Genomic DNA, 72,089 nt, shown 5'->3' on the forward strand with positions numbered 1-72,089 from the left:
ATATTTTAACAAAAAAAGCGGTAGGAAAATGTTATTCTGATCCCTTATCGTTCGTGGAAAAATGTTGCATCATAAATGACACCTGGTATTTTGTGGAAGAGCCACACTCAAGGGGACAAAGAGCCACACGCAGCTCGCGAGCTGCGATTCGCTGACCGAGTTGGAATGTGTGGCAGGGGATTGATTATTACACATCAGGCTACTTTTGGCACAAAATACTTTCCGTCGGACGTTTATTCACTATCGTTCGTGGGAAAAATTGCATCTTAAATTTATCTGTTCTACACTTAATCTCTTTAATGTCATTGAAATGATCTCTCCTACCGTAGTACGATGGGGGTAATAATACTTTTTCAACATTACTGCTAAAGAGATGTCCTTCCAATTCATGCAAGAGATTTAATCAGTAATTCCTTGGCTCCGTGACTGATTCCCAGCCTAACTCCTCTAATATTTTGGATACGCTACTAAGTTTATCATAAAAACGATTTAAAAATCTAGCTCCGCTGCACTGCACGCAATTCAATTCGGCAATCAATCCAACTGCGTGAGGATCCCATATACTGGAAGCATATACTAAATGAGACCTAACCAGCGAAATATAACATTTCTCTTTGACCTTTGCATCACAGATACCAAGTATTCTTCTAATAAATCCTAATTTTTAGTCAGCTTGTCCTCGTTAGATTTTCCCCTTATCTGTTTTACCCAGGAGAGATTGTGGGTGAGGGTAACGCCCAAGTATTTAATCGAGTCTATACATTCCATTTCGGTATTCCCGATGCAGTAGGCGTTCGGGAGGGAATCGCTCTTTTTCCAAATTCCAAGATCATCCATTGTTCTTAATTTCTGTGAATTTCTCCCAAAAACCTTTCTCTCTTTTCCATTTTTCCTCAGAACCTTTTTTGTTTTCTTTCTGTCCACTTCACATTAGCCATTTTTCTCCACCCATACGCACACTCAAAAGAAACTTGCCTCAAGTTTCTGAGTCATTCAAAATTACGTTCCATTTGAAAGTCTCCACTAGTCTTCATTGACGCCAAAATTCACGGCACTTCACGAACGGTTTAATATGTAGTCGCAAACCTACCTTTCGAACAGCAACGGTTGCCATACAAATTAGGCTGTCCAGTGATCACATTATTAGTGCGACTATTTTAAGCGATTTATTTACTCCCCTTTTGCATTGTGCCACACACTACCGCGAATTTCATCTCCCACCCTGTATTAAATAAATTGTGCCACAATTTTTCATGTACTCCCCTTTACAGCTGTTCAAATTTGAATACTCACTGTACCGAACAGTACTCACAATGAAGCCTTCATTGTGACCTTGACATTGAATGGCCACCGACTGTTTCATTGAAAAACTACCGATAGGGACCGACCCTGAATTGTGTGATACAATTTTCGGATTTTTACGTCCTCCCGTCCCCTGGCCCTATAAGGATCCGTGAGATATGGGCATCCCTCCCTACTGTCTTTTATAATAATCGGCGTCATCATTTATACGGCGCATTAAACAGATGCCTTTTTCCAAACAACAAAAAAGTGTAATTAGGTTGTAAGAAAGTGCTTTTCACTAAGATAGTGCATTGATCGCTCCAATTACTCATTTGTCCGGCAAAAATGTTCCCTGCCAATGAAAAACAACTCGTTTTTTTATTTTAGTGGAATGAACATCGGATACATACGAACGGTGAAATGAAACAAAAATTGCGAAAATATTTTAAATCATTGAAACATGCTTATTTAATTCCAAAGTTTAATCAGTGAGCATTCGGAAAATGTTCTCTTTGGCGATCAAGAATTATCAAAATTCTGACAAAAAACATTAGGGCTTAAATAATGATAGAATAAATCCAAAGCAATATTCCTCCTGAACCCTCTCGCCTCATTAGGAAACGCAGTGAAATGGCATTCTCATACTCTACCCCAAGAGCTTTGCGCAATTGTGCAACTCATTGAAGGGGGCTGTAGACGCGACCAATGGTCACAACTGGCTATCGAAAAACAGGAAGACTACCGCACCATGGCTTGACTAAAACTTCATAAATTGTTACTGTTTCGTCATTTAAAAAATTAATTACGGGAAATCATTTATCCAGAGAAATTCCATGCGACATTTAACAAGTGGTTTCTTATTTTTTTAGTATTTGTGAGGAAGTTTAAAACACGAAGAAATCACCCTTGGTTATACGACGCTAAAGGACTAACTCCTTAAGTGTTTAAGGAAATAATAACCGACAAGAAATATTACTCGAGAGGAGGCATGACAATCTTGGACACTTGGTGCGAAGAGACTCTTGTAAAAGAGGGGGATATGGTCTTTTCTTTATTTCCGAAAGCCTGTGGAGCCGATTTCTGTGTGTGTATCTGCAGTTATAAATACTCAGAATTTGTTGGGTGTGTCCCTTGCGATAACGGCCGATTCACAGAAAGTGGGAAAGTCATGTTTAGACCGTTGTCTGTCGCTGAATGAAGGAAAATTCAGTTGCAGTGAGCATCGACTGGGGTAATCTTTGAACAGAGGTATCAGATACATAGGGCATGCAATCGAAATCGCAGATGAGTAGGAAATACCCCTATCTATATTCCGATTATTTTAATAACATTTTCCGGTTTCCGGAAACTCCACCTGTCTCATCCAACCGTCCAACTAGTAACGTGGCCTGCGTGGAGTTAAGACCAGTACCAATTGTTTATATATTTCTAAAGTACGATATCAGATAAACTGCTAATACAACTGCCAGTACAAAGAATTTTAATTTGGGCTTTTTCCGTGGAAGCAGACTATCAACCTACCTCCCAAGCTCCTCAATCATTATCTCACCACCATGACTCCCCCGATTTTCGCCTCAGTTCCTTATGGTGGGTACTTACGTGATAAACGAACGATAACGTTGGCCGAAAAAAATCGTAATTCGACAAAATCGGCTCAGCGTTTGCGCAAATACTACTCAGTAATGGCTGTTCTATTGATGCAATTTATTTTCTAAAGCGGATAATACTTAACTATACACTTGAGTTCTGAATTTAGGAGGGTAAGGAATTTTCAGACTGAAATGAGGAAGAAATTCCTGAGAAGATCTAGATATTTCGATCTTAGAAGTGTTTAGGGGAATATTAACCGACACGAAATATTACTTAAAAAGTAGAGAATGAAGCCCTCGAGCACTTGGTGGGAAGAGTATTTGTGAGCGAGTTAAGAACGCGAAGAAATCGCACTTCACTATATTCGACTATTGGTCTCACTTCTTAATAGTATTTTTGAGAATATTAACTCTTAACCAAGACAAATGCCAGTATATCTAAAATATAATTATCTCGATACTTACCTCATCGGTTGACGTGCAAACTGTTATGCGTTAGGTATTCCAAATCAATGTGGGTAAATAATATATTTTACAAGTAAATTAACCATATCTGGGAAATGATCTATTTCTGTGAGAAATGGTTCGCAACCTAAGAACCCTACGAAATTAGCCAGTCAAACTGCGACATAGTATGTACAATCTTTGGGTTAACTGGAAAGTTTATTTTTCTCTTCCAGGCTGCATTCATATGCAGCTGAGTCCCATTGATTTCATCCTTTAGTTTCCTCTCATACACCGACGCGGTATTTATTATCATGGCAAATGTTGTTGGAGAAACTATTATTTTTTACACCACGGACTGACTCATTGCGGATTTCGTGAAGCTTCGTGTTTGGTGAAACATCACTATTTTAAATACAACGGTAGATATTTGTCTGTAGTTTTATTGATCCTCTTATATGCGATGCTTTCTACATGGTATAACCATACAAATTGGTGTATTACCATAGTTTGTACACATTAACTATCGTATTTCGTTATTACGCAATCCCTCATCACACTGAGCTGATAGAAAAATATCATTCAAATGATCTAATCTTTTGAGACGACTTCATCCCAGTGAATCGAATCACTTAAACTGAATCTTCCAGATGTGGACCCTGGCCCATTTATTTAAGGGTATAATGGCAACACTATAAGTAATAAAAAATAGTTTATATTGAAAATGCGTTTGATATACCTCTTTAAATGATATGATTGTATTTTAATATATGATAATAGTAATGGTAGTGATCGTCATTTCTTTGAAGAGACGACTCTTTTGATCCAATCGTTTGTAACTGAATTTAGTGACCATCAAACCGTACAGTAAATTTTAGCGTGTGTGTTGTATCATGCGTCTGGAATTAGAAAATGCAATACTTTTGTTAATTTGGTGTAGTTATAACATTGGATTGTTTTAATTTAGAGTGTACAACGTTTTAATTAACAGTGAAAATGTTTTGTTGGGTGTTATAACATTTTTCTAAAGCTAGTTGTGCTTTAATTAGTAGAATGTATCTTCGTAGAGTAATTTCTTATGTGTCTCCTATATTTCGAGTAGGAGTTGCTAGGATGTTTCTCATGACGAATCTAATAACGCCACAATCTCGCCATTATATATGTATTCCGCCGAAAGTTTCTTTGAGAAAAAGGAAACCTTTTAGTTTTGGAAGTAGTAAATATAAGTATTATTCTGATCAGAGTAAATCGTGTTGGAAGTGCGACAGTTCTGTTGAGCTACACGAATTATTTTGTAGAGGTTGTAATTCTATTCAAAAGTTAGATCCCAATCGTAATTATTTCGATTTATTTGGCGTGGGGCAAACGTATAATGTTGACCTAAAAGTCCTACACAATTCATTTCGTAATCTACAACGATTACTTCACCCTGATTTGTTCAGTAACAAGGATGAGGTGAGCCTCTTAAGCTCAATGACAATACATTTTGTATTTTAAAGTAAGTAATGTTGTTATCCCAAAATATTCAGGAGGAAAAGAAACTGTCAGAAGAGCATTCTTCTCTCGTAAATAAGGCCTACTCGACCTTGACCCATCCCGTACGTCGTGGGCTCTACATGCTACGGCTGAAAGGAATTGACATAGAGGAGGCTCCTATAAATATGAGTCAAGATTTTTTAGTGGACATAATGGAGAGAAATGAAGAAGTAAATGATTTGAAAGACGTGCAAAAAATCCGACAACTAAGCCACGTATATAAAAACATTATGCTAGAACTGATGGAGTAAGTTATCACATTAAACATGATATGCCTTACCATCCTTACCCCTTTTCCTAAAATAGCACTGGCGATGTAGTAACTATACATTGGATCGGAATTTTTGTGTTAGAAATGGGTGAATGTAATATTCATTCAAAATACACCATTGCAATTAGAACCTGTCAGCCTGTGGACACGTATTTCGGAATCATTTGTGCATCTATTTCAAAATTCTTGAAGGGCTTCTTTTTAATATGTTATCATACATGAATTTTTGTGATGTTAAGGGTCATAGAAGATCTTGAATGTACCGGCATTAACTTTTGTTTATTTTTGCTAAATCTTGTAGGATTCATGTTGGCCAGTGAGGATTTGGAATAACTGGACAGGTGTGAAGGGGACAAGTATATTTCAATACTATCATTGTATATATCTCGAGTACTATTATATCCGATAGTGCTCTCGGGTCAAACCACTTACAATGCTATTTTACACTTTACTATACACAATTGTGAATGCCTTCATTCAATTTGCTCTATGTTATTTACAACCTTGATATTTAAACCTTCCCTCTCTTAGCTTCACCCCAATTTCCAGTGACCACTATTCCCTGGGGCCATCTTTCATGCCATGCTCAAAGTACAAATTGCCGTTTGCAAACCATTGCACTCTCTAATCATTTGTCAGCTTAACTTCATTCGGTTGTGATTTCACCATATCTTTTCTTTGGCTCCATTTCCTCTAAATTATTTTTATCCCCTTTGAATGTTCAATACACCAAATTTTGAAGCCAAATAGTACAGGTGTCTTTCCTCCAGATCCACCTTCCCATGATCACATATAAGGCTGTTCATATGTATTGGTTTGAGAACTCATTCAGTTGTTCTGCATGTACGGCTTAGTTATGAAAACTTCACTCTTTATCAAGGGTATTTGATTCTCACTTGATAAATCAAACCAGTGACTGGTGCATGACAATGGCATTTATTATTGCTTTTGCAATGACATGATTTTTTATTTAAACAATTTTTGACATATTCCAAATTGTTAATTCCATCTTATTCACTGCCAAATTGGGAAACCACTGCCATTATTAATGGTTATACACCGAAAGTGTGCTTGTCTCATTCTTGAAAATATACTTATTGCAATATAGATAGATCAAAACAGACAAGCAGCAATCTATACTTCATTTTGTGCATCATTTGCTATTGCAGCTAAGATAATTGGGATGGGTATATGATGTTGAAGCATCCTTTGGCAGGAACTAATTGAAACCATATCTGTGTATGTGTATTAAAAGGCTTTATATCCTCAAAACATATCATCAGGGGTTGGGGGATCAGTAAAAAAATGACATAATTAGAAACTAGAGATATATATTATGAAAAAATTGAGAGAAAGGAGGGACATAGCTGAAGAATTTTCAGAAAAAAACATAATGCATAGTGAGTGAGCTAGGAAAAAAGGGGGAGGGTACTAGGTGTGACTCTGCAGGGTGGGAAGAGAGTTTTCAATTCACTATTCTGTTCTAATCGTCATTGGTAGTCAATTGAATGGGGACTAATTTTGGATGGTACCTGACAAAGTTGCACATCTTCATGGACTTCTGAGCTCTTCCAACTTTGTAGATTACACTATTTAATTCTTCACTTCTTAGTACTTTCTACCAGCTTCCATGCCAATAAAACAACCCATTCTTTCCCTTCATCTTCTCAACTGCTTAGCATTTTCCCTTGAATTATGTCCTTGAGCATTCCACTACCTTATGTTATCTCCTCTATCTTCTCTTATTTTATTCATGTTGTCAAAAAATTGAGGTCGTTTCCTGTTACCTTCATCAAAAGTATTTTTACAAAGGTTTCCAAATCCATTGGGGGTGCTCCATGCTACACACAAATTATTTTGCATCAAATCTACTTTGCTGACTGCCTCACTGGCATCAAATACCTTCACATCTCTCCTACCAAGTTAATAGTTGCATGGAATACCTTCATTCGTACTCCTAGACTGAGATCTACTTTGTGACCCTACCAGGGCACTTACCATTGCTCTAGTGGGCAATGGAACACTCAAGGCTATCATGGACACAACATTTGGATTGCAAGTCATGACTGAAGAATAGATAAATGTTGATAGTGAATTTTACCTAATATTTTAAGTCACATCTTACAACTTAAATCATTTTGAATTTGGTATTCATATTTCAATTTTGCATCAAATTAAAACTGCCAAGGAAACTCAATAATGCAATTATCACTGATCGAAAAACTTTTCAATTAGATAAATATCTGTAAGATGGAAGGGGAATATAAACTCTGTGGAAACCACATTGGAAAGGAATGAAGTGCTGCAGTTGGATAATCTTTGGATTGAAAAACTGATTCACTTTTCAAACTCTGTCCTCAATCCCAACACTGTTCTCCCTGTTCCACCCTCTACCTCCTTGCTCTTGTGTCTATTTGAAATAAAATGTTTTTTATATGTAAATTTAAATACCATATATTGATGGTGTGCTTCAAGTGTCATAAAGAGGTCTTGTTAATGCAAAACTGGTCCCATCAATGAAATAATGCAAAGGATTCCTCTTTCATGAGAGTATCCATCAATTTAAAGTCGTGGTGGGAATCATTAATTGGTTCATTTCAGTGCATTTGGGCTTTTTTGTATGTGGTGCTGCTAAGCCAGACTACAGCAAATTATTACTGCTGCAGCTATAAATTTACTTCTTTAAAGGATTCAGTTCCATATTCTCTAGCTGAGGGAATAGAAAGTTGTATTTGAAAATTACTTCAATGAAAACCTGAGGGACTTGTGCCATTTTTACCCTGTGATCATCATTATGTACATTATTTTGTTGAATTTTGATCTTTAATGATTATTTACTGTGACTTTCATTTTTGTTAGGGAGGTCAAGAGGGCATTCAATGAAGAGGACTTGGAGAAAGTCAAAGAGACTGTGGCCAAAATGAAATATTTTTCCAATTTAGAGATGAAGCTTAAGGACCTAAAGCAGGAATTAGCCATTGTGGATTAATATTAACATGAAGGGTTATGTGGATCCTAGTCCTAGACAATACGTTAACTTTCATTTTTATACTTCAAATTTTATTTTCTTCCAATAAATTTTATATTTAAACAACTTTTTTGCATTATATTCATATTTTCTGACATCCCTTGGTGAAAACATTGCATGACACAAGTAAATGAAATGACATTGTTAGTACTATCAACCTGATAAATCCCCCTATTGCCTAATATTCGATGGACCAAGGATGTAAGGAATTTCTGCACTACTCTACTCTCATTATAATGAGTTCAATCTTACCAACAGACAAACACTGCTCATCCTCCTCTACCAACTCAGACACCACTGACTTGTGTCCTCCCACCCACTAAAATATTCACCAGTTGCCCCCTTCCAAACACCTAGTACATATGTTTATAATATATACATACCTACTCTACCTTGAAGTTTTCCTTTGAAATCGAAAGTACATGCATGACATTGCTCTAACAGCTGAAGCCTTTGCCACAAAAATAATAAATAATCTTGACTTTAACACAAAAATTAAAACAAGAATTTAAAATTCAAGTTCCTATCTTGGTTATTTTTCAGTAATAATTAAAACAGATTTATTCGTCATAAAACAGTACATAATTGTATGGGCTTTGTTAAGATTCAATTATATTTATAGGTGCATTAACATACATACAAATTCATAGGAATAATAATTTACATGAAGTATATGAGTATTAAAGATTTAAAAACAGAATTCCCTACATTTGCTCTTTCTATGTACTCTTGGACGCTATAAAAAACATTATTTAAAAAGAAATTTTTCAACTTTTTTCGAATTTATTTTCTTGATGGAGTATTTGTTTAAACTCTTCAGGAAGTCGATTAAACAGTAGTCTTCCTAAAATTTCTGGAGTTTTTTGTAGTGCTTCTACTCTGCAATGGCCATTATGAAAATTATCCTTACCCCTGGTGTCGTACTTGTGAACATCCCTATTTCTGACCAGTGAAGGGGCTTTGGTGCAGGCATACAAAATCACATTAAACATATAGATACAGGGAATGGTCATGATTTTGTGACATTTGAAATACTCCCTGCAGGATTTTCTTGCATTTAGTTTAAATATGACCCTTAATGCCCGTTTTTGAAGGGTGAGTATTCTATTGATGTTTCCATGTGCTGAGCTCCCCCAGCAGACGATGCCATATTGAGCTATGGACTCAAATATACCGTGGTATACTGGGATTAATATTTCTGTGTTAAAATAGTTGGCAAAATATTTTAGAAGGAATAGGGCGGAACATAAGTTTTTACTACATTTTTCCATTTGAAACCTCCAGCTTAACTTGTTGTCTATTTCTAAACCCAATAAGGTGGTATGCCCTAACTCGGATATCCATTGGTTTCCTATTTCTACAGAAATATTTGACTGAAGGTCTCTATTACTAAATACCAAATAAACTGTTTTTCTTGCATTTAGTTGTAAATTATTTACATTCAGCCATTGAGCGACTGAATTCACCATAGCATACATATCTATTTCTAATTGAGATGGTTTCGTATGACCTGCTATTAGACTTATATCTGCATAGAGCACCATGTTATTATTATCTGGAGAAATTATGGCTTTTTCAATGTCATTCATATACACCAGGAAAAGTAAAGGACCTAATATGGAATGGAATATGGTGTTATATTTAATAGTTTTCATTGATTTGTAGGTAGCACCATTTTATCCGACAATTTCTACATACTGTTTCCTATTTTCCAAAAAAGATGTAAGCTAGAGATGAGCTACTCCCCTGATACCATGTCCTAGTTTAGTTAAAAGAATGCTAGATTTTACAGACTCAAAGGCTTTTGATAGATCCATATTTACCCCTATAACATGCTTTTTATCACTTAAAGCTTGGGCAATTTTTGTTACATAATCACTGCATGCAGTTTCTACACTTGAATTTTTTGTGAAACCATGCTGTGACTGAGAGAAAACTTTATTTTTTGTGAGGAATTTGAATAGTCTTTCTTCCATCAATTTTTCAAGTATTTTTGAAATACATGAAATTAGTGAGATTGGCCAGTAATTATTCAGTTGGTCTTTGGCTCCCTTTTTATGTTGTGGAATAACTTTGGTTATTTTTAATTCTTAAGGAAATTTTCCAATTAGAAACAATTCATTGGCTATATTGGTAAAAGATAAAGTGAAGGATTCTTGACAAAGTTTTATGCAAATTTCTAGGTATTTCTCTATGTGCAAATATTTCTTGGGATACTCATGTAAAAGCCCTTCAACACAAGCTCAGTTCAACTTGCTACTTATTAAGACACCTGTATGAAACTACAAGTAAAACTGTACTACTCAATTTGTACTATGGGGAAATGTATTCAAATATAACCTACAGTATAATATTATGGAGATCAGCTGCTATTTCTCAAACCATCTTTAAAATGCAAAAGAAAGCTATTAGAATCATCACCAGGAAACCTCACAATGCTCCATCAAGGCCTATTTTCTGTGAATTAAATTTGCTACCACTCCCATGCATCTACATTATGTTTTTAATTCTATATATAAAAAATAACATCGGCAACTATTCTCTTAACTCTGCCTATCATCATCATTACACCAGAGGCAGGAATGACTTCCATTATGGGAATATAAGAACTAAAGCATTGAAATTAGGACCCAATGAAATGGGCATCAGATTATATAAGAAACTACCCAAAAGTATCAAGGATACAAAGGGAACTGCTGCATTCAGGCATAAATTAAAAAGATATCTACAGCGCAATATGTTTTACTCGGTTGATGAATATCTCAACAATATTCCCAACCAGTAAGTTCATACTTTTAGTTTCTAGCAATGGTCATGGTCTGATTCATGTTAATGATCAATGATTTTTCTGAATTTGATATTGCATGTTACAGCCAATGTTCATGGGTTTGTACCAAACATTTATGTAACTATGAGCAAAATTTCTTTTATGCATCTTAACTGAGCCTGTGTCTTTGCTCCTCATTGACGTGCCTTATATCATGTACATACACCACCCACCTGGTATTTTTTTATTGTGATCTCTGGTTAAATAAAAATTAATAATAATAATAATTAGATAATTTGATATGCCATCATGCCCACTGGATTTTTTGTTTTTTAGTTCCTTGATCATATTTCTGACTTCATTTTCTGTGGTGGGATTTAAGTAAATTGATTCACTAATGTGCATTACTTTTTCTATGCTATCATTTAGAAAGTTTTTCTGTGCTATTGTTTCGCCAATGATATCTATGAAGAAATTATTGAATTTGTTTGCCATATTGCCACTTAAGTTTACCTTGCCCCCTCGTATTCTATTTTGCCCTCATATTTCACCTTTCAGTGAATGCCATTCATCAAACAATTCATTCATAACACTAACTGCAACTTCAATGGTAAAAAACTGTAGGAAGTTACATTTTATCGCTGGGATTTAAAAATAAGTAAACTTTGGTAAAGGCTTATTAGGCCACCACATTTCAAAAATAGATTGAATCACAGGATTTAAATGGTATGTATTTTACATTATGCGAAGTTATTCTCTAAAACATTTGAGACTATCTGGTATTAATTTTCTTGAAAAATTTAATACATAGTTATGCCAAGGGGAGAGGTGATGATTTTGCATGCAAAAAATGAAGATTAAGCAGGAATATAATTGACAGACAAAATATATATATTACATGTAAAAGTGCAGATACATTTTCCTTTACAGAAAACCTGACTTTACCATCACTTCTGGCACAATAGATGTTTAATGAGAATATTATTAAGAGACTGTAAAGTACATCTCCCACCAAACTGAATTGCAGCATTTCCCCTTTCCTGCACCTATCTCCTCCTACGGCTTTTTCTGGTCCTGGAATGAAACAGAAGACAAGATTTAGGGAAGGAAATGCTAATTGAGAGTTAGTAGCACAGTGTTATATTAAGTAGGAAATTAGATACACAATAATATTACTGCGTTAAATAAAAAACAAACTATTACAAAACAATGACATAGGATTCTTAAATATACGTGAAAGACAAAATTAGATTAAAGTCATTCATTATTTTGCTAACCAAAAAGAAAAAAACCAGCTACTAATATTTTTCATGATTTTCTATGGGCTTTCACACAGCAACAAACACAATTTTCAACCTGGGTAAACTTCAACAGTCTCCATAATAATTCTCTTTACAAGGGAGAGGTATAATTAAAAATCTGGGATATCTTGAAGACTGCTAAATCTTGTAATTATAGTATTTGAATGAAGTGTGTACTACATAAAAGAAATAAATTGAGGGCCAATTTTGGTCTGGATAATAACAACATAAATTACAACCTCACATTTGAGCAGTGTGTTAAATCTAATAATTTGGAGCATATCTTAAGACTTAAACGATTAGTGTCTGCAGCCAGCCCAAATGTGTGAATGAATACACTGTACACCTAAAAGATGTAAATGAGGTGGTGGAATGTCATTACTCACTTTTTTGGTCCCTTGACAAAGCACCAATCAACAGATATTGGTTGTCCTAAAATACTTGTGCCATTTAGGGAATCCCGCGCGGCCTGTGCCTCCTTAAAGGTTTCGTACTCAATAAGAGCATAGCCCTGCAAAAAGAGCAGGTAATAAGTAAGGTAAGGTGACCATTTCTTAACACCACTATGCCCACAAAGTAATTTCAAAGGTGGAAATCGAGAGAGCCTATGTAAATCAGGAGAAGATTCATAATCACTTCCCGTTTTCAAGTGCTCTTTTCTCGATCCAACAAAATGTACCTTCAAAAATCCAGTACGGCGATCCAGGTTGAGATGTATATTTTTAATTTCTCCAAATTCGGAAAATTTTTCATGAATATCATCTTCTTGCGCTTCTTCATGCACTGATGTCACACACAAGATCCACCCTTCAACAGCTAAAATGAAAAATGGATACTTATATAACGTTGTATTAATTGTGAAAACAAGTAGGAAATGGCAGATATAGCTGCTAATTAAAGTTTTTTCACCGATTGCAGTTAAAGGCACCATGCGCATTATCAGCTTAAGTTTTTCCATAAATGGAAAATTGAATTGCATTCAAATTGACTAACTTGACACGAGCATACCTGCTCTTATAAGCGCGCCATACCCAAAAATTAAAGCTCGATTTTAATATACAATAGAACAGTTAGCAGTATTGTTTAGACTTACATCTTTGTGGGCCTGGCTCTTCATCACCATCAACCTCCATAGACTCATAGTCACGGATTTCCTCTCTTGCTGAATTATCCGCACCGAAACCTCTCCCCTTTCGTTTTCTGGCCTTCTCCTTTAGCCTTGCGATTCCTTCTACATAAATTATTTTCGGCTTTTGTTACACATAACACACTTGATGCATGATGGTATGAACAAACTAGGAACGGAAAAACATTCCTCATAAAACCCAAGTAACAAAATCTTCCCAATACTTACGATCACCTTCATCGTCTACTTCAAACTCCTCCGCGTTATCTATATCCAGTACATCAGCCATTTTTGTCAAAATTTGCCAATTCCAACACTTTCCACTCCGTATAACAACTTTTCACAACAAGCTTGGGCACTCGGACAAGTAAGCTTTCCGTTTCTTTCCACGCTTTTTCATTAAGTTCTGTAATATTCCGCTTCATTTTGATGGCGTGTGGGCCACATTTCACACAATCACTTGCGAGATAATACTACACATGGTGCAGCAACAATATAAGAGCAACAATCTCTGAATGAAATCGGATCAAAAGGGCGAAATATACCCGAAATCGCCAAATGTTCCTCAATAGAAATAATTTTCACTGATGGTCATTGATTATTCACGTATCTGTTACCGGTTTTCTTTGTGAAACGTCACGGCTTCTTGTATTCTTTTCTATACTTTCCATGCACCAGAGAAAAATATGATAATCAGCATGCGCCAACTGCCTTACCTGGGTAGTCACCAAACACTTGATAGGAGCTGTAATATTTTGGCATCGCCCGAATCCAACCAGAAACTGTAAATTGATGCAAAAGCCTTGTATTCTTAGATATTATAAAACAAATGGTGAGCATTATGCATTATTAGGACTGACAATGTGCTGCTTAGTATTACTGCAGTTTTCTGTATTTCTAGTTTCAAAAAGTGTATCAAGCCTCTATAAATTAAGTCATTAACTGAGGCAGTTAATTATAAGATTTATGCTTCATTTTCGGTGTACATAACTAACGGTCATAATTTTACCGTAGGCCTCGATACAGAATGACGTTACCATTAAAGACAGCGCACCTAAATCTCTGTTGCTAGAAAAACATGCTGATTTTATAGAATCATATGGCTCCAACAAAGATAACTATGTAAGTAGTTCTCTCCTGTCGTGTAATTATCATTCTACTGATACTTATTCATAACTGTCTCCCCATTTTTAGGAATACTGTATGACAGAATATCTAAGAATGTCGGGAATATACTGGGGACTTACTGCGATGGAGTTAATGGGACAACTCAAAAGAATGAATAAAGACGATGTGCTGGATTTTATCAAGACGTGTCAGGATGATTCCGGTGGTTTGAGCGCAAGCGTTGGACATGACCCTCATTTGTTGTATACTCTAAGTGCTGTTCAGGTGAGGAATGCATTCTCAAATTTATTTATTCGGCTAGTGATATTAGGTGGGTTGCATGTAATATACTGCTAAAGCTAAGGATAAAATGAAGTTGGTAATTGGTAAATTCTCATTGTTCAAATTTGAATGACCGTCTCTTTGAGGAGATACCTGGACAAATTTACTTTGAAATTGAAATACCTGAAACTCAACATCATTCCCAGAAATTTAAGTGAGAACAATATAAACTACATCCGCATATTGTGCAACAAAATATTATCGAGAGATCACCTGCGTTATTTTAAAGAACAACTCTACATGAGTTCATTAAAAGTTAATAACAATGTACTCTCTCATGGAAATGGAATAATGTCTCCTTTGGTAACTGTAAGTGCCGTGGGTGGCCCTGGGCATGCATAGTTACTGAAGCACAATTATAACGCACATTTTTCTGTAACTCTTCTGATTATAGTGACCCTACTCTTCAAAATTCACCTATTTGTGGTGATCACGTCTGATCGAAGATATGTATCATATAGGTACCTGCAAGTTAACTGCCTCTGAAAACCTGTTTCAGTGAGGTATTAATGATGTGAAATCCTTCCTCAAATTTCTGAAATAATTCCTTTCCAACTCGTTCTTACTCCCATTTCCCAGGATCTCATTGGCTTAAGTTAACATCGGTTTCCTTAATATTTCAGCCAGAACCTGAAGCATGTAGGTGGCTTTTTCAGGAATCTATTACCTGTGTATACTAACTGGATTGGAAGCAAAACTCATGTCATATCAAACTGGTGAATATTATAAGAACATGAAAAATGAAGAGATCAACAGATAGGTCCGTGCGGGGAAAACAAAAAAATATTTACTATCCTTACTTGAATTATTAATAAATTGAACAAAAGTTGAAGGAACTCCAAGTTTTTTCATTCATATTGTCATTTTAAGTAGGGATTATTATTGTTATAGACTTTTCAATAATGTTTGCTGTACAAAAGTGTGTTACATGTTATAACTTTTAGAATTAGAGTCTTACCTACGTGTGGTGATGAGGTTGGAAAAAGAAAAGAGGGTTCATTATTATTGGGAAAATGCACATATGTTGCCACAAATGTCTCTGTCAGAAAAGTAGAGATGGCTGTCATGTTGGTATACAGCATTGTAGCTAAGGAAGCAATTTGAGTTTACTCTTAAAGATGGAAGTATACAAATTTCCAATTCCTTCTTTACGTTTAATCAGGTACAATATTTTTACAATGACCTTACAAACTTAAGTAATACATGACTTTCTTATGTTTTCACAGATATTGAGCATGTATGATGCAACTCATGTCATTGATGTGGACAAAGTGGTGAGTTATGTGAAGAGCCTTCAAAAGGAGGATGGAAGCTTTACAGGGGACAAATGGGGTGAAGTGGACACCCGGTTCTCATTTTGTGCAGTGGCATGCCTTTATCTTCTGGTAAGTTCATGTGAAGGAAATAATTCATTAGGTATGTAATACATGCGATATCACTGCTTTGATTTGAGCAAACCACAGTATATTGCTTGTACATATGCAAATTTGACAATTTAACATTGATGGAGATTCTTTTTCAGCATTTGTTTAATTCTAAGAGTACTGCAAATACAGTTGGCGAAGCACTTCCTTAAGGGAACTGGCTTTACTATGTAATTTTGTTGTTATTCTGGGTATCAGTGATTAGTCATAGTTTGAAATAAAGTATTCTATCTGTTAGGGATAGGTTTTCAAGTGTCCCTAATCCCTGTTATCTTCCATATAGCCCAAGAAGTTCCCCTTCTTTACCTTTCATTTCCTTAGTCAGCTCGTTGCAACTTCCATATTCCTCCCTGCTGTCTAGAAAGCCTATTTTCATTCTTTCTCTACCCAATATACCTAACAATTCTCTTTTCTCCTGAAACCCATGATACCAATTTTTCAATGTTTTCCCTACCAGCCGTTTCTGTCTTTTCATATTTCTTATTGCAACTTTCAATTAAAGAAATAATTAATGATGACCATAGTTCAAACAGTTTATTGGAATTTTCATTTAGCATTAAAGGTTGTGTGGAAAATGCAAAACAAATAGTTTATTTTATATTGTATTGCTTATTGTGCAATGCTAATGCATTTCTTAAATATTTTACATTATGTATGTATGTCAAAAAATAATAACCTTATTGCTCCTCTATAATAGCCAAATTTTTAAAGTTTAACTGATTTCTTATATTCGTTACCAAGTACTGTGGGATTTCTAAAATATTATTTATCAATCATTTTGTGGTATACCTTTTACATTTACATATTCTGTATTGTATTTAAAGAAACCCAATTATTGACTGACTGATATGAATATTTTCCTTGTGATCAGATTTCCCTTTATTTTATTACTTTTCTGTATTCATTTTGAATTAACTTGACTCTTTAAGAATGCTGATTGAGTTGATTTTCCTTTATGTTTAGCCATAATAGAGAGTTCTAAAGTTGTATAATTTTTTACATTCAGGGCAGGTTAGATGCCATTGATGTAGACAAGGCTGTTCAGTTTGTGGTGTCATGCATGAACTTTGATGGTGGCTTTGGATCAAGACCAGGCTCAGAGAGCCACGCTGGGTTAATTTACTGCTGTGTTGGAATGCTGTCTTTGACTGGTAAGGGAACCTGAAAATGCATGCTGTTTGTATGACCTTAAGGGACTCTCCCGGGATACACTGAATACATTTTAGTTTGTGACATACTTTTTTTAGCAATTATGATTCTCAAACCCTTTTTTGAGAAATCCAATAATAAAATTGCATAAAACATGCAGAATGGAAGTTAAGTCAGAATTTTTTGTGATCACTAGGAAATACAAAAATCGATTTAATTGGTGTTTCTGTGGACACTTAATACATAATTGCATACCCTCCATGAAAGTGTAATAACTTATATGAGATAGTATTTTTGTATAAATAGTTGCTTAATATATTCTTAAACATTGTTAAAAATCACTTATGAGTCATATTCAGTGGAGTAAATACCCATTTTTAGCTTTCAAGCAAATCTATTTTGGCCTTGGGGCGGATTTAATGCATGTAAATGTAAAATGAAAGCACTTAACTATCCCCGATTCCTACTTCCTTATTTTTTGTTTGTGTGATTGATGGTCCCTGGCATAGGAGGAATCCTTGCAAACCCTGAAAGGGTGAGTGTGTGCGATTCACTAAGGTCTGATACACTTGAGTGATTGCATGTTTACGTACATCCATTCTGTTTCGTTTGTTACTTCTGTATGATTGACAGGTCCCTGGCTTAGGAGGAATCCTGGTAAACCCTGAAAGAGTGAGTAGTTGTGAATCGCTAAGGTCACTGTTTTTGGATAAAACACACCTGAGTGATTGAGTGAATGAGCGGAAGCGTGCTTGCATCTGTTTTATTGATACTTGGCATTCATCTGTGCGATTGGCGGGTCACTGACATAGGAGAGCTCCTTGTTAACCCTGAGTGTGTGTGTAAATGCGATTCACAAAGGTCTAACACACCGGAGTGATTGAGTGATTGCTTGTTTACGTAAATCCGTTCTGTTCCGCTACATTCGTTTATAATTTGGTATTCATCTGTGAGAGTGGCGGGTCACTGTCATAGAAGGAATCCTTGCAAATGCTGAGTGTGTGTGTGAATGTGATTTACAGGAGTGCTGTTATTCCTTAAGACACCCTTGTGATCAAGAGGCTGTAAGTTTGTTTTAATTTTTATTATTTATTTTGATTTTTTGGTGTGTGATTCAGGTATATGCGGGTCACTGATTCTTAAACACGCCCAATTGACATGGTGTGTGTTAATTGTAACTTTGTTTTTTCCCCCACCCCCTTTTCAACCTTGTGCCATCAAGTTTACGGTCTCGGCTATCCCATTTTCATTGATTTAATACATATTTAGTTAACTTGAAGATATGTTCGCACCAAATGTGCTTTCAGTTCAAACTCTCAGTTCACAGCAAATTCTTAGTGCTCGGCTTAATGCAGAGCACTTGTGTTTTGATATTTTCTATATTTGCTGTGTATTAATTACGTTTATTCCAATTGCATATCTCATATGCCTACTGTCTACTTTGTTCAATTTTATATCATTTCAAAAAAAGTACATTTTGGGTATTAATATGGTAAATATACTGGGACTGAATCGGTAGATATGTTTTCTAATGAATGCTCCTCCATAATAACCAGCATTTTAAATTTAGTTGAATTTCTGTGCTTAAATATCCTCTGGACTGGAAGTGATTAATGATATATGTATTAGAGTCAAGTAAATACCTATTTCCTATTTTTTAACAATTTTCATGAGTAGTATTGTACTCTTTCAGTCAATATGCACAAGGGGAAAGGATTGGAGGTCAAATCTAAATCTGTAATCGTATTCTTTTTGAAAAGGGCTACTTGATGATGGGTTAATGAAAAGTCAAAGGAAAGGTGAATGTGGTAGAAAAGATGAAAGAAGGTAGTCAAGTGGGTAGAACTATGTACTACTGAACAGAGAGCCTGGGTTCAATTCCTGAGGGCACCTCTGGACATCCTAAGCTTCCCCCAAGCTGTGGGCTTTATTGGTTAATAGAACTTCTTGGGGAATCACAGGCAGCACAGGAAAAGGAACTGGCCCCCCTACCCTTATGCGTAAATTTCACATGCAGTTGGGCTTAGGACGAGGTGAGCTCCATCCTCACCCATTAAACTAACCTTCTGGGTGATTGCTGTGGTTTTTTGGGCAGAAAATATTCTATTCAATGTCTTTTATATCATATGTGTATTCATTAAGTGTCTGTATCCTGTAGTAACTTCCATACACTTCACTTTCAATATTTGCCTTCCTCTGACCATCCAGAGCCAAAATGTGTCTCGTAAGATAATCACTCCTCCTTTGAAAGACTTTTATTTCTCTTATTTATTCACCTACTTTTCTAGGTAGTGGTAGATGGTAGTTTGAAAGGCTCTCAGAATCACCACCAGATGTCAGCACTGGCACAACGAGTTTTCCACGTAGTAATAGGTAATCCTTTAATGACGAGTAATGTGCCAGAGCACTGATGTAAACATGTAATGTGTCAGTGCTCTGGGAAGAGATCTGTGGTACGGATGCCTCTCTGTTATTCCCATGTAATGATTTGTGAAGATTGAGATTCAAGCAGTGATTAAATACTTCGTAGAGAAAGGTATGAAATCAAAAGAAATCCATGCTGACTTTCAGAACCCTCTGGGGACTCTGCTGCTTCATATTCAACTGTTTGTTCACAGGTGGAGCAATGAGTTTTAAGTTTGGTTGGGACAGCTTCGATGATGATTGACATTGTAGTTGGCTAAAATGTGCCTCTATCCTAGAAATTATTGCAAAAGTGCATAAAATGGTCTTGGAGGGTCACTGACTGAAAGCTAAAGAAATCGCTGAAGCTGTAGGGGTGTCATCTGAATGAGCATATCATATTTCAAGTGTGGAACTGGATATGAGAAAATTATCTGCTAGATGGGTGCCAGGACTCATGACTTGGGATCAGAAATCATTATAATGGAAATTTCCAGGCAATTTTTGACCTGTTTTAAGAGCAACCAACAGTTTGCGACCACAGATAAAACTTGTGTCCTCTGCTATACCCTAGAGATGGCTTAAGTTTTCTGTGAAATAAAAGGGATTTTGCTGATCAATTATCTTCCCACTGGTCAAGCAATTACTGGACAATGGTATGCTAACCTCCTGGACCAACTACTGCAAAATATACCTGAAAAAAGGGCAGGTTTTGCATGGAAGAAAGCCATCTTTCATCAAGACAATTCATGCCCACACACATGCCATTGTCTTGGGAAAAATATGTGAACCAAGGTACAAATTGTTGCCACACCCACCTTATTCACCTGATTTGGATCCATCAGATTTCCCTCTCTTCCCTCTCCTCAAAATTTTCCTCAATGGATGGAAATACTCTTCACACAAAGAACTAACAGCTGAAGTGGATGGGTATTTTGCAGGCCTGTAGGAGTTTAATAATTTAGATGGGAACAAGACATTGGGACATGGCTGGACCAAGTTCATTAGTGTACAGGGAGACTAGATTGAAAAATGAAAAAGTTTAAATGAGGGCAATCGTTTATTTCAGTTCCATTCCAAGAACTTTTCTAATTACCCTCGTATTTTATGTTTTGAAATATTAGTTTGGAAAATTTCGATAGCTCTAAGAAGTGTGGAGAAAGTGATTTACAGCCCACGTAAGATTTTTTTATCTCTAGTTCATGGATTTAATGGCTCTCAGAGTGAGGTGAATTATGCATTCAAGTGTGATCTTCTTTGCAAAACTATCCAAAAATGGGCATCCACTGACTCCGCAGTCTTCTCTGCCCCATACTACCTCCCTCGTCCATGTTCATAATTTCTTCTTGCCATCATGTTTAATGACATGCATATTTTTTCCTTCCTCTTTTTCATTTAAATTTCCTTCTGTTATTCAGCTTTGTAAACTGTCCCTTATCAGCAGCGGTCTTTTTCCTCTTTGTTATATCTTCAAGTGGTTATTTTTCATCTCCAATTCTTCTTAGCACTTCATCATTTCTTACTCCTCCTTGGTATAACTTTTCCTAATTTCATCCACAATTGCATTTTTAAAATTTGGAAGGTATTTCTCTTCTCACTCCTTCATGATTCATACTAGTTCATTATGAAATACTTAACAGGCCGTCTTGATGTGGTCAACGCAGATCTTCTGGGTTGGTGGCTGTGCGAGAGGCAGCTGCCATCTGGGGGCCTCAATGGACGTCCGGAGAAACTCCCTGACGTGTGCTACTCGTGGTGGGTGCTTGCTTCCCTCTCGATCTTAGGCCGTCTCCACTGGATCGACTCTGAGCAACTCTCGGCCTTCATCCTTGCGTGCCAGGACACAGAGACGGGAGGGTTCGCCGACAGACCGGGTGACCTGCCCGATCCATTCCACACACTGTTTGGACTGGCTGCACTTTCACTGCTCGGCAACGAGAGTGTTGCGCCGGTGGATGCCACGCTGTGCATGCCGACCCATGTCCTCTCGAGGTTGCGACTCTCCCCACAGAAACTGATGCAGTGCTGACATACGTGAAATAACGGGACTGTGCTTGTTCTTCTGTCCATCTCCAATCGGTGGCCAATGTGGTGATCATCAAGTCAATGCACGGATGAAAGAATGTACTTTGCATGTCAGCCTCTTTTGCACATTATGTGATGTAATTGATTGTTCATTCTTTGAAGTGTGAAGTGTTATCATAAAATAGTGAAAGAGATTCATTCACATTGTTCCCCTTTCATTGCCATCTCCAGTTGCTGTCTAATTCATACCTATTCCTGAAATACATACATACCAAATCACTAATCTACAGGTAATGGATAAAGTCTGGAAATGCTACCAGTGTGTATGAATATTCATATTCATTTTTTCAAACATGAAAACCTGCTTAATGCTGAAAACATATTAACACAGATATAGATATAGGGAAGAGAGATAGAAGCTAATAAGTGACTAACATAGGGTTAGTGGGGAAGGTAGTAGGTTGTAGATATCTAACAGAAAACCAGTGTCCTTGACTGGGACGTGAGCCTAAGATCTATGAATTGCTGGACGGATGCTCTGCAATTAAGCCTTCAAGGAAACATACTGCCTGTCTAACGTGTTCGTGCTTTAATTGTGTTTCAATTCTTTTTCCCTATATCTCTGTCTGTGTCAATATGTTTTCACAGTTTGATGGGTTTTCGTGTTTGAATGTGTATTTGGCCAATATCACCTATTTCCTAATTCTAGCTATGGGTGTCTTTAAATGCACTGAAACTACTCTTTATGACACTGTGTAATTGCTTCCGCTGTTATCTTTCCTTCTTGATTATTCATCCATTTCTCTAGTAGGAGCTGAAACAATTCCCATGCATCACCTCTTGGACAAATAATTGGGTCACTTAGTTGGATAAAACCGCTGCAGATTTCATGGTAATTACATCCCCTCAATAGCTAAATTTGTTTAGCATCAGCCTGGTAAGTCCAAGGTCATTGCTTCAAGTCCCAGTCAAGGAAACCTTTCTGCTTCGAATCAACACCCTTCTACCTTCTTCACCAATCTTATGTAAATATATTTAAAAAGTGCCAATTAATTTATTCTTTGACACTTTCTTATGGAGATAAAGAAAGTTGATGGCTTATTTATTTGTTGATATAAGTGCTTGTGTCATTCCATCAAAGGAACACATTCCATTATGACTTACTGCCATTTCTTTTAGGAGTAGTTCCATGGTCCATGTATAACATAATCAGGATGGCGCCATTGGCTTTTCTACAGGTTCTTGATTTACTTCTTTTATTCACTTGAACATTTTTCTTACATCCCTGTAGCATGTGTTGCCTTGAATCATGTCTTCACCAATTGTTAACACCTCCCCTTCACTCACTGTCTGACACATCCGTATTTTATCCACTGAAATTTTGATTCACTATCCTACCTTAATGCATCATATTTTTGTTCATTTTCTCCAAACTCAGATAAGCTTAAGATGGCAAAAGTTTATTATGCTATCCATGTATCATTTTGACAAAACTATGTACATGCCTGCCTGTACTGCATGAATTACAACAAAATATGGACATATATTAATACCCAACCCATCAATTTTACAGATTTTTAACATGCTCATTAGCCAATGTATTCTCTGTTACAAATCCTCTTTATGATGGTTATTAAATATCTGAATGAAAAGAATTGTTACTCATTTTGGAAATTCTCAACTGTAACCTCAAAGAGCTCCTTAGAATGTCAAAGATGCCTGACATAGCCCAGCTAAAACTCCTATTCTCCACTCATGCAGAAGGACAGCACCACACCCTTGCTGATCACCAGATGGTGCTGGAAAACACAAAAGAGAAGATTTACTTTTCACCATGAGAGCCTTCACGCAAGGGATATTAGGCCACCAAGCCATTAGAGTAATTGATGATTAATGGTATTTCAGGAGTTCAAATTGTCATCCTAAAAATTTCCTGCTGTTTTTGCATTAAACTGTGAGAGAGGAAAATTATATCTCATATTAATTATATCTCCTCCCATGGACTACAACCTTAGCGTGGTGGAAGGCCTTGTGCCTTCCAATGACCCCTAGAGCTGTGTTGGTAGGCGCAACGATAATTGCTCCTGGTAGGGTCACCCATGATGGATAGGTTGAAGGTTGAGAGTCAGACGGAAGGTAGTCCACGCAGCATCTGCTCCTCGGTATGGCAGCTACAAAGGCGTCTGACCAGAGTGGTGTGGCCATTGAGTGATGGTGTCACATTAAAAACACTATTGAGGAAGGTAATGGGAAACCACCTAAATTATTCATCCCATTATTTTTATGATATTAGGACAATATTGTGAAACTGAGGTCTGGCAACTATGGGACTCGGCCTAATCAGCTAGCTGTGTGTCGTGCCTGGCAGTGGGAGAGGCAAGGTTTCTATGGTTGTCATCTCATGAAACTCTTCCAAAGCAAAACCAACTGCAGCAGCTCAGAAGATTTAGAATAAGACAGAATCAGAATTGGAATGTTATGACAATGTTGAGTACAGGAAAATTATAAAATATAAAATTAGAGATGGAAAGAGGACATAGATGTTTTAGGTCTATGTGAGGTGAGATGGAAGGATAGGTGGGATTACTGGAGCCATAGTTATAGAGTAATATACAGTGGGTGGAATGAGAGCCAGTGAGAGGTGGCAATACTATTGAATAAAAAGGTAGAAAGAAGCATATGTAACACAGAGCAAGCAATGGATAGAATATTACCAGTAGAAGTAAAAGCAGAACCAACAAACTTGATTATTGTTTAGGTATAAATGCCACCAAGCAATGGTAGGGTTGGAGGTGGAAGTCAGGGTATAAGATCAGTTAGTGGACATAATCGCAGTTAGTCCAAAAGGGAAGCATTAGATATTGATGGGGAATCGGAATATGGCGGTACGTGAAGGAAGAGATTGTGATGAGTTTGGGGATTATTGTTTAGCAATGAAGAATGACCACTGGGAAAAACAATTGAGTTCTGCATGAGATGGGTTAATCATCACCAACACTTTGTTCGGACATCAAAAAAGGCATAGATATGCATGAAAATTCTAGGTGACTGAAAACGGTGTCAGATTATATTATGGTAAAGCACGGATTCAGGAACAGCGAGATCAATTCGTACAGCATCCTAGGAGTGGGATGGTGTAGTGGCTAACATACTGGCTTCCCACCCAAAGAGTCCATGTTCGAATCCTGAAGGTGGCAGATTGTTCAGTTGTATCCCAGTCTCTACTTCGGTTTCTTTGTACTACTACTGCAGACTTTGTGCAGAGTCAAAATTGATCATCTTGACTGGGATTCGTACCTGGATCCCTTGATTTCTGGCCAAGAGTTGAAACCAAATTATTAAACAGAAAATCGCCTTTGAAAAAGATGACTCATAGCTGGGCCAGAAATCACGGGATCTTGGTTTTAGTCTTGGGTGAGGCAAATCATTCCTATCCACCGTAAAACTTGTATTTTGGTACACATCAGCGAATGACTCTGCCAAAGTAGCAATTACAGCATCTCCACCAGTTTTTAAAAAATAGCATCACACTTTCCATTCAATCATAAAGATTATTCATAAAATGGCAACTTTTCTCTGTATTCTATTTAATTTCCCAAAACTAAATCCTTCCCTCTAAAATGCTTGAGACATTCTATGTGACATTTCAAAATTGTGAGAAAACAACTCTCCTCAGGTTTTTCCCTTCCAATTCAATGTTGGTTTGTTGCATCCCACTTTCATTGGTGCAGCTCTTTGGTATTCCTATCATTTTTTCATGTGCTGCGTGATTGACAGGCTGACTCCTAGGTTATTTACTTGGTCCACTATTTATGTCTAAAATTCACAAGTGTTTGCTGCCAAGCCTAGTTAAAAAAATCCCTTAATACTATTCTCACCTCCCGCACTTTCACCCCATTCTGCATAATTAATATTCTATCTCTGTCATACGAGCATGTTAATTCATCACATTGATTGATCATTGCATCAGCAGCCTATTATTCTCATGCAAAGTGAATCCTTATTTTGCTTTTTTCACCCTAACATGTTGGTAAAATGATTTTTGATAACCGGTGCCAACAAAATGCACCCTCCCTCAGAGTTCAAGCACAATTCTCTTCATATTGATCTAAGGATTTATTATTATGTTTCATGTGAATTCTTCAATCCTCATGAGCCTTCATTAATATACTTCAAGCAATTGGAACTCATTGAAATGCAATTTAATTTCTGAAATATATTATGTAGTTGCATACTGATAGGTACCAGATTAAAATAATTTTTATCAATAAACATAGAGCACCGTACAATTTCTGTGCATCATAGACAAGAGGCCCTTGAGACTAGAATGTTTTATGAATGACTTAACCTCATAGAAATGTAAAAAGCAGACTTTGATCGAGACATAAGGAATAAATGAAACCATAAGAAGATGAGACCGCAAATGTAAAAGTGAATAAGAGATAATTTTTTGAAATTCTCCTTGCTCCTGTATTTTTCATTTAAAATTATCATGAGTTTTAATTATATATTATGCCCACCATACATTTACGTTAAACTATCATTATAGCAATTGTAAATGAGGATCCTCTGAGCAAAGGATTTTCTGGTTCATAAATTGTTGTGAATGTGATAGAACAAAGTCGGGTCAATATTTTCATTTACTTAAAATAATTGATGAACCTTAAGAAGATATTAGCCTTTGTTTTTAAAACATTTCAGACTCAAATGCATGTTGGTGAATGATGAAATGTCAGCGATGAAAAATAAATGGACCGATCAGATAATGCAACTCAGCTTTGAACTTTCTGTTGTACCAGTGGAAGTGATCAGTCATTTTTCCCACAGAAAAATGATTAATACAGTCCTGGAAAAAATACACAAATCATTCAAGCCACTAAAAATAAATACATTAACCGATTGAGTGAGAATGGGTGAGGCAATGATTCAACACACTAAATGTCAGTGGCACTCATGTGGGATGAACTGATGGCATGGGGCTTGCATGATTCCTGTGATTTATTTCTCCCTTGTGCTTTGTGTTCAGCCAGCAAAATTGTATTTGGGATGAAGAAAAAAGGGATGAGATGGTTATCATAATCAAGCAATCTCTCTAGCAAGAAATGAACTGTATAAATGAACCTTGAAATAAACTGTAGTTGCATAATAATGTTCACATGTAATTTTAACTAGGTATTTCTAGAAATTTTAAAAGTCATCTCTTGTGTTTTTTGCAGGGAATAGTGTGAAGTAGTTTTATAACTGAATGTGAAACACTGTTTCATGTTTAATTTATGACGGAATGCATTTAGCTTATACACTGTATAGGACTTGATACATGAAAAATGAAAGACTGCCTTTAGGCATTAATGGTTACCCAATACCTGAGTTTTTTTTACAACCTGTGAGGCTGTAAAAAACCTTCGGATTTTGATTGATGAAAATATATTGTGGTCTTCTTAAGTATACTAGATAAGCAAATCTGTACATAGATCACTATTTCCTCTTCTCAAATTCAAATACATCATCCCTACGTTCTTAAAGAAACACTTAGTATCCATGCTAATCATAATGCTTTTCAACTATGCCGATGTAGTTTACCCTGATTAAGCAGATTAATTATCGTTTAAACTTCAGTGTTTGCTCAATTCATGCATTTGATTCATTTTAATCTTCAGATATCCGATCACATTACTAACTAAATTAATAAACTTTCCTGGTTAAAACTTAGTGACAGACGAAAAGTGAAGAGTCAGGCGTGATGTTGTGGAATCGAGACATAATGAAAACTTCGTTGCAATTTTCCACAGTTAAAACTTTATTGCCGACCATGGTTTCGATACACTGTATCATCATCAGGTGAGGAAAAGTACAAGGAGAAGGGATATACTATATATACCAAGCTACAAGAAGGGGTGGCAGGGGAGGAAAGAGCGGGGGGAATTACTTTTCATTACTTAGTGACAGACGTCAACTTCATACACTCTCTCTACTTAATCAAATTCTGGGCACAAATACTCCTCCCTACTTGTTTGAATATTTCAAAACACAATGCCAGGTTCATGAAACAAATACAAAAGGGAATAAAAACCTGGTTATACTGCGGCAGCATCGAATGGTCATCTACAATGAACCGTATAATGCTATTGTTTGCTGTGAGTGGAATAAACTCAGTCCATTCTTGAGAGAAGCTCCTTCAATTGCATCATTCAAGAGAGCCTTACATAGGACACTCCTAAAATCACAGCAGATTTGCAAGTAAAACACTTCAGGAGCTCAAGGTCATATCATATTTACACAAATATTAGTCAGAAATATCCACTTTATGTGTTAACTTTATGGTTAAAATCTCACTTCTGGTGATGGGTTATAGTTACATTTTTTCAAAATTATCATTTAATCCTATTGTAGTAATATTTTTTCTTTAATTTTTTTCCTCAATGCTTACATCTTTCATCTGTATTATTAATCAGTTATTTAATTTTAATTAATTTTTCTCCACATTTATATGTGTAAATCAGTTCTCCTTCTGTTTCTTCTCTTATTTGTTATCCATTGATTTATTTATATTTATTTATTAACTTTTTAATTAAGTAAATCATAGCATTTCACTGGCTTTTCACCCTCCCCTTTATTTGTGGGTGTTTTCCTGCTGTGGGTTTCTTTGTTGAGGGTAAAAGCCTTATTCCTTACATTTTTCTCACAATTATGAATATCTTTCTATGCTCTGTGTACTTGAGCATAATCATTATAAATCGATTACCATTACCTAGTTCTGTTTTAAAGTCATTTAGCGGTCAAATCTAATAATAAATTCATTAACTGTATTTGACAATGGGTTAGATGGAAGAAAGGATTGCTACAGTCTCAATCTTGCCCGAATAAAGCCAAATTATTACTATTATTAAGACTGAGTGCACACGTACTCAGTTTGCAAGTTCACGTACAAAAGTAATTTTTTGCCTTATATGTACAGGTTGACATCCAGCAGTTGAACATGGTAATTCAACTACGAATGCTCGTAGATTTTAATGCCCCACCCCTTCTATAAACATTTTTCCTGTTTTTGGGAGTTAAATATCAAAGACCCTCAAATATCAAATCATAATTTGGATTGAATACTGTAGTTTTGGTATCCCCACTGCTCTGCTTATATTCCTTCGAAATACTGCTCAAATATGCAAATTGATCCCCATGTTCTCATTTATTCCCTCTTATTTTAAGTTTTACTTTGCAATCCTGCTTGTCAAGAATGTCATTAATTTTGTTTTCATATGATTTATTGCCATGTCATACCTCTAGCATTTTAACTGTTAATAACAAAAAAATAAATGTAATCCCCTGGCTGTCTAACTATTGCTTAAAAATCAGTAAGCCTTACAGTGTTATTCACCTTGGCAATCACTTTTATTCCCAGCCGAAGCCCTTCCTATGATAGGCTTAACAATTCCTCAGCATACCTATATTTTAAATGAATGGCATTGGATGGGCCATGGATGGATATGGACAGGATGGCCCATTATCAAAACATGCTTGCCATGATATTTTTAGTTGGTAGTCCATCATTTATGGCAGGATTTATATGGAAAAAGACTGATCATCGCTTAAATTCTTAGCCTTGCCTAACAAGACACCTGAGATCCCAAATAAATCAAAGGATTATTCAATTCAGCACACATTTTAATTGCCTTCATTTTGACCAATGTGCCCATGCCCAAAAGGATGCCTGACACAATTTTTCTCCTTATTTCCATGCTTCTTTGCTCATCTTAGTCCAAAATACTTCCATGAGAAGTAATACCAAGTCATCTTAAGTTTTTTAAAGTTACACTATTAATTTTATGACAGTGTACATTGCCAGTATAGATGTTACTCTTCTTACCAAATTTATGCAAAAAGTTAATCAAAGCTGACCAGGCAGAAAAAGCTTAGCAAGTAATTTAACATACCTGCTGACCTGGAGACCATGGGTTACAGCCCTGATGTGGGCATGTGTGTGATGCTAACTCTGCTGATTCGGCGCTTGGCTCACCTGATGACCATTCAGGGCTCTCAACGGCAGAGGGTCCACTCAAAGAAGTCTCGATAGGAAGAGACGAATAAAAGTATTATATCCTGAGATACAGGCAACCGTGTACACCACCACTCTCGTAATTCGGGAGGGCATTCATATTCATAAAAAATTGACCCTATGCCAGTGACTGTGGGAAAATTATTTACCTATTCCAATTCGTGCAAAATAAAACTTTTGCGAAAAATAAGGCTCAAAATAATTTTAATTGCATAAAATTCTTACTGTGCTCTGCTTCCAATGAGTTTTAGCTATTTTATGAAGAGAAAGCTACATTATTTCATTTCAAATTGTTTCAAATGCAGCGAAAATCTTACGTGAGATGCCCATTCATAGAAACATAATGCAATATAAAGTTAAACTATGTGTGGCGATACGAGTTGATACCTTGGTCGTATTTTAAAGTTACTTTTTCATTGTGCAAGCATTAGACGTGCCTGTTCTGGCTACTATGCATTATGGTTGTTGTACATGAAAAATTTGGAGAGAAATTTTACGACCAACCGTACATTTTACCGCGTAAAAATGGCTTAAAACCAAATTAGCTTGTCATTTTTTGATTTTAAGTCATAAAGGTAACATTATTTTTTGACACAAATAATATTTGAGTAAAACCAAGGAAGTTTGAGATCCCTAGCCGAAAAATTCTTTTTAACTGCAAATATTCTTCGGCGTTTATACTGAATCGAACCGACGATCGACTGTTCAATGGCGATGACCTCCTTAGCACCCCAATTCTCTTGAACGTCCCTGCAATGGTCCTTGATTTGCGTTGGCAAGTGCCAAAAAGGCAAAATGCGATTAAAAATAATTCTCTCGCTGGACATAATGCCCAAAAAATTGTCCAAGTTATTTTAATTTACGATTACTTATGGAAGTTCAAATTATTTCAATGTGGTATTGAAAGATTCGTTCCAGGTTCCCTTTTTTTCACGTTCAGCTTTTATTGTGCAGAATGACGGCTTGCACCTGAGTCTCCAAGTCGGTTTAGGAATGCTATGAGGACTATTCAAGTAGTAATAATTTTTTTTCTATTCGCATTATTCATTTTGAAAAATTTTAATTTTATTTCATACAGCTAACTTAACAGTTCAAATTTCAGTGTTTGTCGCTGGCGTGAAATCAATGAAACTTGTAACATCTATAGATTGCATGCAAGGTCTGTCCCAAAGGCAAAAGAACTTATTTTTTCCCAGATGGTCGGACAGATGGCCGGCGGTGTCTCTGGCTGGGCCGAGGGAGAGAAGTCTCAGGAAAGGCCGATGACAGTAGGCTTCCAGCCTTTGCGAAGAGCGAATCATTTGTTTGCGAAACATCTATAACGTGATCTTGTAACGCTCCGTCAACCGGTTATTAGAATAGCGCTACGCCTTTACATATTACGTGAAACTGGGAAAAACCGGGAGAGAGACTCATGGCATGCTAAAAGCAGCTTATGGTGATAATACCATGGTAGATCGGGTGTTTTTGATTGGCACAAGCTGTTTTGAGAGGGTGGAGAAGATATTGAAGACCCCGAACGTTCAGAACGCCATTCGACCTCAAAAAGTGACGGAAATCTTGTAAGAGTGAAAGCTTTGTTAGACAGGGATTGCAGAGTAGTGTTCGCATGGTTTATGATGAACTTGGCATATCCAAAAGTGATATGCATCGACTTGTGACAAAAACATGGGCATGAGAAAGGTGTGTGCGAAGTTGATGCCAAGTGCTCTCTCGGACGAACAAAAGGGAACTCTCACGCGGATCTGCCAAGAACTTCTCGACCATGTGAGTGCGGATTCAAATTTTTTAGACCACACCTCACCAGACTTCTTCCTCTTCCCCAGCCTAAATCCATGCAGAGCGGACGTCAACACGGCTCGGTGAAAACGTTACGACAGGCCGTGACGAGGGAGCTTAGCAGCATTCAGGGCACCGCCTTCCAGAAGGCGTACGAGGCGTGAGAAACCCGCTGGTAGACGTGTGTGGACGCAAAAGGGTGCTACTTCGAAGACTATTGAGTGATTATATTGATTCTGACAAGACATATTTTTTAATCGACTCAGCCCTACTACTTTTGGGACAAGCCTTTTATTGGACTGAAAAAAAAAACAAAATTAGATTTTACACTGTAAAAAATTATCATATAAAATTATAAACACTCTTTATGGACATCTGTCGTAGATAGAAAAGACGTTACGGTAAATGAAGCCAAAGGAGGCGGTAAAAATTGAATCTCCCGGAATAATTAGCAAAGAGTTAATGAAAAATGGGATGAAGAGATTTGCCTTACCCGCAGAGTTTACAAAGAAGCTGCTTGGCCAGAAGAAACCATTGGATGCCAATCGTCGCCGGAGGAGCTAATAAAAGGGGAAAGGATTACAACTGCGAAGATGTATATGCGTTCAGGCAACACCTAGAGTATGAGATAAAGAGTAAATATAATGCAACCGAAGTAACATGGTTCGAAGGAAATAGAAAGATATTGTTGAAATGTGAGGGACTAAGCTAGAGCAGATGGAAAAGCTCACCCTTTTTGGCAGTGCCTACGAGAAAAATGGATCTGACAATCGAAAGGTTGGGGAAAAAAAAATTATTGGCGAAAGTATTTAAAATTAGGAGGGGTCTGGTGACAGACATGGGAAGTAAAGAAGCAAAGGAAAGATTAGTTAAGCCTCAAATATAGAGAAAATGTGTTCTTTTACGTAAGGAGGTGAGTGGAAATTGGAGGTCTTTTTAGATAGGTAACTGGAGAGAAATGGGGTAAATATAGTAAGTTGCCCAGGAGAAACAACTTAAAATAACGATTAAATTTAAAGACGAAGTGAAATTTTAATTAACGCTAAACTCAAATAGACATTGCATCATTAATTCCTCTCCTGAGTCTCTCAATTAAAATTATAAGCCAAAACAACCACCAAAATATATACAAACTTAAACACTTTAAAAGACATTCACATATGACCTTGATGAATATGGTCAGGTGTGTATGCATGTGTGTGTGTGTGTGTATATATATATATATATATATATATATATATATATATTACTTCTACATCTTCAGAGGAAGACGGATTGTTTCCGTCGAAATATCAAGAAAATACGTGTGAGTGTTCTCTTTTTTGTTTGTGTTTCTATATTATGTGTTACTGTGTATTGTACTATATATATATATATATATATATATATATATATATATATATATATATATATATATATATATATATATATATATGGAAAAACTAATGCGTATATGCAGAAAATAGCAATAGATTGGAGGGAAAGGAGGCTAATCCGCAACCGTTACATGTCTCAGACTGCTCAGGTGCGGGTGGGGAACGGGGAGTCCGGATGGGCAGTGTTAGGAAGAGGTGTAAGGCAAGGTTGCCCATTATCACCGTTGCTGTTCAACCTGTATGCAGAGGAAATGATCAAAAAGGCATGGGAAGAACTGGAGGTAGGAATGAAAGTGGGCGGGGAATTCGTAAAATCAGTTAGGTTTGCTGATGACCAAGCTTTAGTTTGTCAGTCAGCCAAGGGGCTGCAAGCATTGCTTAGTGAATTGGAAATTCAGTGCGACAGGTATGGGATGAGAACCAATATTAATAAAACAAAGGTAATGCGATTTTCTAGAAAGAAAAAGGCCAAGCTTAACATTAAAATAGGAGGGCAAAAACTAGAGCAGGTAGAACAGTTTACGTATCTCGGTAGTGTTTTGGACCAACACGGTCAAAGTAGTAGGGACGTAAGGAGAAGAAATGCGCTAGGCAAAGAGGCTTTCACAAGGAGGAGGGAGTTGATGACAGAGACGTTGAGTAAGGATGTTAAGAAAAGACTCGTAAATTTGGATATGGAGCGTAGCTATGTACAGCGCGGAAACGTGGTCATTGAAGCAGGAGGATAGACGTAGACTGGAGGCTTTTGAAATGTGGGTGTGGAGAAGAATGGAGAAGTTGAAATGGACACAGAAGAAAAAAACGAGGATGTACTTGGTATGGTGGGCGAAGAGAGGGGTTTGTTGGGAGAAATCCTATGGAGGCAGGAAAAGTGGATGAAGGGGGTATTGACCGGCAGTGGGATGTTGAAGATTGTGATAGAGGGGAGAATGTTGGGCAAACGAGGAAAGGGAAGGAAGAGGATAGGGATGTTGGACGGGATGAAGGGAGGAAGAAAGTACTCAGAGTTGAAGAGGGACCTGATGAAGAGTAGGATGTTGCGTTTTACTAGGGGTCACAAATTATTTAATTAGTAATTATGTCCATCCAAAAACCTACCGTAACCGGTAAATTACCTAATAATTATATATATATATATATACACATACATACATACATATATGCACACTCACCCACATGCGAAGAATATGTACACACACGTAAACGTACGCGCATAAAATAATAGTAGAAAAATACAAAGATTAAACAAAACCAACCAAAGCAACTCACTTCATTATATCGGTGGTTTCAGCCACCTTAGTGAGTACTACACCATATACTCATATATATATTTAAACTTTTATGTTGGTCACGGTAGTCCAGGGGTAGACCGTTGGACTACTGACCGGAGGGTCCGGGTTAGATTCCCGGGTAAACCTCTCTGGGCACCTGCACCTCCACCCAAGCTTTGTGATTTTTCGGGTAACAGATCTTACTGGGAAACCATAACCGGCACAGATAAAGCAACTGGCCCCCTACCCTAATGTGTGAATTTCACACGCCGTATGGGGCTTATTACTGGGTGAACTCCACCATCACCTATCAGACCGACCTTCGGGTTGATTTAAGAGCGTTTTAGTACGCACGGCGACAAAGAAAGGTAAATAACATGCTTTTTTTGTGTGATGAAGTTGAAAGTTGGACGCATCAAGTAAAATGAAGTCAATAGGATTTGTAGTACGAGGTATAACGGGAATTTAACAGGAACTGCCCAAAACCTCTCTTTATGAATGCACTACCACATGAGAATAAACCACACACCACAACCATTTGTTGCAGAATTTTTATTATCATTTTAATTTTAATGTTCTAGTCCGGATATAGAATATATGGTCGTGAGAACCAACAGCAAACATTTTTTGTAAGTGTGAAAGCTGGCGACGAGTCATTTTCGTTCCGACAATGTGTGTGAAAGTCCAAATGGATGGAGAGGTCAATGTGGGACGAGGGAGAGGGGGGGATGGGATGAACATGGCGCGGGACTCCCAAGAATACGCCGTCGCACTCTCATGTCGAATTCGTTAAATAGCGATTCTCACAAAATTTCACCGATTATTTTTAGGTTGTATGTCGTTAATCTGCGGGAAATCAAATGGCAATTTGGGACTCTTGGACCGAGAATGAGAGTCTGGGTGATTTTTTATTCTCATTTAGGGTCCAGTTTATGGTGAACAATACTTCATGGGAGGGTTTCATTCTCTATTGTGCAGGTAATAATTTCCGGACTTCTAAGTTCAATCCATTCCGTTTGAGTTTTTACAGTTTATGGAATATGATAATGCGCTTACGTACATGAATGCATACCTTTAATGCTGCCAGGAAAACTTATTTTCATGATGAGTTTCCATTTCTGCATACTTGGTAGTAGTAGTAGTAGTAGTAGTTTTTAGGGGAGGCGACCGACAGCTAAGGTCATTTGCGCCTTAGGGGATGGACAGGAAAGGATGAAGGGTGGAGAGAAACCCGGCGTCGGCATTAGCCTACTCTTTACGAAAAGCGCCAAGGGGTCCGCAGCTTAACGTCCCATCCGACGGACGCCGTACTCACTCAAAGTGCCCTCCACAAAGCACCTCAAGTAGGGATCGACTTATCGGCAGTATTTTCTCATACAGGGCCCATTTTTGGAAAGAATTTGAGGGTTACCCAATTAAGTTGTGACTTAGTTTCACACATTCGTCGAGATGTTATTTGTTCGATCGCTTTAGATAACTTTTAAAAGGAAAAATAATCTCATGATAATAATTTATTGGTTATTTTTAGTTGCGATTTATTATTTATGGACATTATTCAATGGAAAATAGAAATGAATTATTTCATATCAATCCAACAAAAGACCACCGGCCAATATTATTTGATAATGGTAAAAGAAGAGGAATGAATAGTGCTCAACCATTATTATCAAACAAAATTTTCTTATACCCGAAATAAGTCCCTGAGAAATAGGCAAGTGTATTCGGAGTGGACGTTGTTGCTCATTAGGTCCTTTTTCTACGAGCTCCGGCAGTTTTGCAATACTTAGTACAGAGATAATAAAGGGGTCCAATCCAATGCTCATGGATTGGGAAGATTGGCAACGACTGATAGTCTTCCCAGAAGGGCAGATTAAAGATTACCAAAACACGGTAAAAACACTCACTTCGGCTCTGATTGAAGTCTCAAAATCTAGCAGACCATCTTGTATTTAGCTGGGTGAATACTCATACGTGGACATAATAATTACAGCTTACGGACGAAATCAGAGGCGTAGAAGATGTACATGGAGATACACATGCCAACTCCTGAAGAACTAATGCGGGAAGATGATTCTTCCATGGGCTGAAAAAACCTGGAGATTAAGCAGAACAACCTTGTAAGTGAACCTAGGAACATGCAGTCCTTACACTGAATTAACTTTCCGAGGTTAGCATTATCTTACCCATCTTATTTCCACAGGAAACACATTAAAATTCAAGCACAATTATCATCGGGCGAACGAGTCTGTTTCCAAAGTAAAAAGATGAGTTAAATAAAGGTGAATAAATGCATGATTTAACTTATATTAGCTCAAAAAATTGACAGCGCATTTAGTTTTGCTAAACGAAAACTCGTCACGGGTGAGCGAACCAGATCGCAAAGTAATGTAAATCAGGAATATGGCGAAAGGAATAAATGCATTATTCAGAGAAATGTTCGGAAATTCCATCTCTCTAGTCCCTCCCGCTGTATTATGACTCTCAGGTAGAAATCTTATCAGAAATTCTTCCTGATGATGAGATAGCAATTCGATAAAAATGGAGGAATTTTATATACATAGGACTATGGACCACGAAGTGAACGGTAATAATTGCTGCGGCGCTCGCATCACATCAATTATGGGATTTTTTCAAGCTTTACGTGAGAGACTGAAGTTGACTGATAACATTTTTCTCATATTTTATTAGTCTTATACCATTTAGGGTACGTATTGGACAGATACAGACGGAACAATAATATATTTCTTTGCCTCTACTGACAAAATAAAACCCGACCACCGATATTTCATTAAACTCTTGCTCTTCAATTACGCTTACTTCCTTCATCCCGTCCAATATGCCTATCCCATTCCTGCCTCTTCTTCGCTTGCCTCGCATTCTCCCTTCCATCACGGTCTTCAACATCCCAATGCCCAACAATTTGCATCAATCATTCCTGCCTCCTTAGTATTCCTTCCAACAATCCTCTCTCCTCTCCCACCATACCTAGCACCTCCTAGTTTGTTTTCCTTTATGTCCCGCTTCACCTTCCACATCCTTCTCCACATCCACATTTCAAAAGCCTCCACTCTACGCCTATCATGCTCTTTCAATGACCATGTTTCCGCGATGTCCAAAACTACGCTCCATATCAAAGTTTTCATCATTACCCAACGCCTCTGTCATAAACTCCCTCCTCCTTGTGAAAGCTTCTTTACCTAGTACAATTCTTCTCCTTACATCCCTAATAATTTGACCATTTTGGTACAAAACACTTCCGAGATACCTAAACTGTTCCACCTGCTTCACTTTTTGTCCTCCCATTTTAGTATTTACACTTAGCCGTACTCTTTCTCGAAACCCTTATAACCTTTGTTTTATGTACGCTCATTCTCATCCAATACTAATCGCATTGACTTTCCAATGCAGTTAGCCGAGATGACTGACAAAGTAAAGCTAAATATGTGAAAGCCTTATCTATTTTATGAGTTTCCCAACGACTTACATTCCTACCTCCAGCTCCTACTTCTCTATGTTTCTTTTACCATTTCCTCCACACATATGTTGAAAGGCACCCCTACCTAACTTCTTCTCCCAGCTCTGCCAATCCCGACTAACCATCCGCCGCTCGCCCCTGAGCATTCTGTGACATGTAAAGGTTGAAGATGTTGTCACCTATTCCTTCAATCTACTCCTATTTTCTCCAAAAAATTCATTCATTACCAAATTTACTATATCGAACTTCTTATCGAAATATACGAGATTAACAGATGTATCCTCACTGTATTCTATGTAAGTCTCTATTTAGTGAACTCATTAGTGATATATTGCATCACGCGTGTCTCTCCCCTTCCTGTACCCCAACTGATCATTATCTAAGGGATCATTTGCCCTCGTTTCTATTCTCTAATTGATGATCTTGAGTACCACTTTAGCTGCGCGTGAAATTAAACTCATTGTTCTATAGCCTAATCACACTTCGGCTGGCCGAATTTCACTTTAAGGGAAAGGAACTGATCAGTCGATTTATTTTTTCCAAATTACCCCCATTAAATACTACAAAAATTGATTAATTAGTTTCAAGGAAATATTAGCCATCTTCAGGGCCTTTTTCGATTTCAATTGACCTAATAATTTTTTTTTTCTCGAAATCAAGTATGCCTGGATCTAAGCTTTCCATATCAACATACAGGGTTCGTCCGGAAAATAAGTGTACTGACTCCTGGGCTGGGCGCGCCGCTCCAGGCGCGCCCAGCACCGCTCTGACGGGCTGCGATTGGAGGGGGGTATGTTGGCAAGCGACGCTGAAAAAGGCAGTCGGCTCTGAGCTGTGGTGTAGTGCGGAGCTCTGTTAACGCGAACCTCCACGCTCGACCCACGTCACGGAACGCGATGCCGAAGTTTTTGGAGCAGCGTTATTCCATCAAATTTGCGGTAAAGCTTGGGAAATCGTCTAACGAAACTGTCGGTATGATTAACCAGGCTTACGGGGAGTCAGCCATGTCCAGAAACATGATCTTTCGGTGGCACAAGATGTTCGTGGAGGGCAGAGAAGAGGTCGACGACGAGTCTTCGAGAGGTTCCCGATGATGCCTTCGCGGGAGCGTTCCAGGAATGGGAACGCCGCTGGAACAAGTGTATCGACTCACAAGGGTCCTATTTTGAGGAATATTAGCTTAAGATATGTAAAAGTGTAATACATTTTTTTTCCTGAGCTCAGTACACTTATTTTCCGGACGAACCCTGTATGTTCTTTCTATGTCTAACTTTCAGTCTTAATAACTTTACCATACACATGCATGTAATGTATATCCTTTATGTATTCTTTCCATTTCGCTTGGATTTTATTGGCTTGATTAATTAGTTTTCTGATTTATATTTTAATGGCAATATTTTTTATTTTTACAAGAATACGTACACACAAATTACTTTATCCAAAAAAAATCACTGAAGTTTGAGAATTTCCCCGGCGTTATCACGAGTGTAAATTATCTTTTATCACATTTAAATTACGAGTATTAATTCAAATAGTGTTGGTGGTTTCCTGCAATACTTAATGGAATTTTCTGGATATTTTGGTTGAATAAGGTCCACTATTTTATTCCACAACATAAACACATTAAAGTTCATTGTGGAATAACAAAGTGTGCCTTATTCAACCAAAATGTTCATACAAATATTTTAAGGACATTTTTACAGAATCAAAGGTTGTGCTAAATTTAAAAATTAGAAAAGACATTTGTCACTCTGATTCGAGCTTAGGATTTTGATAGTTATCGCTTGTAATAGTTAAGGTAGTTCTCTTGAGGAAAAATTGTTCGGGGAGTATTCTATTCTGCATATTCTGTTAGAAACGAACCTACCAATTTCTCGGTCATATGGGATGCCTTTTTTGGGCATTTATGGAGAGTTCAGTTAACACATAATCGGAGCACAATTGATTCTTGTGATATTGTGATGCACAACACAACTGACCACATATTCAGTTTACTTTTAAATTCTGCCATTAACGTCATAATTTTCATGTTTCAATAAAATGAAGATCAATTAATCAACGAACAGAGTGACAAGAAATTACTCCGAAGCCTTGGAGAAACTCATGTGCTTCCATTTATTTATAGAGTGAGAATTTTAGTCTTTACAACCATTTAACTCAAAATAAAAAAATGGGACGCCGTATAACAATAGGATGTTACCTATAAACAAAAATAATACTGCGACTTAAGAAATTAAGGTAGAATTTACAAGATCGATTCGGTTTTAAAAACCCTAATGCTACTACATTAAAGTAAAATAACATTTTTGGGAAAATATATTACAATTTTCTAATATTTTTGAATATTAGACCGGTCTCTCGAGAGTTACGAAGTACTTGAATGGTTGCTACTTCTTATGCCTCAATTTCAGAGTGTAAAAATCATTCGCCTTGACTGGGACACACTAGCGGATGACTCCGTTAAAAGTTACTGTTGCGGCATCTCCCGCAGTTTCTTTGGAACTTCTTATGCCATTAAAGTGATTTAAGTTTCGTGGCTGGTGGTGGAAGAGAGTCAAGGGAAATTAGCAGGTATCAGAAAAAAGTAAGAGGGGGTGGGGAGGTGCTGATAATCAGTATGCTTGCTACAAGATTCAAAGTTTAAGGACAATATGGGACATTCGAATGTTTTACAAAACATTTCTTTACGATGCAGTCCTCAATTTTTTATTTAATGCTTTGGTCTGAAAAACTGTGGTGTTATACCGATAAAATTGATAGACCAAGAAAAAATGAAGCGTCACTTCCTAAGCCAAGGCTTTTGCCTATATTTAATCGTTTTTCCATGGTTGATGAAGTGTTAAATATAATATCTCATGCCACACAGGGAAATCGTTTTTGAGTTAGCGTGACTGCAATCCAAAGCACACGCATGAGCAGATCCTTTGGAGGAGGGGGACGGGGAAAGGGGATGATCAGAGCGTATCCAGGCAGCCTCTAAACATGCATTTCCACCGAAAATTACTCATTTTATTTTTTTCTGCCATTTTGAGTTTTTTCGTGAATAAAATACCAACCCCCCCCTCTCTCTCTCTCATACTCATAATAATCATGAATGTTCATGAATCATCTTCGGACGTCCAAATTGGAATGTGTTTTTTTCCAGGCACTTTGATCATTTATTAGTTGGTCTTTCTCCCCTTAATATCTGTCAGCATGCGCAATATTATCCTTCTTCCACTTCCTCCCATCCGCTAATCTTCTCATCTATGGCCATCTTCTCCGGCAGTCCCTCATACTCATGACAAGGCCTATTCTGGGGACCTTCCTATTCTTTTCCTCGTCCTTTTCAATGCTCTTCTTTCCTCTCCGATTCCACTCATTCCTAACCCAGTACACTTCCATCTAATGCTCTCAATTTTACGGCGAAGCCACATCCCGAAACACTCGAAGTATCTTTGTTTTGGCCGACAAAAGAGAGACGGAGCTCTTAGCGTGGGGCGTAATTACCATTACAAATTTTGATTCAGTTATCCTCCCATTCGGAATCGGATATATCATTACAAAAGTCTTTGAACCATTCGAATGAGTATTGCTAACGAATGTGCTTGATCAACTTCAGTCTCACTCGAGATTTCGCATGGTTTCTACATGTGACCACTCCGACTAAAGGTATCCATTCTCTCCGATCGCTGGACTGCGACAAATATAATTAAATAAGCCTGAATAAGTTTTTTTAAATTGAGCACCACGCATGTATTGATATTTACTATGATACCTTGCTTCTTTTTACAAATTTTCAAGTACGCGATGTTTACTCGGGTTTATTAATTATTTCAAGAAACTTGAAATGGTTGTCCATACCCCTCAAAGCATACGTCCACATATGCTGATACATCAAGTATATACTACATATTTTGCTCCCTCGTATTCTCTCTCGTGAACTCCTCATTAATATTTCCCAGGAATAATAACATTGTCCGACCGCGCTAGGAGGGAAAAGTATTTTGAGTCAAACGTAGTCTGGTGTGCAATCACCTCCTGCCACGCACCCTAGCGGCGTCTGGCAGAGTACTGTATCATACCAATTACAATAAGAAAAATTAACTCTTTTTTAACTTTCCATGGAATTAAACAATGGCTAATCGTGCGGCAAATGAATATACTATGTACTATAATTCGAGAAGAACACATTGAATTTAAATAATTCATCCACGACAGGATGTTATACAGCTCATTTCGAGTGGTTTTTCCATTCCTTTCCACATTCCCGTCTACTCAGATGGGCTCAGACAGGTGCAGTCCGCCCACCTCCCCCCCATCCGACCGTCGCGCGGCTTTCCCCCGTGCATCGCCCTCTTGTCCTCGACACGCCGCGGCCTCCCTATCCCGCGGAATCCGAATCGTGAGGGTGAACGTCGAATCGGGCGGGGGGTGAGAGAGAGGAGGAGAGATGGAGCTAATGGGGTAAATATACGCCCACGTACGCCACCAATACGTCCGTTCTGTCATTTGCCCTCCCCCCCACCCCCTCTCTCCCTCCCCATCGCCGTCAAAGCAATTCCCTGCGCCGCCGCTTTCCGATCGGATTCGCCGCGATCGGGGGCAATCGCGCGGAACGCCGCCGCCACCTTGGATTCCATTCCCCCCTCCATGCCTCTCCCCACTAGGCAGCCGATAACAAAAGAAAGGCGAAGGGGAAGTTACGGTTCTCTCATTTGCTTCACTCTCCCCGAACCTCCTCCTTCCCTTCCGCGTGAACGTGATGGGCACCGGCGGGGACGATGATGATGATGATGACGGTGGCGGTGCACGGGAGAAAAGATGAGCATCGTCGCGCGCCTCCGCGTGACGCACGCGCGCGCGGATATGCTCATCTCTCGGACCCCTGCATTGTTCTCCGCTCTTCGAGCTGCCACGTGGTGGCGTGCGCGCGCGCGTGTGTGTAAGTGTGTGTGTGTGTGAGTGAATCCTTTTACACCCCCACGCCGTTCCCAGCCTTCAGTCGGACCGTTTATGCGTAGGCACCAACTCCCTTAACCGACTCGAGGGATCGAGTCCTGCAGCAGCCACCAAGGGTGTAATTTTCCGATCGTTTCGGGATTTTGTTTTCGTTTTATTTTCCTGAGTGTATGTGTGTGTGATGTGCCCCTAAAGCCGACTGGTGAGGGTGGAAGGGCTTCTATGAGCCCCCCTCCATCCCTCGCCTTTGTTTCGAGGGAAGAGAAGGAGGATTGAAAGAGAAAAATTAAAAATAAAAAGTTTTTTTTTTGGCGGAACGTTTCTTCAAGATTCAATCATTCCCCTTTTTATGCATTATGTCCGTCGCTCGCCCCGACACGTTTTGCGTACCTCGCTCGAGACAAATGGGTAAAAAAAGAAAACTCTCCCCCTTCTCTCTTTCCCGAGCGGTATATCACAAAAGAGGGTCGACGGCTGAAACTCTCGGGGCACACTGTCATTGTTGGCGCGGCCGCCATCTTGTTCCGGTAGTTGGTATTGCACGATTTCACCCTCGGGTAGATAGAGGGGGAGAGAGAGATGGATTGGGTCTCCGACAATGGAAATTCCAACGACTGGTTCTAAAATGATATGGTCCAAATCACATCCACACAGATTTATTTCAAAATTTGAGGAATCTGCACTGTTATCGTGTGTGAGTTGAAGAACTCATTTGAAACAACTTCCAGGCATAGATAGCTACGAGCTACCCCTCCCATGGCAAAAAGAGTTCTTCAAATGAACCAAAGAACCGGCTCATCAAAATCCTTCCTAGGGAAATTTATGTGTAGAGCGCACTGGAAATTTCAACTGAGATCATGAGAATTGTAATCCATGTCTGGTGAAATGCCTCCTTTAAGACTAATTTGCCTTTGAAATGAAGGGGAAGTTGTTTGAGGCGTGGGTTTCTTTCGCAGTTTAGTACAAAATGTCCAAATTCCAAAGAAACTGAGGGAGATACCGCAACAGTGACTTTTAACGGAGTCATTCGCTAATATGAATTTCAATGCAGCAATTTCAGAGTGTAACAATCATTCGCCTTGACCGAGATTCGAACCCGGATCCACCGCAGATTCTTTGGAATTGGTCAAAAGGTATAAACAGCCTAAGTTTTTAAAAGTTTGCTTTAACCTCGTGGACTTTGACGCGTCGCGCACGACTACGAATGCCTGTGACATTGTATGTACGGTATTCCGTCACAGCATATTGTTCCTTAGAAATCCCCCTAAATTTCAGAGTTTAAGAGGACGCCTCGATAGCTTAACTGGCTAAAGCACATCGAGGGATCCGGGGTCGAATCCCAGTCAAGGCGAATGATTTTTACAGTCTGAAATTGTCGCATTGACAAAATATCCAATTTATTTGACCCCGGGGTGGCATTGAACACCAATACCTCTTTTAAAAATCAAATAACATTGAGGATAGGATAATATTCTTTTACTTCACCTCATGAGATGTTTACAAATCAATTGGAAAATCATTTTAAAATGTTTGTTAATAATTTAAAAGGCTAAATTAGGAAATATTAGTGTAAAAAAATTGCATGCAGGAACCTTATCTAGTCTTTATGCTAAAAGCAAAATCCTAGCCATAGCATAAGCTATTACAAGCATGAAGTCATTACATAACCTTAATCACTGCCATTGAATGAGTATCATGCACCGCTTTGGCAAAAAAAAATAATTTGTAATTTTCTTCTTTGGGGTCTCCAGCAAACATTTTTATGAACGAACAAATGCATCACCAAAGAATATAATAGATTTAACTTCCGGCAATTCGAATTGAAAATGTCTTTTGTATTTATCTTAATATTAATTTATACGGCGAACAACATTTTTTTGCTTTAAATTATCTCTTACTAGCTAATTAACACATTACCAATACCATAATTATGATGCAATTAAAATGTTAGTCATTTAAAATTCAATAATAAAGATGAGAATATGAATGGATACTCCTCATTTGTAATCTATTGATAAAAGGAAGAGTTTGGATTGTTTCTAAACACTAATCACTACAGCGGAACGTAGAGAGTTTTCTGAACACTAATTAAACATGTATATCATGTTGAGAAAAGTGAGAGTAAAGCCTTAAATACATTTTTATAACGATTTCACTTTTCTTGGAGTGATATCAAATGAAATTTTACGTGATTTCAGTCCATATGTTCAAGTTTCACAGACTTTCAATTTCGAAGTATGAGGTAAACATTCATAAAACCAGTCTAATTTCTCAATTTTGCGAGGATCGCTTGGGGTATTATTTAATGTGTCTCTACGATTTCTGATATCAAGCGTCAAGTCAAATGCCTAATAATTTGCGTTGATTCAAGTACGAGTAATTCATTTACTCAAGTACGAGAATTGATTCAAGTAAGATGAACTGATAATGTTCTGTCCCTGCCTCGAAGTACATGAGTTGGCTCCTCGTTTCCGCAGAAGGTCAGGTGCGGGGGGAACCAAATGAGTTCACGGTATTCTTTACAAAGGTCTCACGCCAGGAAGGACAGCTGATATTCGTTTGGAGTATATTGTCGGCAATTTTGTTATTCGTGAGTGGGAGATGAAGAGGATTGCCCTCGACTGGGAAACATTAGGCGCCATTTTCGATGGAATTGATAACAGATTTGATTACGGAGCCACCGAGACCCGTGAGCAATGGACGACGACACTACGGTACAAGGCAATTCGAACGAAAATGACGGTGCCGCACTAAAATGAGATATAATTTCATAGATTTCAGTATCTGTTTCGTGTTTTTTTTCCGTATAAACTTCTCCTTTTCTCCAAACTGAGAAAAATCGAGATCCGGGATAATACTCTCTTCAAGTTTCCTTTGGGTTTCTCTCAGGGCTGCGAAACGTAGAAAATTCATCTTATTGCCCCTCACAGGAAAGGGTTATCCTAATCCCCGACCTTCGCGATGTTTGGGGAGGGGGAAGGGTAAGTCCCTTCGCTCGCTAAGAACAATTTAGAGTATTCACCACCCCTTCGAAACGCAAAACTTCAAACAAAGGCACGTATGTGGTAATCAAACTGAAAAGATCGTATTGAAATCAAGTGCGATTTAGACTTTGCAATGGGAATACTCAAAATGGAGAAAAACTTTCCTTACAAGAAGAAAATCGAAGAAGTGGACATGTGGCATTGCAGAAGAATGACGAAGTTTATACAATATATCGCTTGAATGGAGATACACGAAGCAAGTATTGATAGAAGTAAAAAAGAGCGAATTATGAATGCATAAACATGATGAGATTGAAACCGTGAGGATTAATTGAAAATGTATCACTAGCCCCATCGTATTACGATGGGAGAGATCATGTAGAACAGACAGATCTAAGATGTCATTTTCCCCGCGAACGACAAGGGATCGGAATGACGTCCCCCGACCGCGCAAGGAGGGAAAGTTGTTTGGTGTCAAAAGTGGCCTAGTGCGTAATCATCCCTTGCCACACGACCGAGCAGTGGCTTAAAGGGTACCAGGGTATGTATGAGAATTGGTTTGAAAGCAGCGCAAAACTAATGCTAAAGCTGATGATGAGTAATTGTTATGAACCAACATTTCATGAAATAGTGTTTCAGCATGAAGATTGGAGAAAGAATACTTATAAGTGAAGAAATATGACGTGAAAATATTGTTCATCAAGGCATCCTAAAATCCCGTTGATTCATCACATTATATGGCCACGAGACCAGGAGAACTCTTCTTGTAGAGTCACGTAGCTTATTTGGCGGAACGATTTCAATGGATTGAGTCAACAGAGTGAATTGATTCCATTTAGTTAGGAGAATATTACGTGTAGACAGATTTATTAAATGTTATGTTTTCCATTTTGGGTGATAATTCGTGTGAAATACCGTAGTAAATGTCAATGCAGCTAGAAGCGTGCATTAAAAATAAGAAGCCTATGATGAAAAAAAACAAAAAGATTCATAGACACTTCCAGCCAAAATTATCGCATAATTATTTCAGGAGTGAATTAAATGAAGAGTATGACCAGTAGGAACAGAAAATTAAGCATGATCAATCCCAAAATTTAGTTTTAATTTGATATTGTATTAAGGTTAAGCCAATGAAATTCGTCATTTATGACGCTTGAACGATTGCTCGCACGTGAACCTACCTCCTCGGATTTTCCTTGCTCTCATTTACTACCACCATTTATAAAACTTCGACGTTTCATCCACTCTCTCTTTCTCTCAATCTCCAAATGATTTTCTAAATTTCCCTCCGTTTCTTCCGTTTTCACAAGAGCCATCTAAAACTGAGCCTAATTTACGCTCATCATCGACCACAAAAATAAGCTTTCGTAACCTTACCAAAGTAATTAGTAACGAAGCCTTGACGTATTTGATTAGTGGGGCTGTCACCAGTTGCCTCATTTTGGAAAACAGTCCTTTCTTATTCTCAAAAATGACTGCTTTAATTCCAAATTATGTCACCTCGACGTGAATTATAAAAATTATTGAATCGCCATGCATAGATTCACTTGCGTTCATCAAATGAAATTTGAAAGCATTCAGGAGAAATAAAATAATTGTAATCCACTGCTATTGAGGCAACAAGGGCCAGTAACCTATTCCATCTAACCCTGTAATTTGTTAGTTTAAGCAATGAGGGTCAAAGTCCCGACGTAAAGTGAAACAAGAGGGAAAAGTAGAAAAAATAACGAAATCGCGGCTTTGTTTTTAGAACACGAAAAATACGTTTGAACTGAAAACATAAAGCGTGAGAGACCTCAAAAAATTACGTGGCTAACAATATGATACCTACAAGAGGATTACGGGGATTATTGAAAAGCAGTACCTAACGTGAATTAAATTATTACAAGCAGCCTAACTGTCGAAAATAATAATTAGACCAAAATCTCATTCATTGATACCACTCAGAGTGCGGATAAACACTAGCACCACCATCGAGTCGTCACCCTGTACCACTATAATAATATACCGGAATCAGAACTTTAAAAAAAAAAATTGTGAGTGAAGACTCTGTGACGGCATATGAAGAAATTAGATCCAAATTAGTCCCAAAAATACGCCAGTGGAGAATTCGCGTGATATTACACCCGTTTAACGCCAATGGCGATCCAAATGAACCAACTCAACTCGAAATCCGAGTCGATTTAGGGAGAAATTACCGTGGGATGCGGTCGACTTTGATCTAACCTAAAATTAACGCCGAGACTCCCGATACACGCTTAGTAGCGGTCGGTCATTTCGCGCTCCAATGCAGTCAGTTGTTCGCTTGCAAAGTTGATCCGTGGGTATCGCGTTAAATTACGGACTGCAAGGCAAAATAGCGAGGGAATATAAGCTAACCCAGTATTAGTATCAACCACTTCAGTGTCGGTAATTTAGATAAGCCCACAGTACAACGATGAATCCAAATTAAGATGAAGATATGAAGGAGGAGAACGTTAATTCTTATTGAGAGCACCTTTATGCTATTAGGTAAATTTTCATTTAAGGCCAAACTAAAATTTTTCCTTAAGTATTTAAATAAATCAAGTTTAAGCTATGTGTACTTTTACTATTTAGTTAGAATGTTCATTTAATGGAAATAGGAACAGGAAAAATTCCAAGGAGCAAAGAAATATTCGCTGAAATGTAAATACGAGTACAATTCACTTTAAAAGCATTGCTATGCACGATGTACGTCATAAAACAATTCCTTTTCATTTATCTGCTGACAACTCTATATCTCTTGATTGTTTTTATTAGGTTTATTAGATGTATTAGGCTAGGATTATTAGGTTTATTAGGATTTATTAGAAGAGTACTGGGGAAATGTGACGAAAATCTTAAAGAAAAATGTTATTTTTAGCTGGTTAGGCCACATTTTGATAACGCTGCTAGTGTACGGTTTCCTCAAGAAGTTGGATTGATTGCCGAATTGGATCGCGTCCAGCGTAGAGGATATTTGTAAAATGTTTTTATGACGAATTGAGCAGCTTATCAAAATTATTAGAGAAACTAGGCTGAGAATCACTCACGGAGAGAAGGTTAAATAACAGATTCAATCTCTTGTATAAATTGGAAGGATGTCTCTTCAGCAGTGATGCTGAAAATGTACCCCATCGTACTACGGTAGGCGTTCATGTAAATAAAATTAGAGAGATTAAGTATAGAATAGATGGATATAATATGTCATTTTTCCCACGAACGATAAGGGATCAGAATAACGATCTTTGGCCGTGCTATAGGGGAAATATATATTTGGAACTAAAGAGTCTTGTAAGTAATCACCTCCTGCCACACCCTTGCGATGGCTTGGCAATGCGATGGAAAGCGATGGCTTGCACGGTTTTAAGAAATCTAATGTACTCATTTCACCTCCACGTATGAGCTACACTCATAGGTCTTTTAATTTGCTAAATGTATTCCTTTCTCGGTGATCCTTCACAGTTTGTCCCATTTATTCTTTCTTCTTTATTTTAAACCTTAAGAGGCTTTAATAGCATACATGTATTGTATACCCAATTCACTCATCCCATCCTCGCTGCTGTGATTTCTCGGGGTGCTGGCTGTTCTTCTATATTTCGTCGTATCTCCGTGTTTGCCCCAATATCTACCCGTTCAGCTCATTGAAGACTTCCATAGCACTGTGGCTGTAAAAATCAAATATGTTGATTAAGCCTCGACCACTCCCAATTTACCCTCGTTCACGGCATACGTTCTTGGTCGCTTTTTATCTATTTCGGGTTATATCGTACTGTGTAGGTTACACGGGACAGTTTCACGATTCGTATGATCATCCGATGCGTAAAACTGCTTGCAAACATGACATAATAAGGGTGTAGATGACCTCCAAAGGATATATTAAATAATATACTTTATATATAAAATCCTTTTGAATAATCTGTCATTAATTGCAAATAGGATTGTCAAATACCTGTTAAGGGATTGTTTTATATTCAACTGCGATTAAGGAAATCGAATGACAATAATAATAATTTGTGCTTTTCACCGGAGGCCCATCCCTTATTTTGTTGATCACAAGTAGATTTACGGCAAAAATCCAACTCGACATTACAATTACGAGCTTACAGGGCGCAAGATTTCCAGTTTCACACTGAAAAAGGGGTTTTGTTTGTAACTAATAATGAAAAAAAACGTCGGATTCTCTTATAATTCGAAATGTTTCGAGGAACTTCATCAATTATTCACTTGTAAGCTTAAAGGCAACACTTATATGGAACGCAATCAAGGGTTTGGCCTCAAAGTGGAGAAGGAGAATAAAATGCAAGGGAAAGAATCTTTTCAGAAAATTAGATGATTCACAGACGAAATGAAATACAAGATTCACATCGGATCACTTTTAAAGACTTCATATTCATTTTGCCTCATTAAAGGCTTCGTATTCGATTTGTCTTTCAAAGTCTTCATATTCATTCAATGATAGGCATGTTGAGGGATGAGAGGGTATTGCTGGAAGAAATCCATAGTTGAGGCAGGATAGTTGGATACAGAGCGTTTTGAGTGGCAATGGGATTTTGAAGACTGTGATAAAGGGGTGAACATTATGCAAATGAGAAAGGGGAAGGTATAGGATGGGGAAGTCGGGCGGAATGAAGGGAGGAAGGAAGTATGCAGAATTGAAGAGATTAATTTAAGGTGATTTTCGGGTTGTTTTTGCTAGCAGGAACAAGGAAATTGTTTCTTTGCCTTGAAGAGCTTGTGCCTATCCCAAACCTACCTTAACAATTAGATTAACAATAACAATAATTTGTTTTTGGTAAAAAATCATGGTTTCTGAGTGTTGTGGATGAGGTTGATTAATAGTCATATACTTTCGGATCAGGCTGTTTTTCCTTGCACATACGACGTTTGTGTGCAACTTAGCGTATATCATCGCCTTCATAAGTCAGTCATAAGTAGTATTATTCATGCCTATGTTTAGTTTTTGCAATGCGTGAAGGGAAGTTTACGGATCGCTGAATGATACGATTCCGAAACCATATCTCTGAAGAAGAGGATTAAAGCAGATATTGAAGCTTTTGAGTTACGAGTATAGAGATGGGATAAGCAAGGATGTTGAAGGCTGCGAGGAAATGAAAACTGTAGCATAAGGAGGAAGGAAAACAAGTGGTGTTTCAGACGACATGAAGGGAGGTAGAAAAAATTTAGAATTGCAGAAGGGAAAAAGGTATGGAAAACAGAGCTTAGGCTGGCTAGGTAGCGTAGGCAGTGGCGTGGGTGGCGTTCCCGAGATTTACCACCATGGGTTTTCCTCCTATCCTATTTCATCCCCGTCCCCTGGCCTATCTGATAGCCACAGCCACATCACAATAGGGAGGCAAGTAGTAGCTATGCAAAAGCAAGGTTGCCACTTTTTTGAAATTTCATATGCATAGGACAGGGATGGCGAATCTTTTGGCGATTGACTGCTACTGTTTCTGTTCGTCATAAGATTAAACTCTTGACTCGCGTATCCACCCATCGAGTGATCACCGCGGATTTGCCGGTAGCACCCCCCCAGCTCAGCGTGCCACTTTGGGCAGACGTACCATAGGTTCACCTTCGCAGATCTAGGACAAAGATTGTGTAAATTTAGGACTTATAGGAAATATTTTTTCCATTAAGGGCGTCCATAGTGCACGTACACACGCACATACGTGCATATATATATATATATATATATATATATATATATATATATATTCTCTATTCTACCGAAAATTCAGGCATTAATTAAAATTCCATCCGGAAGACCTTGGACACTCCTGAAGACGTCCGAAGAAAACCGGACATCTGTTCACCCCAATCTGTTAACCCTACACAAAAGGTGATAACTGGTAAAATGAATTAAATGAGATGCGTTGCACTTAAAAATACAACCCTCTGGAAGGTATTGCATATGACTCATCAATGTTAATTTTTTTCTCCATTTCTCTCCTCGCAATCATCACTGATTCGTGCAATACCATACAAGGCATGGGGTTTTAAGTTCGACGCAAAAGAATTATTTCAGTTCATCAGAAATTTGTTGGATTCCATGTACAACTACTTTAATTTTATGTCAGGATCAGACATGGTAACAAGAAGTTCAATTCTTAAACGCTTTGGGTTAAAAAATAAAAGGCTTTCTTTGAAGCACGAATACGACCCGTTAAGAAAACAATACTCATTAAGTTATCGAAACGGTATCTGAACTGAAAGATTAAAGAAATATAATTACGAAACGACATTCTCATCCATCAAAGATATTCGACTTATTGCATCCATAGGTTCATGAAAAAACTTCACAAGATGTTTCTTTACTCACTTCTGGGATTGAATGTACTCATTCTTTTTCCTGGAACTGGTTTCCAAGAAAAAATCTCGTCTACACGCTCCAAGAACCAATGAAATTCAATCATCTAGCCTCTGAATGCACAGCTTAAAACGGAATAATAATTGATCCAATTTTTTCGTTAAAACTGGCGAAATACCCACCATTTCTCAAGCGATACACATCTGACGATCAGACGCTACTTGATTTCGAGAAAATTTCATTCACTTGCTGTATATGGGTGGTTTCAAGATGGAGAATAAGGAGTAACTATTCCTTCCTTCACACCTCTAGAAAGCTGACACCACTGGAAAATTCCTCTTTAATTTCGTTCCGAGATCTGAGGGTAGTATATTGATAAAATGAAATTTTCAATTATTTTACATACTTTCTTATATCCACCTTAATCCTATCAAAAATCCACGAAGGAATAAAATAGCCATCAATAACAAATGGCAAGAAGTATGCAAGATCTCTTTTTGACAATCAAAATTACCTTTCCAGTTGAGTGCAATTCCATCTATATTTCCTGTCGCCTTTGGATTTCTCCCAACAATCCTCTCTCCTCCCCCACCATACTTCCCACCACTTCCTCGTTTGTTTTCCTTTATGTCCACTTCACCTTCTACATCCTTCTCCGCATTCTCATTTCAAAAGAACATAACTACGCTCTATATCAAAGTGCTAAAGAGCCCTTTATTATCATACTTACTCAGCGTCCCTGTCATCAACTCCCTCCTCCTTGTGAAAGCCACTTTGCGTAACGCAACTCTTATGTCTCCTCTACTGATTTGACAATTCCGGTCCAAAACACTCCCGGGATAAGCGAACTATTCCATCCGGTTTAGTTTATGAAGTCCTGTTTTAATATTTCATTTGTATTTCCTCTTTCTGAAAAACAGCATAACCTTTGTTCTTAATAATTTCTGAGATACTTAAACTGTTCCACCTAATCTAGTTTCTGCCCTCCTATTTTAACGTTTAACTTAGCCTATTTCATACTTTAGAACATGCGTAATAAATCACTCATTATAAGTCGCTGCATGCGACCTATGGGCTGCGCCAAAATTCAAGAAGGAGGGCGATGGAAAGCTGAATTTTGAGACTGGTATAGCGCAGAGTAACAGCATTCGGACTGCATCCTTGGAATTCAACCCCAGTTTTTCCATTGCACCTGGGCAATTAACTTTTAGGAAGAGGAGTTAGGGGCGGGGGCCTTGAGGACGTCGGCAGATCGTTCATACCTTTCGCTGTACACGTATTGAAGCGGACTCTAATTTTTTTTTTAGTGTTGCACGCCGCCGCCATACTTGCTCACGCCTGTTACAACAATGTTCAGCGCGGGCAACAAGGAGGGGAGGGGGTTTAGGAGGAAATGTAGGAGGGGGTGGGGGTGGGGTTGAGAGACAATCGCACATGCGCGCTCGCCCTTTGATTATTTCGGCGACCGCGGTCGCGCATCGGAAATGGCGCCATTATCGTTATTACCAAAAACACAGAAGTGGAAGGCCGATCTCCCATCCTCCCGCTTAAGCGAAGGCTTTAATTTGCGCCCGTGGAGAGGAGGGCATGTCCACGGGCGGAAATTACCGGAAGTGATCCGAAATTGCTCGCCTACGCGGGAATGGTGGCGATGCCATGACTCGCGGCTCCTTCCCCGTCCCACCCAACATCAGTAACACCTCGCTCTCTCCCATACCCTCGATCCTTCCACGGTTAACATCGTCGGAAAAGGACAAGGGGGCAATTAGCGAAGAGGAGAGTGGGGCATTTAAAGACACTCCGTCGAAACGAACGCACACATTTGGTTTCCTCACTAATTTCACAAGGAAATTGAAAATTTTTCGCCAACCAACACGGAAGAAGAAAGATGTCGGTAGGGGAGAGAAGGGGAGGGGGGTAAGGAAGGCGGGGAAGGGGGTGGGGGAAGGTGGATGAGGGACCAGAGATACTCTACCTAAGATTACGAATTTGGAGCGGAGTTGAACATTACCTACACGTATAATTGATGAAATAATTTCCTTTGTTTTTTGCCTGCGATGCTTAAGGTGGTGGTTAAAATTTGGGTGGGATGCCACGGAACCAACTTAATCGGGTGAGATAGGCGTCAAAATGCGAGGCCAATCCTCTCGCTTCGTCATCCGGAGTTTTTAGACCCCTCTTATGATGTCTTACTTCGGCCATTAAGCCGCTATTCCGAATGAGTTCAAATATCACGCCGCGCTAATCGTACACCTTCCTCCAAAAAGTGTAAAAATATCACCCGAACGAGATCTCCTCCAACTCTCGAGTTTGGAGAGCCAAAAGGTGGTGATTTGCCCAGGTCGGCGGATGCCCCGGGGTTGAATTTAGAAGGGTTAAATGGTGATGCCGCTCTGTCAAAACTTGATAATTGCTCATTGAAATGAAATGAAATAATTGACTTTGTAATTCCACACACTTTTTTGTGTGGAAATGAGAAAGTGTGTGGAAATACAAAGTCAATTATTTCATTTCACTTCAATATGTTATTCAAATTTCAAGTGCACCTGAGACAAAAAATTTTGATAGTTGAAGTTAAAATAATGGTTACGTTTATAGCTTCCCAATAAATTATCAACCTTGTGGCTTCGAAAATTCAGCCACAAATATGCCAGACGATGGTTTCACGGACTGAACAAAGAAACCGTACTATACGTCAATCTATAGCAAGTAACTCAAAGACGTATTCTGCTCAATGAACACGTAATTAATTAATTGCTGTATATTCTTCACTGAACTTGGGTCATTTTATGGAGAGGGTAAGCCATGGAAAGTTTTTAAATTTATTTATTTATAACTCTAAATGTAACATAATGGTGAATATTAATTTAAGACACTACAGTCGCCGCGAATATAGAACGTGGCTGATTGTGAGACTATCCCCGTTTTCCCTGGGAGTGATGCCGACATTACTATTGTGCCACTAGTGGCACAATGAAATGGAAGATATGTCACAAGATGAGTCGCAACCGCCGCAATGCGGAATTGAATAAAATTGATTGGCTTACACGAGCCTCTCCACCTCCCCCCATGTAAGTATACACGCATTGTTTCGATACTTTCATAGATTACTGAAATATTTGAATCAATTTGCACATAATGGTAATGCCAATATTTCTCTTTCCTCGAGGCCATCGATTATTTTCCTCGACAAGCAGAGGGTGCAATTATGATCCCTGAAATGTTTTCATGAAGCATTCTCGCCGTCTTAATTAAGAGTGCTCGTTTCCCATTATCAACAGTTGAAGAATTTTTTATCCTTCGCTTACTTTTTTGGTGAATTGGTCTTAATCACTCATTTTGACAATTATTTATTTTGTAAAGGGTACTGCGTACAGGGATATTCATTAATGCATTGCCATACCTGTACTTTTCGCTCGAAATCGTTCAAGTCTCACTGCGTTACCCAACGCAATGCCTTGGTGTACCTTTCATCACTCTCCTCGTCACGGTCGTCATGCCGTAATTATATACCAGCAGACCCGTGCTTTTCTGGATTTGGACTCTCCATATATCATTACATTCTCGAATTTTTTAAAAGCTTTCAGATTCCCCAAGTTTTTTCCTTCCGTGTACATGTACACATACACATTTATGTATATATATATATATATATATATATATATATATATATATATATATATATATATATATGTACATGAATAAAAAAATAAACATTAATATACACATATATGCGTATATACACACACTTAAAAACTCTAAGATAATTGTATTTTTTATACCTATATGACCGGCGACCATATTAAACCGACTGGTGACCTAAATCACAAGAGAAAACCTGCTGAAATTCTAAGGGAGAATTAAAAAGTAGGAAAGATATTAGTGTTCAGGCTACTGCTTTGTTTTTATTTTTTAAGATTCCCCGAAGAAATTTCTCTCTAATATCAGTCGGTTCATGAAATTCCAATTCAGTTTCAAGTAAACGGAGCGAAATGGCCACAATACTTGAATTACGTAGATTTTCAAAAGGAATATAATCCTCTTTAGTCTGGCCTCTTTTTGCAAAACCAAATATGAAAACCATATATAGAAATAACACGAAAAGAAAACAGCGTTCGTTTATCGAAAGAAGGAAAATTTATCCGAAATGTAGGGTTTGTTTTGCATCCGAAATTATACGATATTAAACGCCAAAATAACAAACTAAAATTAATTTAATTTTTTGCGAAACGAAATATCAGGATTTCACAGAGCATTATCATAATTATTTATTGAATAGCCCTCATCAAATCCATCAGCCGTATTTTACCGAAGGTATATTCTAAGCGACGGTAATTTATTGCAAGAGCAAAATAGGAAACCGCGAAACTGATTTAGTTACGTTCAGATGGATCCAGCATTGAGCCATGAGGCGGCGATAGAAACACCATAGAATTGAAAATATAACATTTTCAAACTTTTCTGGTTGAATTTTACAAATGAAACATGCATTAGTATGGTAAGCAATAGTGCTTATTATCAATTACATGTTGAAGTTGACTAGAAAGTTCCGAAACATGAGTGACAGGCCGGCATAAGGTAAATATTACATAAATTAATTTAAAAGCGTCTTTATAATATTTGTTTTAAAATGTATGCTTAACTTTAGCCGTAGCTGCAATACACAATCGCAATCGTTGATGATAATCCTATAAGGTAGGTTCTTGACGTCCCGAACAGCCATGTATATCGCATGGAATATCATTGGTTTAAACTCTTTTGCTTGCAATGAATAATTTCCTCCCACGTTTATTCATACATGTAATTTCTGCCTTACTTAATGCCTTCTACCCTCTTTCCATCCCTCCACCCCGAATTCCTAATACTTTCCCCTCTATGGCGGCCCTTAACTTACAGCCACCTAACAGCGTTTAACCACAGATTTCGACTTTTTTCGAATCACCTAGCACATTCCTCTTTTCCCTCGCCATGCTTAAAATTAGATTAATTGGAATTATTGTCTGTCTAACTTATTTTCTCTGGCGAAAAAAGAATTTGTTTATAATTTCACGTAATTTAGGATGGCACAAATATTACCAGAATTATGAGAAATAACTACTATTGATTTATATTATGATTTTTAATTCTATTAAGGTGAATTAATGGCGATTAAATGGGGCATTTTTCTCACACGTTTCTCCATGAGGCACAGGCCTCCACCGCAACATTAAAATGCCATACGATGGCATGCCTGGTGGGGTGGAATGATAGCGGTTTCGAATATGTTGGCTCAAAATCACGAGTCAGCAATATAGTATGTACATTTCAGTGAGGGAGCGATCATATCTAGTCAGCCATCGACTGCTCGAAGTTCAACCATCCAATTCCCAAGGTGGACATAACATTTACCTCCTCCATAATTCCCACTGAATACGCTTCTTCTCTTTTGCTGAGATGTCCAGCCTCTCAAAGAGTACATATTATTTTCATAATGCCCTTTTTTTGGACAGAATTTACTGCTTTTTTGCTGGATAAAATTCCACTTGAATTGTGCATTTCGGTCAGCAGAATTTCCCAATTTTCCATAATAGTTTCTTTACCGTTTGTTTTATCTTTTGTGTGTTCTTTAAATTTCCGTAATCCAATGCCATACTTGGGTTAAATTTCTTCTGGTCGCTATCAAATATAGTCGATATGATTTTCGATTTCGCATAACTCAAATGCCCTCTTTACTTTCGCTAAGGTATGAGCAAGTTTTTCAGCTTACTATAAAGCAAGGAATCGCGCTCCATTGTGAAAATTTTACAATTATTTACGAGAATTGGGTTAGTGGGGGTTCTGATTTCAAATATCAACTTTCAAACGTCATCAAAGCTCTCGTTAAATAGCAATAACAAAACGGCATTAGTATATAGTACTCGTATAAAAAACATTTAAAAAAAATTAAAAATACAGAGTCCCAAAAGAGTGCTACTCAAATCTCTTCTATTCAAATCGTCTTCAGTCATCGGCGACAGTGAAGCTTTAAGAGCACGCACCCATGTGAAAGGTAAATGGGCAACGTTCTTGAGGCTTGTGTGAAGGAGATCCTTAATATCATAAAAGAAAGCCACTTTTCCATTTTTATTCGCAGATTTTCGTCGCGAATTCTCTGATACGAATTCAAAAGAATGGGAGCCATGAAAGAGTTTACCAGCCGAAGTCATGGAGCCAAAGAGCTCATTTCCACCTGCGTCCTCGAGTGCACCATTTCGTACAATTTTGAGATAACTTTATGGGAAAAGCGTAACAGGATTTATGCCACTCACAAAAAAAACAGAAAGGTATTTAAGTAATTAATTTCCATTTTCTAATGATTGTGACAACCGCATCGCCTTAGGCAACATTACTTCTTTATCAGTTGATTTCTCGCTGAAAAAGAATGGAATCGAAACGAAGATATTTCTTTTTTACCATTCCATAATTTTGGAGGTCTGTGTCATAAATTTCTTTCTCCCTAACCGTTTTCTCGTTCGGAATTTCTCACGCACTTTCGATGGAACATCAGTAACAGAATAATTTCAGGACAAATATAATTGAATATATATAAATGTATATATATATATACTATATATATATATATATATACATATATATATGTATACATAAATCAACAAATATATATATACTAGCTGACCCGGCGAACTTCGCACCGCCTAACAATCAATGTACAGTTTAGTTACATCATTTATAAATGAAGAACGGCTGTACGAACTTAAATCATACTAGACTTGTTATAATAATATAAGGAAAAATTATCAATAAAACTACAAAAATATGTATTAAAAAGGCTAGTGAGAAAGATATTTTCTTTATTCAATCTATCCATTTATAAATTTTGGTTTTTTCTCTTGAGTCAAGCACCTTCTGATAAACTACATTTTATGTTTTGTTATCATGCGCAAGAACAAATAAAGTGGATGATTTACCAACGCATGAACATGCCACATATAACTGACCATGAGAAAAACATGGGTTTTCTAGATTCAGACCACAAACATCAACGATAGGCCTAGTAATTTGTTAATCGTCATCGCGAATGCAACAAAAATTGGAAATTGAATTAGTTTAAACTCAAAGGGCATATCGGTTGGCATCATTGGAATCCTCGGAATAAGAACTTCCTCATCTTAGAATTTTCCTTTGAGTAAAGTCACGTGAATCACAGAGATCATCAATTTGAAGGAGTTGAAAAATTCAGTTGGATAATCGGTGACTTCGCCTTGTTTCTTACAAAGTCAATAGGTTTGAATGAAGGCAGAGTACCAACGATTTGATTCTAAAATTACTAAATTTAAGTCATCCACGTCTTTCTTCTTAGCCACCAAAATCGCTCACTCACTCAACCATATGTGATTATCAATGATGTTCGGGAACACTTGGTTGGTGAGCCCATCTTTCGATGAAAAGAAATTGCAAAAAATCCGAGGAAATGAAATAAATCCGCTCAATTCGTCGACAGAAACGCGGCCATTACCGATATTGAACGATAGTTAGAGAAATATTCAGCAGATGGATCGCTTAGCAATGCACTCTCATGTTTGTTGTCAGTTGAAGTTTCTTCAAATAGCTCCACAGATTTGATGATTTGAGACAAGCGTTTATTTCATCTGCAGCAGTTGATCTTGGAATGACTGGCAGTGTTTGGCGGAAATCGCCAGACATTAAAATCATTGCGCCACGAAAGCATCTCGAGCCATTGCACAGATCTTTCAATGTCAGGTCATGTGGTTCCAATGCGCCTTTGTGTGCCATCGTGCTTTCGTCCCATATAATTTTAGATGCTACTAAAATGTTGGCCATTTCGGACTGTTTCGAAATGTTACATGTAACTTGTTCAGAATTTTGCTGGTTTAACGGTAACTTTAACGCTGAGTGAGCCGAACGGCATCCTTCCAACAATGTGGCCGCTATGCCAGAAGAAGCAACTGCTACCGCAATGTCCAATCTCGCACGAACAATGGTCTAAAGCAATGATATGAGGAATGACTTCCCAGTTCTACCAGGGGCTTTCAGGAAAAATAAGCCGCTGTTTCCATCGTCAACTGCCTTCATTAATGTTCAACACTTCCTTCTGTTGAGGGTTGAGCAAGGGTACATTCGTTTGCACTGATTGGTCTAATTCATGTCGATAATATTCACGTTCCAATTCTCGTTTAAACGCGTCGTTCATTCCACGATCTGGCGTTGGCATTTCTAACTTCCCTGATAAACTACCGAACATGAGGTAACACATGTGTTCAATCAACAGCAAAGCCTGGTTATGCATATCCTCATTTAACTTAATATCGAGATTTCTTGAACTTCCACGAATTTGATACAAAATTTCCTCAGACATGTTATCCTTGTATTTGTTCCACAGGTCACGTGGATTGGATTGGAAGCATGCCGAAAGGATGATAGCAAATTATGTGCGTATATGACTTGGAGATGCAGAAATAGTTGCTTCAGCCATTGTCGTGTTCAAATGATTATCGTTTTCTAGCAAATTGAACTCTTGACCTGTGCCTCGAAATGTTGGGCCCTCAATACCATTAACAGTTCGTAGTTATTCGAATTATGTTGGCCCTCGAACAACTGCAAATAGAATAGAAGAATTCATCATTTTTCGGTAGAACTGTTTGAATACGGCCAAGAGCATCAGTGGAACGCACATCCGGATGACCGGTTCCAACACCGAAATGTCTTCGATGAAGCGATACGATACGATATTTTACGATCCGATACTTTTACGATATATTAATAATTATTTTGATATTCCGGGTTGAGGCGAATCCATAAAACCATATATCATTAAAATCGGTACAGCCGTTCTTGAGTTATAAACAGCGCTGTTCTTTAAAACAGCGCATTTCATATTCGCGAATGCTGCTACGATAGCGGTGCGTAAATATGCGAAATTAGAGTGCCTCGTCTGATATGTAACTCTTTTGACTACGCTGCAAACATACGAGGGTCATCCGGAAAGTAGTACCCGTTCGTGAAATAAAGACACAAAAGTAAATATTAACAAACATAAAAAATTTTATTTGAAAGAGGATACTTTAAACTACTTCTCAACATAATCTCCAAGCAAATTAAGGCATTTGTCATAACGTGTGACAAGTTTCTGTATTCCTGCTGCATAGTCCTTCGCCGCCAGCTCATTGAGATACGCGAGGGACCCATCTTGCACAAATTTTTGCATAATGCAGATGGTGTTTAACAATTTCATGAACAATTGTTCGAGAAACATTGGGAAAATGCTCACAGATGTCATCAATTGTGACGCGCCGATCGTTCCTCACGAATTCGTCAACTGAGCTCACCAGTTGGTCTGTAATGACAGACGGTCTCCCCGAACGCTCATCGTCGTGTGTGTTCCCCCTCCCCATGTTGAAGTTGCGACACCACCGCCGAACAGACGACTCGTCCATTACATTGTCTCCATACACCTCCTTTAATTGGCGATGAATATCACATGGGCGAACGTTTCTTGCATTGAGGAATTTAATCACTGCCCTCACTTCACAACTGGCGGCGTTCTCAATTTTTTTAAACATTGTAAACAATCACAGAAACAACACAGGCAATGCTAGCGTCACGCAACTTGGCTCAGAGAAGGCAGACAAGCCACTGAAGCTATCTGACCTCGTCCAGCGGCTACTCGCGTCGTCAGCACTTCATGCGGCACGAACGGGTACTACTTTCCGGATGACCCTCGTAATAGTCGAGGGGGATCAAGTCTCGGCTATTCGGGGGCCAGAACTACTTTGACCCGAACATACATATCAATGTTAACTGAGAGCCAAGTTAGGACTAAATGACTCGTAGGATCTGGTGCATCCTCCTGTTGAAAGACATTTTGTCTCTCCAAGGCCACAGTAACCATCTATGGTTTCACGATATTCTTCAAATTTGCAGATAGAATTCTTTTGTGACAGTGTTTCATTTTCAAAAGAAATGTGGCGGCATGATATCACCCTCACAGGACACAACACTTGGGACGTGAACACTAGCCGGAAATTTTATTCGAGGAACAATTGGAATGTCCTCGGGGACGAGGGCGAGCCAGCGATCATTTCTTTGGTTGATATTTGCGTCAACGATGAAAATATTATGATTAGAAAATAATCTGACTCGCCCTGCCCCTTCATTTTTTAGATAACACAATAGCAGTTTGCAGCAAGCAATCCGCTTTGTTCTGGCAGCCTCAGACAGCATGTGTCGCCCCTTAATTGTGTATGACTTGTATCGTAGGTCCCCCTCTGCCATCCGACGCATTGTTTGCAAACATTAAATTCTGACGCCAATTTCCTCAGAGTACTCTGAAATCAGTGCCTTAGCCTTCTCGACGACTGCCGCAGTGCGTGAGACGCGTTTCCTCGAATGAGGTTTCCTCGCAGGATAAGCGAAACCTTCCGCAGACTTATCCGAAGTATTACAAGCCACATTTTCGTGAACAGTTGATCTGGGGTACCCGATGTCCTATGTCACTGGGCGAACGCTCAGCACGAACACTTCCGATAATAGCGGCTCTTCGATTGTACTCCGCACGTGTACGTAACATCTCGCGACCTCCATTGGAACTACGATATGGCGGTAAATTGTAATTGGTATTTGCCTGGATTTAAGCACTGCACCCTGTATATATATATATATATATATATATATATATATATATATATATATATATGCATATATATATATGTATGTATGTATGTGTGTGTGTTATATGTGTATGCATATATCTCCTGTAACTCTTCTTTATATATGCATTAATAATTATGTACATATATTTAATAACTTACGCCAATTAATTTCCTCTTTCGCATGGGATATAGAAATAAGAAAATGAGTTATGATTGCGTCGTGTGAATTTGGATTTTCAACGAGCAAGCAGAGCGCCGGACGCACTTGGCGCTAATTGATTCGCTCCACACTTTACCGAGTGTGATGAGGTCGGTTGGTTTACGAAACTTCCGCCCCAAGGCTAGCATTTGTGTCCATTAGGTATTAAATTACAATTGGGGAAAGCGGGCGCATAATTTAAGCCTCAACACTTCCGGGCGGGAATTAAAAGAGTGCGGACAACGGGAGGAAATTCCGGGAATAAATGCAGTCGTAGCGTTGATCAGACGCAGATAGACATTTTTCTCAGAGTTTTCGTTGTGCTGCAGTTTGACGGCGAGGCCATCAGCCCGCTTACCACCCTCCCGCCTCTCGAGACGGGTCGAAAGCCGCTGCCCCCCCCCCCCCCCCACGCGAGTGTTGATTTTGGAGTCAAAGATCATTAGAAGCAGCAACGTCATGAGTCGATTGGCGGTGTTTTAGACGGACATTAAAATCATTACAAAGCGCTTAGAATTCAAACCAGTCCTTGTTTATTTCGAAAACATTTACTTCTTTTTACAATTCTACACGAGAAAGACTCCTCACGTAGGTCTGTTAGATAGGCAATTTTCCTTAATTTCTTGCTGTCGTTTCACGTGTCAATGTAATGCGGAGCTGAAGTTATTTTCTCTTCCCGTCAGCGTTGCACTTAATTCACCTGCCTTAGCCTAAAGGTTTCAAGTCTAGAATGTCATCTCCGTGGTTCCAGTGATTCGCGATTTAGGCTTCCCAGTATTCATGTGGCGATTTTTATTCGATCGAGGCAATTTTTCACGAAACGGACAACGTTTCCATGCATCCTGTTTGATTTGTCGAGTCCTTCTAAGCGCACGCCCCCCGACTGCACGTTCAAAGAGATCCAAATGAAGAGAAACAATCGAGATTTTTAAACTAGTAAAAAAATTGCAATCGCAGTTTCCGTGACAATCAATGTATTCCCAAAGAAACTGTTGCAGTTTTCCGCGCTTTCATATAAAGATTTCCAGTGGGTCGCATGGCAAGAGAAAGAGGACAGCATAGTAATCTCCATGGCGACCATACTGATCACAAGAGCGCAACATTTCCTCGAGAGACTTCCCTTTCCTTCAAGCCTCGAAATGTGCTCTTAAAATTAATTTTAAAGAACAAAACTGACGATCTCGGGCAAAACTTTGTGGAGTTTACATAATGAAAAAAAACAAAGGTATAACTCCACAAAGTTATATTATTTCTTCCGTTAACTTGCAAAAACATTGTTTTACTCTCCTTGCTCACTACACTGAAATGTTGAGGAAAGAAATTCTTCAGTTCTTCCCATGCCCAATAATGAAAGTGGGGAAATGAATCGATTTAATTTAACAGACGAATGCGACGACAGAAAGTAGAGCGAATCAAAGAGAGAGAGGGACTGGTTGTATTCAGCATGAACGCGCAAAACGTAGGGATTCCCACGCGAAAAATATAACTTCCACGCCTTTGAATTTGAGGAAGAGGCGTGAGGAAGAAGGATTTGTGATTATAAATATGGAGTGGAAACAAATTTACATACTGGTTGCTTTCGGAAGCATATCGTCAAGTAATTGGTGGAGCGCGTGTTCGATGATCGCATTCGAGGGTAGGTGGTGCTGTGGTGTTTCAAGAACATGTCGTACAAGTAGTGGAGGAGAGTGCTTGCAATCTGCAAGCTCCATGCGAAAAAACAGTCGGGAATAATGCTGCATCCTGGAGGGCCTTGGCGCTGGCAGGAGGCTTAACACTCGGCGCGGAAGCAAGATTTAAATAGGCGCAACCAAGTCAAAAATCTAAATTTACATATCAGAGAGTTGTTTTACTTTTGAGAGTAAATCTCATTCATTATCTAGATATAATTTTACATTAAGATACACTAGAATTCGGAACAAGAAGTTGGATAGTGGAATATAGAAACTTTTTATTAATATTGTTACTAACAATACATCCGTGTGGATAAAAAACTGTTAAATGAATAAATTGCAGTAATTTCCAGTTAAAAAAAATAAAAATCAGCAAAAGCAAACACACTATGGCTACAATACAATAGAACTATGGTGTATATTCAGTTGGTGGGATGTGAGCCTTGGTCATTTTAGTTTTCCGCTGTGGAGATTTGAAACGCAGTCGAAGGGAAACAAATATTCCTATTTTATTGAAATAGCGATCTTATTTCGCATTGGTGTTTTTCTAACCGATGGTAAAACATAATCTTTACCAACCTTTTTTCGAACGTCGAATCTGCAAATGTTAGAGGAAACGGTATTACGTACCGAAGGAGACATACTGTATTTTTTACGTCGAATTCAGGACTAATAAATATATTCAGGATCAATTTAATGACCATGCACAGCCCCGAAAAGTTTCGCTTAAATACCTTTGGGAAAATATTTTATAGATTTTTAAAAATTTCCCAAATTTATTAACTAAATGATTTAGAAAAGAAAATTTCCCTTTATGGAGCCCGGGTCATATACACTGATGAGGTCGCTTTTCCAAAAGTGTTTTTCGAAAACGGAAATAATAATAAGAACGAATAGTTTTTCCAGAAATTTTATCTCTTCACCTTCTGTCGTTTAGGTCCTGAATTTCCCCTCCGCAGAAAAATGTGCGCTATACTTGTAAATTAATCTGAAATAAACTCTAATTTTTTTTGGTAACATTCCCTCGTAAATGTTGGTACTTGCCGACATAATTCTATAAATGGATAGTTTTGCGGTTTTATTTGGTAAAATGTGGAAATATGAAGGCTTTTTGATTGAGAATGATTAGAATTTTACTTATTTTTATAATTTATTGGGAAAAATTTAAATTTTATCACGTAATGTTATTTCAATGTGTAATGTAAATGTGACATATACCAGGATAAAAGCTATGCTAAGTAGACCTTCTTCCTCATAATTGAACTCAGTATTTCGGCCGCAGTTTTTTTTAATTTTAAGCATGTTCGCATCTCCCAAGGCAAAGATAGGGGTAACACACGACGAGCAATTCACTTCCAAGAATTTTTATTTCTGCCTGAACAAGTTGTTTAGCCGAGGCCTATAGAAGGCTACAATAGGCTTTTAGAGAGTTTGTTCTTACTTATATCACAATTATAAGATGATATAATCTTTTAAAGAGGGAAACCAATCATATTCAATAGCAGATAGATTCGGAATTCCAATTGCTGCTCTTACGGGAATAAACATTAACAGCGCCCTTGCCACCGTCAGAGAAGTTCGTCGAATAATGCTATAAGAGTGCTATAAGATTGTTGATAAAGTGATGTTTTCATTGGGTGTATTCCACACTTTGATAGCATAAAAATAACACACTCGGAATATGTATCCCGCGAGGAGGCGAACTCAACATGTTTCCGCTTTCAATGGCTGGCGACGACGCAATACTGGATCCAAATCAATTAAGCTTGTGCCACACATTAACTAAACTTTAAGATAATAATGCAATATACATTTTAACTTAAAAACGATAAATTATGAGACAAATGATTTCTTTTTATTGCACATTGCTTATACTTACGAGGATGAAATAAATGAAAATCTTAAAATTTAAATATTCATATATCTCGTATTTTCTTGAATACTTACGGTTCTCACTCATATAATTTTCACATACGGTCCTCTTCACGTAAAATAGAAGTATTACAGCGCTTCTTAATTTCACAGATACGAGTAGAAAAACCACAGCTGTAAATGCTCTAAAAGCTTCTGCAGTCACAGCATGGTGTGTGCCTGACCTGGTCGAGGGGATACGGAAATTAAACTATTTAGGAACATCTATTGCCGGCGTAATTGTTAGAGTGACATATGTGCTACACTATTCTGAACTTTCGTTCATCAATGAACTTAGATATGTTTCACCCCCACTTACTACTAAATTAACTAATGAGAGGTCACTGTTTCTTTGAGGAACATGTTGACAGTGGAGCGGTGATGTTTACATTATTGTTTAGTCGTATTTTTGCGTTCTGATATCATGCTGTCAGTTGTAGGCCACTTATAAAACCATGGTTATCAATGTGGGAAAATAAAATTGGTATTGGCACGATGTTTTGAAATTGTAGCATGATTTTTAGGCTTTCACTTGACTCGCACTCGGATGGAATAATTTTGAATGAGTAAGTATTCAAATGAATGTCAGTAAATGACTTCACGGTATACTTAACATCTCCTTTTTTATAGAAAATTTGAGCCCAAAGAAGACCAGAGGAAAAATATCGTATGCTCCATGAGGTTTGGGTGGTGTGATGTAACCCTGAGGAAGGTTTCAGTTTTCGAGGAATACTTGAAAAAGCGTTGCTTACCGAAGAAAAAAACCAGAGAAGTACTCCCGTGTTGAAGTTCGTTTTACCACAGAGTATCAAAGTGGCTCACTCTAATTATTTTTCTACAGAATACTTAGTATTCTTTATCCGGCATTGTGTAGTCACCCTCTCTGTTGCTACTATCCCAAGCCTCATTCCAAAGAAACTGCAGGAGATGCTGCAACAGGAACTTTTCACGGAGTCATCCGCTAATATGCATTTCAATGCAATATTTTCAGAGTGTAAAAATAATTCACCTTGAGTGGAAGTCGAACCCGGACCCCTCAATGTCTGGTCGAGTGCTTTAGCCAGTTAAGCTATCGAGGCGTCCTCATAAACTCTGAAATTTACTGGGTGAGGGATCCGGGTTCGAATCCCTGTCAAGGCGAATGATTTTCACTCATTTAAACATGTAAATGCCTTCTTTTCTCAATTTCATTGGGTTGCAATGAAATAACTCAGATCTCCCAACGAGTTTACTACTGTAATTATTTAATTAAAGAAAATATTATTTATGAAATAATATGCTTATATTTATTCTACTCGTATATGCTCTCGACTTTTCAAATATAAAGTGTGTTTTCCTTGTGAAATATGAAAAATATTTTGAATCAAAATAAAAAGCAAGATCCAGAAAATAATTTGTCATTAAACTCATCTCAGAAAAACTGAAAATAAAATAACGAAAAAACAGTTTTGTGCAATTACTGATTAAGACGTACCCATGTATATAACTTGTGGAAACCAAAAGTACTGCAAAATGTCACACTGGGCAAAATATGTATTTTATCCAGGGCTGTTTCTCCAGGATTCATTCCAGTCCCGTTTTCCACCCTTTCGTATAATTCTCATCCGGAAGTCATGAGGCTTAAATTATGCGCCCGCTTTCCCAAATTGAAGTAATTTCCTACCTAATGGACACAAATGCTAGCCTTGCGGCGGAAATGGGCGAATTTATCGTAAACCAACCAAGCTCGTCCCTCGGTAAAGTGTGGAGTGATTCAATTAAAGTGGGACGCCTCAGAGACCCTATTTACACGCTGAAATGCGGATTCACAGGCCACCATCGAGACCCATATATTTTGCGTTCTTTAGGAAGGTGTCATTTAAGGGAGCATACATTATGAAATATTTATGTTTGAACCCAATGTGTGTGTGTACTTGTATGTACATATATGGGGTCGCTGTAGTCCAGGGGTAGAGCGTTGGAATATGACTGGAGGGCCCAGATTCGAGTCTGGTGCAAACCACTCTCGGCGCCCTCAACTTCACACAATCTGTGTGATATGGTGGCGGTGGGGTAACGTCCTCGTTTACCAACCCAGAGGTCGCGGGTTCGCTTCCCGCGCTTGGCTGTATGTAATTATCTTCAATGTAATGTCTGCAATGTAAGGGTTAGGTGGAAGAAGGGACTATTAGTATATACTACATATTATCCTACTGGATATTTCATTTTACCGTGTTTGGTGTGAAAAAACATTCTTTTTTACCTAAGGAATGGCGATGTACTTGTTAAGCACACCTTAAGTGCTGGTGTTAGATGAACAAAGGCTAAAGATAGTTTTTTTAAGTGTATCTTAATACTTGAAAACACCAAGACAGCTTTGAATGCAATTCTCTTAGGTAATCATCGTCGTCAGCGTATATTTTTTTTGAAATGCCTAAATTTAAGTGCTTTTAATCAAGATTTTCCATCGAGTGTTATTTTCGCTATTTAAAGAAAAATTATCTGGGGTCAGTTCGTACCATTATAACGTTACAATTTACTCCTGCCATTGAAAATTCCTTTCTCTTAGAAGTTTATCTAAGAAATTTGCAATATATATTCCAAAGAGTCAAGATTTCCCTGCTTCATCTTTGTTCTATACACCCGTACATCATTAGACAGATAAAATGCCTTTTTCTGCATTGCACTTGTACTGTACTTATCCATTCATTTTGCTATCTTTTTTATTTCTTCACTGTTTTGAAAAAATATATTGCTCATTTTTTCCTTTCCTTAATAGTTCTGGGTCACAAAAAGACTCACGTAACGTTTGCTAAATCCCTTTCCCGAAATGATATTATGGTTTTGATTGATAACAAACATTTCATTTTTCCAAACTTCGTAAACCCATACCAGCGTACATTTATTCACTCCAACTTCCGTTCTTCGTTATGATATCGTCTGGAAATTTGGAATCCTTCATTTACAGCAATTTTATTCATCCGATAACTCGTACATCGTCCTGAAGAAAGTATTCTCATGACTGAAGAATTATAAATGCTACTTTCTTTCTGCAAGCATCTTCTTCTTCACATCCAGCGCACACTAAGGCTGTTCTTAACGAACATCAATCACCCCTTGACCATCCTCCAGATATCAGACGAGTGAATTGAAGAAGATAAAATTAGGCTCGACGCAAATTGGGATACATTGAAACCGCATGTCGTGAGAACCGGTTATGGCGGGGCATAGGGTGGGGAATGAAGCAAAAAATATATAAAATGGTTGAAACATAATAAATACAATAACTACTATATAATTGCAGAATTCCTCCATTATTTCAGCATTTCAGGACTCCAGGATTTCATCAATAGTGATGGCGGCGATCTGAGGGGGCAGATTTTGAAAACTGGGATATGACAAATGTTTAAACCTGTTTGGAGAATACGTATAAAATGGTAGATATATGTAGTTTTGAGAAGAAAAAAATCCAATTTTTATATCTATTCTAGTGTATTTTTGAAAGTAAAACGGATGATACTTTAAGAACAGCCCTCGTAATTTGCAAGTATCTGATCGTATTTTTATTCGGTAATTCTTTCTCGTTTAATTTTGTGTCAAAAGAATTATTAGCGGATGAAGCTCTGAATATTAATATACTCACCACAACCATTTCTCGGAAGGCTTCACGACATAGATTTATTCATAAAATGTAATATTTTTATTGATTCAATAAAAGCCAGTACTCAAAAAAAAATAATATCAACTGGGTGTCAACTAAAGGGTGGCAGAAAAAATACCTACGTAAGGTAACCGACAGGTAATAGGAGTATAATCTCTGGGCCTTTAAGGGCGTGGCCCTAAGGATACTCCTTCAAATTACTCCGGATTCCCTACGACGTATCAACCCGGCAGGGAGGAGTGCGTTGTACATTTTGCATCTAGCCATGGTGCATGTTTAGTGTTTACGAGAAGGAAAAGCACACATTTCCGGTTTCGTGGTACATAAGATCGTACCAAGAATATTTCGCTCTACTCACAGACATCGTACCATGTTAGCGTGATGTGATGCAATTGTCTGTCGACTGAGATGAAATAACGCCAACTGTTCTAACTGTTCCTCCCCCCACAATCCTATTCCACCGAAAGCATCGTCTTTTACTTACCGCTCGCCGAAATTAGAGGATAGTCCCCGCGAAGGACGGGGGAAGAGGGTGGGGGGACTTCCACCCCCACCAACCCGCACGAGAAAACTCATAAAAAAACCGTGACGGTGGAGGCCTTCTCTTTTACGAGAAGCAATCATCGCCTCCCCTAATTAAGTCAAGACGTCGTCGGTAGCGGCAGCGACCACACTTTTCAATTTGAAGGTGGCGGCATCGTCTCTTAACGGATAATGACGCCGCCGCGTGCATTCGTACGGTCTGTTTTAAACGGCCATCCCCTGACCCCTCTCCCCCCCCCTTTCCCCTCGCTATCTCCGGCCACTCCTGCCTAGGCTCACTATTAGCCTCGCTCCATTGAGACCCGTGCGGGTACACGCAACACTCGAGGGGGAAAACTTTTCCCTTCTCCCGACGTTCCGCGCGGAGTGTTTCCTATAATCATTAAACATCGTTGCCTTTTGTTTTTCACCAGGACATAGTTCCGTTGATGAGTTAAATGACTTCTAATTAGCAGTCGAATGGGACATTTTTTCCGCTCTTCGGCTTCCTAATGGGTGGGGGGGATGAGGCAGGTGGATTCTCCCCCCTTTTCCTCCTCCCCAAAGCGTGATCCGGCCAATTGATTCCCCTACCCGTGCCTCCCTAGGTGGGTGGGTAGGAGCGGGGGTTTTTTCTAAAGTGAACGGGCGAAGAGGAGTTTGTTGGAAGGGGTGGTTTCATGGTATTCCCCGTCTCTCCAAGTTATAATTTTCGTCTGATTTGAAAATTAAATGATTGCGTCAGAGGTCTCAATCAAAGATGCTTTGTTTAATGGCTTCGGTGCACATACATTTCCTTTTCCTGCGCGGATTAAGATCGACGATCTTATTCCGTCGGCCCATCCGCCGTGCGTCCTCGATCGCCCGGCGCTGTTTTGGGTTGCATCACAAATTACAAGTCGCTTCCCCGACTCGGCGGCCGTGGCATAACCCTCCAAAAAAACACCCCAAAAAAACACCCCAAGGGCGTGTGCCCTCTTTTCGTGAACAAGTGCCAAACGACCGTTTCATTACTGGGTATATGAAAAATAAAACTGAGCCGAAAGATATTTCTCCGTTTGCCATTTCAATGGCTCCGCGAATAATTAAGATTTCAATGAATTCAAGCTTTGACTTTCTATCGTTTTCGTTTACGAATGACGAAATGTTCGATTAATTAGATTTCACTTGAGTTAATGAAAGAAAGGAAGCATCGCTCGCTCTTTTCCGATGGCAGCATTCCGAAACGACTTGATCATCATTAAATACTTCAATAAGTCTATGAAACATTTAAACGCTTATATCCGTATCGCTTTTTTCAAATTTTTGAAAAAAATAAAGTTTGGTTTCCTCATTTCAAGTTTACGTTGAAAGTGTTATAACGTTATTAAAACAGCTACCAACAATATCATTTTTAAGAGTATTAAAAACAGAATACCCATTGATATTATTGGGTTTGGAAACATTAAGAACAACGAATAGCTAAAGTTAAAAAATGTAATTATTATTGTTGTTCTACTGGTAAAGGTAG

The 72,089-nt window shown here is 38.2% G+C and overlaps 3 protein-coding genes across 3 annotated transcripts; 2 read left to right on the forward strand and 1 right to left on the reverse strand.

The window, feature by feature from the left end:
• Positions 1 to 4,168: 4,168 nt before the first annotated feature.
• Positions 4,169 to 8,218, forward strand: Hsc20 (iron-sulfur cluster co-chaperone protein HscB-like protein, mitochondrial). Its single transcript, XM_071583980.1, has 3 exons — positions 4,169 to 4,772; positions 4,847 to 5,100; positions 7,984 to 8,218. The coding sequence occupies exons 1-3, from the start codon at positions 4,371 to 4,373 to the stop codon at positions 8,111 to 8,113; spliced, it is 786 nt and encodes a 261-aa protein (XP_071440081.1). The 5' UTR covers positions 4,169 to 4,370; the 3' UTR covers positions 8,114 to 8,218.
• Positions 8,219 to 11,789: 3,571 nt separating this feature from the next.
• Positions 11,790 to 13,936, reverse strand: tsu (40S ribosomal protein S12 homolog tsunagi). Its single transcript, XM_071594389.1, has 5 exons — positions 13,575 to 13,936; positions 13,314 to 13,451; positions 12,900 to 13,036; positions 12,607 to 12,731; positions 11,790 to 11,993 (listed from the first exon to the last, which is right to left on the reverse strand). Exons 1-5 carry the CDS (start codon positions 13,633 to 13,635, stop codon positions 11,966 to 11,968), a joined length of 489 nt encoding a protein of 162 aa, XP_071450490.1. The 5' UTR covers positions 13,636 to 13,936; the 3' UTR covers positions 11,790 to 11,965.
• A 28-nt stretch (positions 13,937 to 13,964) lies between these two features.
• On the forward strand, positions 13,965 to 23,437 carry RabGGTb (geranylgeranyl transferase type-2 subunit beta). Its single transcript, XM_071594380.1, has 6 exons — positions 13,965 to 14,178; positions 14,361 to 14,468; positions 14,541 to 14,738; positions 16,022 to 16,180; positions 17,226 to 17,370; positions 21,412 to 23,437. The coding sequence occupies exons 1-6, from the start codon at positions 14,176 to 14,178 to the stop codon at positions 21,798 to 21,800; spliced, it is 1,002 nt and encodes a 333-aa protein (XP_071450481.1). The 5' UTR covers positions 13,965 to 14,175; the 3' UTR covers positions 21,801 to 23,437.
• Positions 23,438 to 72,089: the final 48,652 nt, after the last annotated feature.

Source organism: Hetaerina americana, unplaced genomic scaffold (genome assembly GCF_022747635.1).
Source record: "Hetaerina americana unplaced genomic scaffold, ioHetAmer1.1.p SCAF_1, whole genome shotgun sequence".
NCBI lineage: Eukaryota > Metazoa > Arthropoda > Insecta > Odonata > Calopterygidae > Hetaerina > Hetaerina americana.

Excerpts from the sequence above, each read along its gene's own strand:
- Hsc20 (XM_071583980.1), top strand. The coding sequence starts at position 4,371 with ATGTATCTTCGTAGAGTAATTTCTTATGTGTCTCCTATATTTCGAGTA. Across the intron at positions 4,773-4,846 it reads TGTTCAGTAACAAGGATGAG|GAGGAAAAGAAACTGTCAGA; the intron begins GTGAGCCTCTTA and ends CAAAATATTCAG. Across the intron at positions 5,101-7,983 it reads ATTATGCTAGAACTGATGGA|GGAGGTCAAGAGGGCATTCA; the intron begins GTAAGTTATCAC and ends CATTTTTGTTAG.
- tsu (XM_071594389.1), bottom strand. The coding sequence starts at position 13,635 with ATGGCTGATGTACTGGATATAGATAACGCGGAGGAGTTTGAAGTAGAC. Across the intron at positions 13,037-13,313 it reads AGAGCCAGGCCCACAAAGAT|CTGTTGAAGGGTGGATCTTG; the intron begins GTAAGTCTAAAC and ends TTTTCATTTTAG. Across the intron at positions 12,732-12,899 it reads GCCGTACTGGATTTTTGAAG|GGCTATGCTCTTATTGAGTA; the intron begins GTACATTTTGTT and ends CTCTTTTTGCAG.
- RabGGTb (XM_071594380.1), top strand. Across the intron at positions 14,469-14,540 it reads GCTCCAACAAAGATAACTAT|GAATACTGTATGACAGAATA; the intron begins GTAAGTAGTTCT and ends CCCCATTTTTAG. Across the intron at positions 14,739-16,021 it reads ATACTCTAAGTGCTGTTCAG|ATATTGAGCATGTATGATGC; the intron begins GTGAGGAATGCA and ends ATGTTTTCACAG.